General features: G+C 38.8%; 1 protein-coding gene across 1 annotated transcript; it reads left to right on the plus strand.

Annotated features, from left to right (window-relative positions):
* Nucleotides 1-203: 203 nt before the first annotated feature.
* Nucleotides 204-33,165, plus strand: CLCA1 (chloride channel accessory 1). Its single transcript, XM_050773586.1, has 14 exons — nt 204-574; nt 4,836-4,976; nt 5,148-5,295; nt 7,894-7,999; nt 13,664-13,841; nt 17,178-17,396; nt 18,376-18,603; nt 21,903-22,077; nt 24,172-24,278; nt 26,235-26,450; nt 27,038-27,299; nt 28,371-28,541; nt 31,471-31,707; nt 32,549-33,165. The coding sequence occupies exons 1-14, from the start codon at nt 413-415 to the stop codon at nt 32,938-32,940; spliced, it is 2,742 nt and encodes a 913-aa protein (XP_050629543.1). The 5' UTR covers nt 204-412; the 3' UTR covers nt 32,941-33,165.
* The last annotated feature ends 38,924 nt before the right edge of the window (nt 33,166-72,089 follow it).

The raw sequence follows: 72,089 nt of genomic DNA on the forward strand, positions 1-72,089 counted from the left end.
TTACAAGATGTTTATTGAATATGCAGAACAGTCTGGATGTTCCTAGGCAGGAGGAGGTTGGGGTGACTTTGGGTGGGTTGGTGTCCATGGCTGGGTAAACATTTCTAATAAGTAAACAAACCTATCAATGGCCAAGCTGCTTGTCACCTGTGAAGACTTCCAAGGAACCGGATGTGGGCTCCCCCACCCTTACCCCAGCATCTGGCACACCTGAAGGCAAATTGAAATATTTACAAGTACACAATTTGAGACTAAGATATTGTTATCATTCTCCTACTGAATACAAAAGCAATAGTAAAACACAAAGACCTGTGATAAGTTGGAAAGGTGTGTCTTTATATATAATGGTAAAGAAAGACACCTTCATAACCCACATTTTCCAAAGAGAGAAATCACAGGGAGATGTACAGCAATGGGGCCATTTAAGAGTTCTGTGTTCATCTTGATTCTTCACCTTCTAGAAGGGGCCCTGAGTGATTCACTCATTCAGCTGAACAACAATGGCTATGAAGGCATTGTCATTGCAATCGACCCCAACGTGCCAGAAGATGAAACACTCATTCAACAAATAAAGGTAAGTTCTTAGTAATTATCCATGCTTTTTAAAACATAGCATAATGTTGTGACAGAGAGAACATGAGTGCCCTATTCCAGCTGTACGACACTGGCATGTATTTTTATGTCTAAGTTTCAGTTTCTTCATCTGTAAAATGGAAATAATAAGTTAACCATTAGGATTCTTCTGTCAGATAAGATAATAAATGCAATGCACATAACTCAGAGTGATACATTGTTGGCAATTGATAAATGATAAATTGATATGTACTGCTGTGGATTATGTCACTGAAAATTTAGTTCTATAGTACGGCAGGGTCAGCTACATTTGACAGATATTGTGAGATGCACAGATCCTTTGCCTGATTTTACCCTTGGCACGTATCAGACTCTCCTTTTATTCTCCTAATTGGAACCCCCTTCCCTGTGATCCTAAAAGGAGCCCAAGATGCAAATCTCTGATGTAAGAACAACCCTGACCCTCTGATGGGAGAAAACCTTGCATTTTATCAGCCCCAATTCAAGGGATCCTTTCAAGGATTTCTTGCTACCTCTTACGTAGCAGAAGGGAAAGGAAGAAGACTTCCTGTCCTGGCAGGGGCATCTATACCATTGAAGAAGGTCTTGTACAACAGCAAGCATCTAAAACTAAGAGGGAAATGCTTTATGAAAGACCACCCCGGAATCTGGCTGTAGCACATCCAGAGGCAGTGCGGTACTAGTAAGAGGACTAGTCTGTAAAATGGGAATAATAATAATAAATATCTCTCTCATTGGATTTTGTGAGGATCAAAGTTTAAAATGCATGCCTATAAAGGGAAGCTGGGTGGAGTATGTAAGAATACGGTGCAATATTTTGCATGTCTTCTGTTAATCTAAATTTATCTCAGAACTTTAAAAAATAACTTTAAAAATGCATGCATTAGTGCCTGGTACATAGTAAGAGCTCAATAAATGGTAGATATAGTCATCAGCTCTCTCTAGATGGAAAATTAATAGAACAAGGGCCCAGAGGGGTTTCCCCAGAGATCCATTGCTCTAAGCAGAGGCAAATACAGAAAGATAATGTTTGGAAAGAAAACCGTCTCTACCTGCCGGGAGTGTGTGGTTAGAGAATTGGAGCAGTAGGGGATGGGGAACAGAGTGGAGGGGGTCATTCACCATAAAGTTTACCTACTTAACCCAAAGAGAATCAGGCTGTCTGTGATAAAAGGGAGATTCAGACTTCTTGAATCTCTCAATCATCTAAAATGTTGAGTGAGTTTTTGATTGTTCCTAAATTTGGAAGTGGCATCAGCAAACATGTGACCAGTGTGTTTCGGTCTCTGGCTAGACAGTGGGGTTCAGCAATATGCCAGAAGGAGAATGTAGATGCCATATTCATCTTCAATGACCCTGGTAATTTGCATCTACAGTATATAGTGCTTAGAGCTTTCAAAGTGCTTCCACTTCATTGTCCTTGGAGGTTTTCTTCCTGAGATATGTACTTCTCACTACAATTATTAAATTGGCTTTCTAGTATGGATCCTGAAGTTGGGGGTGAGATAATGATGGCTTCCATCATTTCCTTCTCTGTAACAAGAACACTTAAGTGAATAGAATGCTCAGAGTCCCTAACTCCCTCCTATTCGATGTGCCAGATCTGCAGAGTTGAGGGACCTCATCGAGGGCTTGGCCACCTTTCCCGACCATTCCACCCTCTGCTCCAACAACCTTCTTGCTGATGAGAGACTCTCCCCTGGTGCCCCTGTGGGGACAGAAGCCTCTAAGTCAGCCTTTAAAATACTTGCTTCAGCAGGACAGTCCCCAGATTTCTCTACCTACAAGAGCAGTTGATGGCTCTGCATCACTTCCATCCACTGCATTCTTGCTAATATTAGTAGGGTGAGTACACGTCACAAGCTGAGGAAGGGAGAGTCAGAAACTCTCTCTCCCCTCCATCAAATATACATACACCCACATGCCCATGTACACACGCAGACATACACACGTGCGCACACACACACACAAGAAGGTACACAATAGGGCTATTTTGGAGTCTGGGCAATGCACAGGACCCCACGCACTGCCTGTCTTGGCACTTCTATACCAGTTTGTCACTTACCAAACCCACTTTATTTATCCATTCATTTGTTTATTCATTCAACAAATATTTACGGAACATCTAAATTATGTCAGGTACTCGAAGTCCAGTGGTCAATATACTGTCCCTGTCCTGAAGGAATTTCTAGCCCATCCTATAAACTGTCACCCCCAACCTTCTCTCAGCCTGAGAGTCTAAGTGTGTATTAGGATGTGAGGTCATTTTCTGAAAATCTGGAACAGATGCCAAAACAAAGATCCCTTATTATTATTTCTATTACAATGTAGAAGACAAGAGCATTCCATGTTACTTATTCTTCCTGGGAGACATTGGAAATTCACATTTCACAAGTCAAATGGTAATATAATACTCTAATATATGAAGTTTTATACCTACTTTTCAAGTTTTTGGTGATCTTGGCTCATTTTTTAATTTTATTTTTTAAAGTGACGTAATATTAAACTCTCCTAGTGAGTGTTAAAAATCCAGGAGTTTTAGAAGAAAAAAATGTAAATCATTAAGAACACTTAAAAAAATAGAGGCAACCATTATTATCACTATTTGAAAGGGAGAAACTGAGGCTCAGAGAGGTAAAATAAGTTCCTCAAGTTGACCTCTTAGGAAGAGGCATAGCAGGATTCCCCCGTGCACTAATCCCCAAGTGCTGCTTCCCCATAAAATGATGAAGTGTTTCCGCTCCGAAGACGACCCCCACTAGGCAATGGAGTCTGGTCACTCTGGTCTGTTCCCACAAGGACTTTGCTCCTGCAATGACCCCTTTTTCTCTTACATTTTTGGGTTTTTTTCCATTAGCATAAAAATATTGTACAATAGTTCCCATTAAAACAAACAAAACTGTCTTGTCCTGAAGTCCACTTCCAGCTACTGCCTATTTCTCCATTCCCCTTTAGTTCACAGAAAAACTTCTGAACCTGTTGTTGTCTGTACTCACGGCCTCCACTGCCTCACCTCCCACTTTCTCGAATCCACTCTATGGAGCTGCTGTCTTTATTCTGCCACAAGGGCTCACCATGCTGCCAAGTCCAGCAATCAGTTCTTAGTCCTCATATGAAGTGACGGCTCAGCAGTGCTTGACACTGATGATCACGCCCTCCTCCCTACAGCACTCTCATCCCACAGCTCCTCATTTCCTCTGCAGGCACTGGCTGCCCTTCTGAGGCCCCTGTACTGGCTCCTCCTCTTCCTACCTCTGAATGCTGGGGTCCCCCACATTCACTAGGCTCAGTCTTCAGCCTCTTCTTTCCTGTCTATGCTCACTTTCGAAGCAAATAGTTTTCAGTCCTAACAGACATACTGCCCCCTTTCTATAACAGTATCTTCTATCACTCTCCCTGCTCTCTTGTCATAACGTATCTCAGGGAATCTGCAGACACATTTATAATTTAACACTGTAGCTATTCCATTTTAGAGAAGTAAAATTAGGTGTAATTTGAAAATATATAATTATGCTATTTTCTTATATCTAACTCTTAGTACCACACTGCACAAAAAATAAATACTTCTATCAGCCCTTGGCAAAGTTTAAGAAAAAGAAAAATAAATAAATAGACAAATACTACCATAACATTTAGTATTACATTTAATTTGACTTAGTATATAATCCCAAAATGATTACAAGGGTCAGCAGGTGTTAAAATCACATTCACTTTTTCTCTTCATTACTACTTGCTGTGAGACCTTGAGAATTGTACTAAGTCTCAGTTTCACCCTCAAAGATTTATTGATCCTCAAAGGAGCGAGTGAAATGAAATGCGTAGCTAACATTATATACTTGCTTGTGTGCGAAGTAAACATTGTTCCTAGCACATCACGTTTCACTTTGTTCCTCACCACGACCTTATCAGCCAGTCACTATAATATAATATTCCATTTCGTAAATGGGAAAACTGAGGCTCGGAATTAGAAATTGCCGAATGTCCCACAAAAAGTGGTGCAGCCAGGATTAGAGTCTGTCTCTAGAGTCTGCATTGCTAGTGATTTTTCGATGACACAGGGTATATGGCAAATGCTCACAAAGCTTAGCTATTATTATTAAAATGTATTTCTACATTTCTTCTTCCCATCCTAACAAATAACTGGTTTTTGAAAATGTGAAATCCTGATGTGAATTTGAATGACTGATAATTTAATTTATTTTCAGTCAATTGTTATGTATTTTTTTTTTTTTTCTTCCCAGGACATGGTGACCCAGGCATCTCCATACCTATTTGAAGCTACAGGAAAACGATTTTATTTCAAAAATGTTGCCATTTTGATTCCGGAAACATGGAAGACAAAAGCTGACTATGTGAGACCAAAACTCGAGACCTACAAAAATGTGAGAATATCAAGTTCTTCTTTAAAATTCCACTTCCTCCTGTAACCCAGATTTTTTAAAATCAAAATACTCTAAAATCAAACGTGATTGTTTAAAACTTACTCCAGCATGAATATGGTTAATTCATTTGCTGAAACTTTGTGATGATAAAAACTTTTTCTTAAATTTCAGGCTGATGTTCTGGTTGCTGAGTCTACTCCTTCAGGTGGTGATGAACCCTACACAGAGCACATAGGCAAGTGTGGAGACCAGGGTGAAAGGATCCACCTCACTCCTCATTTCCTAGCAGGAAAAAAGTTAAAAGAATATGGACCACAAGGTATGAACTACTCTACCATACTTCTCATACGATTTAACTATTTTATGTTCAAAGTGTATCAACACTAGCATTATCTTTGTGAGTAAGCACGTAGAAGCCAAACTATTAGAGTTTAAAACATCATCGCATTTTTCACTTGAAATGGAACATGCATTTCACTTAGAATTTCTAGCATTTCTCAGCTATGAATTTAGTTTACTTTAGATACATGTATAAATATAGTATTTTGAATTTTCATAAATTATTGTAGCATCATACTATAACTATAAAAGAATTTAATTTGTATTATTAAGTTTCTATGGATATGCAAGGAGACAACGGAATTAAATCTTCTGCCTGCAATTCATATGATAGCCACGAGATGGCGTATATGTGCAGTGTTCTCAGACGTGCATTCAAATTATGTATGAATCTTGTTAAAATGTGGATTCTCCTTTAGGAGACCGAGGCGGGCGAATCACGAGGTCAGGAAATCAAGACCATCCTGGCTAACACAGTGAAACCCCGTCTCTACTAAAAAATACAAAAAAATTAGCCGGGCGTGGTGGCGGACGCCTGTAGTCCCAGTTACTTGGCAGGCTGAGGCAGGAGAATGGCGTGAACCCGGGAGGCGGAGGTTGCAGTGAGCCGAGATCGCGCCACTGCACTCCAGCCTGGGAGACAGAGTGAGACACCGTCTCAAAAAAAAAAAAAAAAAAAAAAAAAAAGTGGATTCTCATTCATTAGGTGTGGAGTGGGACTCAAGAATCTGCATTTTAACAAGCTCAGAGGAGATGTTGATTCTACTGGTCTGTGGCTCACACTTTGAGTAGCAGACAGAATACCTTTGCAATTCAGCTCTCAAAAACATGTAACTAAAGAAAAAACTCCAGTGATAAACTTTATCATTTATATATGAGGTATACATAATAATTATTGGAGGAAGTATTAAGTAATGACATATATATAAAATGTACTTTTCAAGTATAATCAAATGTGATTCATTACTAAATAACTAGCATTAGATTTCTTTATCTCAAAAAAGGTTTGGATCCCCTAGAACCAGCTTGATTTTCTTTTTTGAAACACATAAGGCAGAGAAAACAAGCAAACAAAAGAACACTATCCAAGCCTCACTCCCAAATACACTAGAGCGCTTAAAGACCTGATCAAAAGGATGCGTCAAGCGTACCTCTTTGTTGTTCTACAACACATTTCACCTCCATAACAGGAACAGAACATTCTCAATGTATGGCTCAACAAATAAGTGTTGAATTGATTGACCTAACTGCCCCATCCCACTCCTGAGCCCACTCCAGCCATCACGATCATATATAAAACCATTCCTTTATAATGTCTCCTTTCTGTACTGTGACTCCACTCCAATTCTCTCACAATCTTCCTTTAAAGAGACCACGAACACCTACAAAATAAAGTCCCAATCCTTAGTGTGGGATACTAGAGTTTCCACAGAATGCCCCACCTCACATAACCGTCCAAATTCAGCCTTCCTTGGAATTTAAATTCCAGAAAAACTGAGCTGTACGTAAGTCATTAAGATTTCATTCAAGTTTAACAAATATCACTGAATGCCTGCTAAGTTCTAGACACTATGTGCCCAGATATGACAGTGAAGAAGTCATATTGTCGGTCCTCGTGGAGACAATTTTCTATCGCGGGAGACTGGCAATTAAGTAGCAATGACTGTTTATCATTGTAAGTTCCTAACGGGAGATAGTGAAATGCAAATGGGGAGTACTGGGCCTAGGATGAGGATATCAGGGCAGGCTTCTAGGTACACAGAAGCTTGATTTTCAAAGAAGAATAGGAGTTATCCAGGCAAAGATAGGAAGGAAGTATTCCAAGCTAAGGAAACACAGGTAAAAAAGACCAGAGTTGAACAAGAGCATGATGTGACCTAGGAAAAAAGGAGTTCAGGAACTCATCCTAATTCTAGAGTTTGGGAAGTGAGTGGAGAACAGCAAGAAACAAGGCTGCAGAGAAGAGCAGGCCTGAGGCATCAGGGACCTTGTACACCATGTTGAGAAGTTGGACTTTCCCTGAAGGATGGAGACATGGAAGCCAATCTGGTGACTATTGCAGCAATTCAGGAGTAAGTGGCAATGGGCCTGGAAAGGTGAGAATGAATAAAACAGACAGAGATGGAGTAAGCAGACCTTGAGGTTTGATGAGATAGGAGCCATGAGGAAGAAGAATTGGTTGAGGATGTTGCCCTGGCTGCTGTGGGAATGCCTGGGCTCCCATAGCCGCCTTTGCTGACCTCTGTCATCATGCCTGCACCACCAGGCATTTTAGCTTCTAATCACACATGCCCTCCACTATACCAGGAGCTATGTGAGGACACGGCAGCTGTTTCTCTGTGTCTGAATGGCTGCTTGGCACTTACGAGGTGCCTGATTAACATTTGATAAGCCAAAATAAGTATTCATATTTCAAGAAAATGTACAGCTATGATATTAGATCTAAAGAAATCAAGTCTTTCATTTAAAAAATTAACACAGCAAAGCATAAATATTCCAAAACATTGCTTTCTCCTAGTGTGAGAAGGTAATTTTGCCATTCTTATTGTAATCAGTTTTTTAAAACACTTTCTCACAGGTAGGGCATTTGTCCATGAGTGGGCTCATCTACGATGGGGAGTATTTGATGAGTACAATAATGATGAGAAATTCTACTTATCCAACGGAAGAATCCAAGCAGTAAGGTATGTATATTTTTATTTAACTTGTTCCAAACTATTTTAAATTGCAACCTTTTTTTTCTTGAAGTGATTACTTTAAAAAATGTGTGTCCTGTCTTATTTTCTAATTCAAATTCATTCTTAGTGCCTTCTTTTTCAGAGTTCCACAAAACCACTGTTTTGTTACTTTACAAGTGTTTCAGTTCATTGAATTCTTCACTCTGCAGCTAGAAATCATTTGCCTCCTTTTTTTTTTTTTTTTTTTTTTTTTTTTAACTGTACCAACTATAAAAAATCTACGGGTGCTGTGTTCAGTGTCTCCATCATCCCATACCAGCACCAGTGACATAAACAGATCTAATGAGGCTCTTCGGTGCCTTGAGGGCAGAATAATATCTTTTTTTTTTTTTTTTTTTTTTTTTTTGAGAAAGGGTGTTGCTCTGTCACCCAGGCTGGAGTGCAGTGATGCTATCACAGCTCACCCCCACTTCAACCTCCGAGCTCAAGCAATCCTCCCGCCTCAGCCTCCCGAGTAGCTGGGACTACAAGCACACATTACCACATCAGACTAATTTTTATATTTTCCGTAGAGATGGAGTCTCACCATGTTGCCCAGGCTGGTCTTAAGTTTTCGTACAGACAGGGTGTCCTTATGTTGCCCAGGCTGGTGAACTCCTGGGCTCAAGAGATCTTCCCACTTCAGCCTGCCAAAGTGCTGGGATTATTTCTGCCATCATGGTGGTGTGAGCCACTATGCCCACCCAGCCCAGCATGGTATCTGTGTGGACTTTATCAGTATGAATGGGCTTGGGAGGGACTGTGAAACTTATCTGAAAAACAGTTTGAATATCAAAGCAAAACAGAAACTCCTCCCAGTTTGAATTAAACCTTGCGCGATGTCAGTAGAAACCAAGCACAATCCTTGGAAAGAACGCTTGGCTGCCATGAATGTATGAGCTAATTCTTGCAACCAGCAGTCTCAGTGCACAAAAACTGCTTTAGTGCAAACGGAAGTGATAGGGAACTTCCCAATTTATTTTAAAGAGTTAGTATAACTCACACACTAAAACCTGACAAATGGAATGAAAAAAATTCTGTAGCTACAGCCTCTCTAAAAAGATAGAGGTGAAGATTTCAAATAAAAGGATAGAAAATTACATCTGGCAAAATTAAGGTAATAATAAACACATTAAAGCCAAGTGAGAATGTGTTCCAGAAATCCAAAAATGTTGTAATAGTAAGTAATGAATATAGTATATGAAGAAAAGAAGAAAATAAATGATTGTTCCAATAGATTCTCAAAAGAAACTTGATAAAAATGCACATTTATTCCTGCATTTAAGAACAATACCCTCTTTTTAAGTAGAAGTTGGTACAGCATCCTCTCCATGTCTGCCTCCAGTCTTGCTTGCCCGATAGCCCTTTAAGAAGATGCACTCAGCTTTGATTCCTGTCTCGGCCTAGTACAACTTTTTCAAAAGGGGCTCAGAACTCAGTTCTGGCTTCCATTTATCCCACAAGACCATTACTGCTCTTTACTTTTCCCTTTCTTTATAACAGTCAGACTCTGTACACTAGGTCCATTTCCATTATATTATGCCTCAGTGTTGGATCTCTTCAGGCGTAAAGAGACACCAAGTAGGCTGGGCACAGTGGCTCACATCTGTAATCCCAGCACTTTGGGAGGCCCAGGCAGGATCACCTGAGGTCAGGAGTTCGAAACCAGCCTGGCCAACATGGCAAAACTCTGTCTCTACTAAAAATACAACAAAACTGGTCAGGTGTGGTGGCACACACCTATAATCTCAGCTACTCAGGAGGCTGAGGCAGGAGAATTGGTTGAACCCGGGAGGTGGAGGTTGCAGTGAGCCGAGATTGTGCCAGTATTCTTTCTGATAGAATATTTCTTTCCAGAGATATTCTAGAAATGAGTACATATACAACACGTTTTTCTTTCCACGGATAAGACATGATCACCATGTCCTCTTTAAACCTTTTAATTTTAATATATTAATAATATGTATTGCTCATTATCTTCCAAATTTTTAAATTATTTGTAAGGCTTAGAAGCAATCACACAAATGACAGCACTGCCCAGGACAGGAGGTTACTTCATTCATATGATACAGAACATCTGTTGAGAGTCAACAATCTACCTCATATTTAATAGGGAAACACTAGAGACACTGCCAGGACTAAGAATGGCCACTGTTATCCCAATTATTCAACCTTGCTTAGGAAATTGTGGCCAACGTAATAAAACCGGGGAGGTAAAAAGATGGAAAGGAAGAGAGAAAATCACTGTTACACAGATGATCTGTGATCCACTTAGAAAACACAAGGAAATAAATTGAAATTAAAATTGACAAGGGAAGCCAATAAGGTGACCCAGTACAAAATAAATATTCAAATTACTTTTCCATATATTAGCAATAACCAGTTCAAAAATATAATCCTCCAAGACAGCAATGAAAGGTATAATAAAAGTAGAAACAACGCTAAAAAATGTGGAAAACATATTTAAAGAAAACTATAAAATCCTTCTCAAGGGGTTAAAAGAAAACCAAGATAAATTGAGAGACATTCAATTCATGGAAGACATAAACAAATTTCATATATAGGTTTTATGAAATTCTAGTCAAAAGTACATCAATTTTTACCTCATTAAAATAATCCAAGAGTTCATTTAGTAGATAGTAGCTAAGATCATTTTGGAGAAAAGATGTCCTTGTTTCTTGGATCATGAGAGGAAAATCACAGAAAGGCAATCTGTCAGAAACTGAGCACAGACTCTGACCCTTTGAAATGACGACATCACCTACACATCTAACCTGCCTATATTTTCAGATGTTCAGTAGGTATTACTGGTAGAAATTACTGGTAGTAATGAGAGATGTAAATTTGACAAGGATGAGGTTCATGTATTATCTAGTAAGTTACTGTCAGTAGAATGAAAGCTCTCACAGATGGTTGTTGGAGGCCTAAATTCATAAAGGGGATTCTTACTTTTCAAATTTTAAATATGCTATAAAACTACATTAATTAAAACAATGTGGGCCGGGGCACAGTGGCTCACCACACCTGTAATCCCAGCACTTTAGGAGGCCGAGGCAGGCGGATCAGGAGTCAGGAGATCGAGACCTTCCTGGCTAATATGGTGAAACCCCGTCTCTACTAAAAATACAAAAAATTAGCCAGGTGTGGTGACGGGCGCCTGTAGTCCCAGCTACTCAGGAGGCTGAGGCAGGAGAATGGCGTGAACTTGGGAGATGGAGCTTGCAGTGAGCCGAGATCGCGCCACTGCACGCCAGCCTGGGCGACAGAGCAAGACTCTGTCTCAAGGAAAAAAAAAAAAAAAAAAAAAAAAAAAAACAATGTGGGCAGATATTTACACTTACACATATAATTTAGTTATTATAGGTAGAATTACAAATCTGTGAAGAAAGGTAGGATTTCTTGAGATAGATAATTTTTTAACTATGTGGGGAAAGTATTAACAGACTCTTTTCCAATTGGATGAACTCTTTAAAGATAAAAAGCAAAATCATAATGAAAACTAGAAGAATGTTAATAAGTATCAAATCCCTGGATAGCAAAACTCTTCCAATGCATTCAATCATTGAAAAATATAACTGAGAGAATAATAAATGTGGCTACATAGAAATTAAAAATTTTGTTGCACATAAACCAAACATACACTAAATAAAAAGGAAAAACAAAAAAAGATATTTGCAAAAATAAAAAAGAAAGCCTTTAGAAGCTTAGTATTGTAACACATAAGAGCTTTTGAAAAATCAGTAAAATAGTAACATCCAAATAGAAAAACAGACAAAGGAGAAGGATAGATAATTTACAAAAGAAGAAATTAAAATGCCCAGGAGTTTGAGACCAGCCTTGGCAACATGGTGAAACCCTTTCTCTACAAAAAATACAAAAATTGGCCTGGCATGGTGGCACGTGCCTGTGATCCCGGCTACTTGAGAGGCTGAGATGGAAGGATCACCTGAGCCTGGGGGTGAGGTTGAAGCTGCAGTGAGCCAAGATCACACCACTGCATTCTAGCCTGGGCAACAAGAGTGAGACCTTGTCTCAAGAAAAAGAAAATTAAAGAAATGAAATAAAAATGTCCAATAATAAAAATGTTCGTACTTACTAGTAATGAGAGATGTAAATTTGACAAGGATGAGGTTCATGTATTATCTAGTAAGTTACTGTCAGTGGGATGAAAGCTCTCACAGATGGTTGTTAGAGGCATAAATTCATGTAACTTTTCTGGAAAGCAATTTGGGTGACACATATTAAATTTAACAATTTATTGATCCTGTGATTTCATGTTTAAAAATGCATTTCATGTTTAAAAATGCATTGTAAGGACATGATAGAGAAGCTGTATCAACAGGCTTTAAAATGTTCAAACTTTTGGATCTAATAATTACTCAGGGAATCAATCACAGGGCAAATTTTGAAATACAGTCAAACTTGGATATGAAATTTAGTTTATTCATTGATGTTTTATTTATAGTACTGACAAATTGGGAGGGGAAACTAAGTTCAACAAGTGAGTCTGAATACATATGATGGTATTAAACGATATAAAATTATTAAGATCACATTTTGAATTTTTTTTTTTTTTGAGGCAGTCTCAACTGTGTCTCCCAGGCTGGAGTGCAGTGGTGCGATCTCAGCTCACTGCAACCTCTGCATTTCAGGTTCAAGTGTTTGTCGTGCCTTAGCTTCCCAAGTAGCTGGGATTACAGGTGCACACCACCATGCCCAGCTAATTTTTATTGTATTTCTGATAGAGGTGAGTTTCGCCACATTGCCCAGGCTGGTCTCAAATTCCTGGCCTCAAGCAATCCACCCACCTCAGCCTCCCGAAGTGCTGGGATTATAGGTATAAGTCACCGCACCCAGCCACATTTTGAAAAATATTAAATAATATATAAATATATAAATAAATAATATTAAAAAGTTAAATATGCTAAGTTTTTTTAAAGCAGGAAACAAAGCTATATGTGCAGTGTTATGTTAATATATACATATTCAACATGGTAACAGTAGCTCATTTCTGATGGTGAGACATGTTTTTTTTCTTTTCTTCATGCTTTTTGCCATTTTCCAAATTTTCTATAGTGCTCATGCATTGTTATATGGTTAAAAAATAAAATTAAACAATAAGATGTAGGGGGAAAGCATTCCAACTGTAATAGCAACAAAACTCATAAATACCTAATGCATGGAAACATTTAAAATACCTATGAACATACCAGAACTCCGCAAAAGTCGTATGCAATAAACTAATTAGAAAATAAACAAATAAGAAATGTCAGCAAATCTTTTGTGGGAAATAAAAGAGGGCTCTTGACCTTCTAGGGATGAAGGGAATAGATTCAGAGGTGCCTGAGGACTTACATCTGTATTAATGCTAACAACAGCCCTAAGCCAGACTTGGCTCTTCTGCTGCATAGAAATACATTCTAATACCATTTTTGTAATCCCCCCAGATACTTTCTGGCAAACAGAAATGACTCTGATGACAGTTTAACAATTTTGCTATGATGGGATATCCTTGTTTTTTGGATCATAAGAGGAAAATCACAGAAAGCCAATCTGTCAGAAACTGAGCATAGACTCTGACCCTTTGAAATGATGACATCACCTAAACATCTAACCTTCCTATATTTTCAGATGTTCAGTAGGTATTACTGGTAAAACTGAAGTAAACAAGTGTCAGGGAGGCAGCTGTTACACCAAAAGATGCACATTCAATAAAGCAACAGGACTCTACGAAAAAGGATGTGAGTTTATACCCCATTCCCAACAGACCGAGAAGGCTTCTATAATGTTTGCACAACATGTTGATTCTGTAAGTACCTTGTTTTCCCCCCCTGCCCCCACCCCCAGATTCTTTTGAATTTAGTGAGGCTTTTACTCCAAGTGCTCCAAGGGAGAATCAAAGTTTAGAGAAATCATCAGTGAGCAGTGGATTATCTCTGGGACAAGCTGGGCGTGCAAGTCAAGGAAAAAGTCCTATCTTCCTTCCCCTCATCCTCCTCGTGTCCACGCTTTCTTCTCCATCATCCTCCCCCAACTAGTTTTTAGTTCAAGTGCTTAGGATTACTTTAAATACTCACAAAGGCATACAAGCACACACATTCTTACTTAAATAAGGACTTTACCCAGGGGGATTGGGCAGTTCCTTTTATTAGTTAATAAAGACATGATCAGTAGGCTCTTGATTTAACTTTTCAGAGAGTTCTTTTCAGCCTGCATGTTTGCTTTTGGCTAACTGAAATTTTCTATCTTTTTAAGAGTGTTGGTTACGTTAGGGAGTTCATATATAGTTAAAATAGCTTTAAAGTTTTAAAATTCTTAATTTTTTTTATGACCAACTGGTCATAAAATGAACTTGGCCAGTTATTGATATTACTGCTAAATATATAAGTCAGAAATTTTGCACAAAATGAGATTGAAGGCATCAGTTAACTGACTTCAGTGGGAAGTCTCTCTTATCTTCCAGTCTCATATAAAATTACATTTTCCTTTTGGAATGGAGGTTGAAATAAATTGCAAGAGTCTGTCAATAGGAATGTAGCATAAGTTTTTAAAATGTGATGCACCATGGCTCACCAGGCCCATCGTCCTTCAATTTGGCATTGCAGTTCATTCCCAGGTCTATTCAGAAACTTCCAGGAGGAGGCCCAGATTATATATTTTAAATTAGCCACAGAGTTAAATCTGATGCCTAGTCAGGTGGGTAGCCTCTGCCTGGGGTTTACACAAAAGTTTTTCAGGTCTTCTTCCTAAAAAGTATCCATACTGATAACATAAAAACATTACCGAAACACATAACCTGAAAAATGCACATAAAGAGAAAAATGTTATACAACTAATGATTACTTTCTAAATTAATAGAATCCTAGATACTAGGATTTATAATTGAATGATAATATTGTAAAGTCACTGAGAGGAGGAATCATATTACTTCTCTTTTGTATACTATGCCTTAATAAAAAATCCCCCACATGTGAGGGATATAAATACTAGCAAGTGTTATATGACATAGGAAAGGGAAAGGAACCATCATTTATTGGCTGTGTTAGTATTGACCCTAGTGCCTATATTCTCATTTATTTCCTGCATAATAACTATCACTATTTTGTAGATTTAATAATTCAGGTGCAGACAGGTTAAGGTTAGTCAAAAAACAACAAAGTTATATTGAGTTTTTGTTATGTGTCAGACACTAGGGCTAAATTTTGAGGAAGCAAAATTTAGTAAGCAGGTTTTTGTAATAGATGGTGTATTAGTTCATTTTCACACCACTATAAACTATACCTAAGACTGGGTAATTTATAAATGAAAGAGGTTTCACTGACTCACAGTTCCACATGGCTAAGGTGGCCTCAGGAAACTTGCAATCATGTTGGAAGGTGAAGGGCAAGCAAGGCACACCTTACCAGGCAGCAGGAGAGAGAGAATGCAGGGGAAACTGCCACTTACAAAATCATCAGATCCTGTGGGAACTCACTCAGTATCACAAGAACAGCATGGGGGAAACCATCTCAATGATCCAGTCACCTCCCACCAGATCCCTCCCTCAACACATGGGGATTACAAATCAAGATGAGATTTGGGTGGGGACACAGAACCAAACCATATCAGATGGATTTACAGTCCAATAAGTGCATTGCAATGTTAAAGGGGCCTTATTAAAATTTCTACAAGATACTATGAGGCTGTAAAGAGCAGAATGGAAATTCTCAGTAGGAAGAGTAGAAAATGAAGAAACATTTCGGAAGTGACTTTTTGGCTGAACATGAAGGTAGTTTACAACATAGAAGACAGAGGAGGAGCAAAGCCTTAGAGATGCCAAAGGCTGGCAAGTATGGGAACTGACAGGCTATAGTGGGGTAAATTAAGAGACATGGAACACACAGCCAGAACGAGAATGGAGAAGGAAGCAAAGTTCCAAGTCATAGAGTTTGCCGTTGGTATATGAAGGAGAGGATTGTAATGTATGAACAATCATGAGCCACCAAAGGGTGTTAAGCAGAGGAATAAGAGGAAAGACTCTCAGGCAGCTGGGAGGTGGACCAAACAGAGAGGAAACAAGATGGAAAAGTTACACAGGGAACTGCAATCATCTGAGGGAGGGACTGTGATGGCTTGGGTGATGGATATTTCATTGGAGATGGAGAAAAGATGATGAAATGGAGAGACAGTGAAATGTATTGGTCTTGGTTACTTTTTAGGAGGGAAAAGGTAGGAAAACTTCCAGTTTCCTAATTTTGGTGATGGAGTGCATAGTGGTGACATCAAGTTAGGAAATACATGAGGAAGAGGAGCAGATGGGAGGAAGGTGATAAGGTCAACAATGAACATGAGGAGTTTCAGGAGCATGTGAGAGCTCCAAGTGGATTTTGGAGAGAGCTGGAACATTGGGAGTTGAAGGCTGGAATACAGTGTGTTAGTAAATGAGTGGGAAGTAAGGAAGTGGAGTTTGGTAGTATAAGGGTGGAGAGATAAGATGGTTCCAAGAGAGGAATGCTGGAAAGGGTGCCATGGAGAGAGTAGTGATGGCTTGAAATGGTAAATATGAGGAGTAGGAAGGAAACCAAAAAGAAGAGGTAAATGGATTGCCGAGGAGCACTAAGGGTCTAATGAGATTGAAGGCCTGGTTTAAGGCGGGAAGTCTGCATTATGACCATGATTTTCCCCAGCACTGTTTTACAGTGATTGTGCAATTGAGCCAAGGTTATGCAATAGCAGAGCAGACAGGAAAGGGACAGAGGATTAAACTATTTTAAATGTGGATTTAGAATATTTCTATCAGGCTGGGCATAGTGGCTCATGCCTGTAATCCCAGCACTGTGGGAGGCCGAGGTGGGCAGATCACTTTAGCTCAGGAGTTCAAGACAAGCCTGAGCAACATGGAAAAACCCCATCTCTACTAAAAATACAAAAATAAGCCAGGCATGGTGGCACAAACCTGTAGTCCCAACTACGCGGGAGGCTGAGGTGGGAGGCTTACTTGAGCCCAGGAGGTAGAAGCTGCAGTGAGCTAAGATTGTGCCACTGCACTCCAGCGGCTGACTAAGTGATACCTTGTCTCAAAATAAAAGAAAATATTTCTAACAAATTATCAAATATTTTACCACATAGTTTACCATTATCTATATCATTTCATTGACAATTTCAGGTAGTTGAATTCTGTACAGAACAAAACCACAACAAAGAAGCTCCAAACATGCAAAATACAAAATGCAATCTCCGAAGCACATGGGAAGTGATCCGTGATTCTGAGGACTTTAAGAAAACCACTCCTACGACAACACAGCCACCCAATCCCACCTTCTCATTGCTGCAGATTGGACAAAGAATTGTGTGTCTAGTCCTTGACAAATCTGGAAGCATGGCGGTATGTTCAATGAGTCTTGGTCTTCTGGATGCTGGTCACAGATATGCATGTTCTGGACCCTGACTCGGAACTGGTTGGGAATAAACATAACCCGAGGGCCAGAATGGTTGTAACTATAACATTGTCTTCAGAAATGTCCACTTCACCTTTGTTCAACAAAGATTCAGCATCAACTATCTCATTTGCCAAATTGAATTAATTTTCAATTTATGAGCCAAGATCTGATGAATTATATGAGCTTAACATTTTTAATGTTTCACTGATGATATATAAGTCTATAGGTCCACAGCCTTATGTATTACTCTGTTCTCATACTGCTATAAAGAAATACCCAAGACTGGGTAATTTATAAAGGAAAGAGGTTTAATTGACGCACAGTTCCCCCTGGCTGGGGAGGCCTCAGGAAATTTACAATCATGGTGGAAGGGGAAGCAGGGATGTCTTACACGGCAGCAGGAGAGAGAGTGAGAGAGAGAGAAAAAGAGAGAGAGAGAGAGAGAGAGAGAGCACAAAGTGGGAAGAGTCCCTTATAAAACATCAGATCTTGTGATAACTCACTCACTATAGCGAGAACATCGTGGAAGAAACCACCTCCATGTTCCAATCACCTGCCACCAGGTCCCTCTATTGACATGTGGGGATTATGGGGATTACAATTTGAGGTGAAATTTGGTTGAGGACACAGAGCCAAGCCATATCACCTGATACAGAACTTATCTAGAATTATTACTAATGCATTGAACTTTAATGATTATGTAATCTGGTTTTATCTTTTACTATTTATACACTGGCCCTAAAATTCTACCCAAAGATGCTGCTAAATATAAATAAGAAGTTTTTCCCCCTAGGATATGCCTCAAGTAAGCTTATGGTCATTTGCTCTACATTCATGCAGCCACTTCCAAATTCCCTATTGCCTTTTCTGTTATTAGTCTTTCCATCTAAATGTAACCTGTTTTTCTTTTGCTTCTCCATTTAGACTGGTAACCGCCTCAAACGACTGAATCAAGCAGGCCAGCTTTTCCTGCTGCAGATAATTGAGCTGCGGTCCTGGGTTGGGATGGTGACATTTGACAGTGCTGCCCATGTACAAAGTGAACTCATACAGATAAACAGTGGCAGTGACAGGGACACACTCACCAAAAGATTACCTACAGCAGCTTCAGGAGGGACGTCCATCTGCTCCGGGCTTCGATCGGCATTTACTGTGAGATGTGTTTTTCTATTGTAGTTTGGAATGTTTGCAATTTATGTTGCTTAACAAATTTCCATTTCCAGTGTTTCCATGCATGCCTAGGGTCCAACTGGAAGAGAGAGCCAAGGTCAGAGCAATGGTTCAAATGATGCAAAGATACAAACCTCCAAAGATACTAGTAACCAATTCATTTAAGCTTTTATGCTTTTTTGCATCTGTGCATTCATGCTTTTCTGCATGCGTATCTGCATTCAAAATATTCATGGTGTGCCTTCTACATGCCAGGCAATGTGCTAGGCCCTAAGAATACCATGAGGGCCAAATAGACACTACCCTTCTGTCATGGAACTTACCATCTTATTGGGGGAGACACATTAACCAAAATATAACACAAATAAGAGTATATTTACAAACTGCAATGAATGCTGTGAAGTAAAGGTACACAATGATGTAAAAAAGTATCTTTTATGGGAATAAAGAGGTCCGTGAATATGGTTAAGCTTTGAGGCAACTGAACACTCCAAACTTTAGGGCATATCAGATCTCCTTTTGGGAAAGCAAATAGTTTATTTATTGAAGCAGGAGGCCTTGGGGACTGTAACTATGATTGTATTGAGGTAATACCTAAAAATCTCATCTGACCATCATTCCTCTACTTAGATGTCCTGTCTCCCCATTTTCAGCGAAATTAAGAAAAAAATTTCTCTATCTAATGTGTAAGATCTATCATGATGCAGCTTTTATCTATCTTTCCAGGCTCACGCACCAGGGACTCTCTGCCAGGCAGCCTGTGTTTAAGCAAACTGGATAACCTGTCCTTCAGAGCTTCCACATCTTTGCCACACTAGGTCCTCACCAGAGCACTGTCTCCTCCCTTCTTTGAACTTTTAATCACGCTCATTCTTCAAAGACCCATCTCAGACACCACCTGCTTCTTGACATCTTTCCTGATTCTTTCAACCATATAGAATTGCTTCCTAAACCCTATAACTCTTAAAAGAATTTCCCTCTTATGACATCTAACTAGTCTGTCTTACATTCTAATTATCCATTGTAATTCAGAAGAACTACTTTAGGAATAGTACTTATCTTCTTACCTCCTAGACTGCTAGCACAATATCATTTATGCAGGAGGTTCTTAGTAAATAAAATTGAATTCATTGTTTGATGCACTAATAACACCTGATGTTTAGTTGCTACAAGTGTAAAATGCAATATTCCATATTTACCTGGAGGCTATTTAGCCACATGAAACAGAATAGGAGATTGAAAGGGGCTGGCAGGGATAAGGTCTCAGAACCTCGCAGTATCTTAGGCGAGTTTGCCCTAAGCCTGCTCGTTGGGCACATCACACTCAATAGTGCTGTTCCAGTTTCCCACGTGGCAGCGGAAATCTGTAGTTTCCAGCTGACACTGCTTGATGTGGACAATGGGCTTGACCATTTCTTCAAGTGCTTCTGTCCCTCTGACCATTTTGGTCCACTTTGAAGATCAGTTCCCTGAAAGTGGTTTCTATTGCATATACAGTCAGCTGCGAAACCCTTCTCCAGATGCCTGCATGCATCTGCGTTTTATTACCCCTGTCACCCACCCAAGCCTTGACTAAAGGAGCAAACAAGGGAGGAAAACAGACAATGAAATCACTGATGTGCTGTACCAAACTCTCACTATGCAAGACCCTAGGGGAGATGACTAATGCCAGATGACACGGTGGTGAAGAGAGAACTTCTGATTCTGCATTTTCCATTCAGATGAGTAAGAGAGAGAGTGCTATACCAGTGGAATTTAGGATGCCTCCTGGAGTGGAGTCTGGGTGTGGGGTGGGAAAAGCTCATGTGGCTTCAGGGTGATGAGGTAAAGGACCTTGGATGTTATACTGTCTTCAAGATCCCTGCTAGTCCCTGCTGCAGGCCCTGGTCAGGTCTGCCCTGGGCTCCTTGCAGTGGTGTCTACTGTAGCCATAGCAGTTTGGCTTGTTCTCTTGGCTTGCTCAGGGCCCAGTGGTCCTTCCTCGCTGACTCAGTCCCACCCTGGCTCTCCCTGTTGGAGAGGAGCCCTGAGCACCACCCTGTCCTCCATCCAGCCTCTAGCCACACTGTACACTCCTCAACCTCTGTGGCAGGATTATCTTTCTCTCACCTGCCAACACTCAACTCAGCTGTCTTCTGTCTCCCCTTTAGGATATATGGGAACATTTGCCTGTTTTCCATGACACACAGTAGTTATGGGAAGTGAGACAAGAAAATCCAAATTGGGCCTCTCTGGCCTGCAGCTTAGTAAGGCCAAAGCCGTGATCACAGCTGATAGGCTTCTGGGCTCTGAGCTCCTTGACACAGCAACAGTCACAGTTCTGTTCTCTTCCAGGGAGTCAAGGCAGCCTCCTCTAATAGCTGAAACAGAGAGAGAGGTGGAAGCCTCCTTTCCCTTCAACCTTCAGAGGACACCTTCTTTTCTGAGATTCTAGGCCTTTGGAGGATGCCTTCTTATCTGAGATTCTAGGTCAGAGAGATGCTTAGGCTTGATTGCTTATTTCTCCTATTTCTGGGTCTCTCCTTCCACTCTTTTTAGGGGAAGAGTGGACTCTTGCTTTCTCTTCTTAAATAGATAGCATTATTATTTTATCTAATTTTCCTTCCATCCTAATCTTATTCAACATTGGCAGGAGTATCCTCTCTACGCCATGTAAAAAAAATAAATAAATAATCCAAATGTACCAGGAATAGTTGAGACACAGGTGTCACAGAACAACTAGGAACTGAGATTAATGGAAACGAAATGTTTTGCTTTAATCAGAAAGACTGTTAAAAATATTGACAACTCATGTGACCTAGGTAATGACCAATCAAAACCAATGCCAGGCATAAATAGCTGGTATTGTCCGACTGGTGAATATCATACAAATTAAAGTCTGCCCTGGGTCTAATCTCCCCCCAGTACAATCCCCACTAAATGAGGATGGTTTCTGAAGGCGTCTTGGAAGCTCTGAAAGCCTATCGAGGAGAGACCACGTGAAGGAAACTAGGAACATCTTCTTTGCTGTTTCCCCAGTGCTGTCCACCCCTAGAGTTGCCCTGCATCCCACACCATCCCTCCCTGCAGCAGACTAGCCAAGGAGAAAGACAGCAGTCAAGTTCCATGAACACTGCTGGGTTACGATTGTATCATTTCAAGGCAGACAGATATTTGGTCATTCCCAGACACTTTGGTTTATTCCTTCTGGAATTTCTTTTCTCCTTTCCTGTAAGCAGAATTTTCATAAACACCTTGGCCACCCTGAGTCTGATAACTCATGACCTGAATTCTGTCCTTAGGTGATTAAGAAGAAATATCCAACTGATGGATCTGAAATTGTGCTGCTGACGGATGGGGAAGACAACACTATAAGTGGGTGCTTTAATGAGGTCAAACAAAGTGGTGCCATCATCCACACAGTCGCCTTGGGGCCCTCTGCAGCTCGAGAACTAGAGGAACTGTCCAAAATGACAGGTGAGGGATGATTTGCTGAGACCCCCGGTATTGTCTGTCCTACTGGACTGTGAGCTCCAGTGAACTGGGGAGTAGGGGAAAGATGGGATGGAGAGAGATAAGATAACCTAATTGGCCAACTAGCCACCCTTACCCCCAAATGACTATTTGAATGGACTCTGCTCATTTATTTTAAAGCTTTGGATCTAGGACTAGGGCAGCCTGGAGAAGAGAGAACTAGCACAGCACTCTAGTGAGGACTTAAGACCTTCTTCCTGGGCCAAGAACCACTCCCTTCCAGTGGCAGCTGGCCAAGAGACCCAAAGGAGACAGATGACAAGCCACTAACTACATAACACCATGGCACAAGTGCTACATTAGCAACAGAAAGTACAATAAAGCACAAATAAGGGAGCCCTTAACTTTACCTGGAAAAGAAGCGTTCAAGAAACAGGAGTAGTAGCAAGGAAGGGCAAAGAGCCTGTTAAACAAGGCAAAAGATCACTCCCAAAATAGAATACAATGCAGTTTCTCCATAAAACCTTAACGTATTGTGTGTCTAACTCCCATACACAGTCAGATGGTTAAAATAGATTCCATATGTTACCAGCTTCTTTAGCAGAGTAGGTGAACACATTTTTTTCCTTTTTTAACTTAGGGATAATATTGTAGATCTCAATTATCATACTGAGTTGCCTTCTGAGGCCACTAAAATGCCAGAGCTGCGTATTCCTAATACTACCTGTCCTAGACTGGGTTTCTTAGAAGCAGAGCCTGAGACAGGGATTTGGGTGCATGCAATTTATAGGGGAGAGAGTGCTCAGGAGAAAAGGAAGGAGGAAAGGATAGGGCCAAGGAAGGAGCTAAGCACCGATGCAGACGTGGTCAGAGTCTAACTGCGCCCCCAGGGGACTCTGGAATTGAAAGTGCATCACAGACTTGTCTTCACCTTGAGGCAGGAGGGTGGCCTTTTGCACCATTGTGTCTATCAGTCTTTGACTGTGGACTGTCAGAACAGGGCAGAGGAGAGGGGCATGTTATTTCTCTAGGCAGGGTGGCCCCTTTTAGTAAGACATTCTCTGGAAGAGGAGGCAGCTACAAGCCAACGCCTAGAGCAGCTGGGAAGAGATGCACTTGGCTGGGTACGGAGATGTGGGTGGGGCATCAACAGCCTTACTGAAATTATTTCCTTAACTTCAGATGGAATCATAATAGTTAAAAAGTGCTTTCACATCAACTAACTTAGTGACACCTATTCTAAATAGCCCAAGACTGCCTGGCCTGGTGTAAAATCCTGTTTTTACGATATACTACTCTGTAACTGTCCCTTTGTCCACTGTTGTTTCTTGCTGTTGTCACATATCTGTCTTTCCTCATTTAGAAGAAAACTCTAAAGCCAGGTTTGTTAGAATTATGTTTCAAAGAAGAGTAAATCAATAGTCTTGGAGTACGTCTTAATGAATTCTCTCATGTAAAAGTGCAGGACCTTTAATATGTAGATTTCATGACATAAGTTTATACCATAAATTGATATCAAATCGTATCAGAGATTCATGGCTGCTTTGCAGATAGTTGAAGTAACCAGGTGACTGAGATGTTGCTGAAGCTATTATGTACTAAGATTTAAAAATTAGTGGCTGGGTCTGGTGGCTCACTCCTATAATCCCAGAATTTGGGGAGGCCAAGGCAGGTGGATTCATTGAGCCCAGGAGTTCAAGACCAGCCTGAGCAACATGGTGAAACTCATCTCTAAAAAAAAAAAAAAAAAAATACAAAAATTAGCCAGACATGGTGGTATATGCCTGTAATCCCAGCTACCTGGGGGCTGAGGTAGGAAGATCACTCGAGGAGGTGGAGGTGGAGGTTGTAGTGAGCCAAGATCATGCCACTGTACTCCACCCTGGGCAACAGAGCAAGAGCCTGTCTCAGAAAAAAAATAAGTAAGTTAAAAGAGTATCAAAGTCTGAGTTAATGTAGGCACCTATTTGATGTTGATCTATTTATACTTTAATAACACAATGGGATATTTATTTTGTATATTCTCTAAACAACAGTTAAAATGTTGCAAATATTTGCTTTCTGGTAAGTAATTTCTGAAAATGTATTGCATTTTAGGAGGTTTACAGACATATGCTTCAGATCAAGTTCAGAACAATGGCCTCATTGATGCTTTTGGAGCCCTTTCATCAGGAAATGGAGTTGTCTCTGAGCGCTCCATCCAGGTTGGAGTTCTTAGTCTTTGTTTTTCATATTTACACACAATCATAGCCAAGATGAAGCATTTAATGGCTAAAAGTTTTAAGTTTTACACTCTTCTGGTATTGAATTAAAATTAAAATAGAAGGTCCAGCCTGATATTAGACATTATTCCTAAAATGCAATACTACTCATTTAAACAAGGCAATTAGTGTTTACTTGTTTGGAAGCAATACCCAGTGACTTCCTCATAGAAATCAGCAGATAAAATGTCGTAGGTCCAAGAATTCTTTTTTAACATCTCTACACAAGCAAGTAGAGCAATGTAGTTGGCTCAGAATTTTCTTCAGAGTAGATCATCTCAATTACAAATTTTCTGGGACAAGTGTCCAGGGATTGCTTGTTTTATTTTTCCATTACATCAAATTTCTGATGTTTGCCAAGATTTACATATAATGGACAGAAAGTGCTTTGTACTGTAAAAAGCCAGCAGTGTCAATCCAGACCCCTGGATCTTGGCCCTGGGTCTGTCATTAACTATGTGACCTGGGCAATGAACTTCACCTCTGTGGACTTTCATTTCTCCACCAGGTATAGACCAGAAAATTTCCAATGGCCCATCTGGTTCTAAAATTTCAGGAAAAACCAAATTGCCTTTCAAAAGTCTTGGGACTATCAAGAAAAAAGAAAAAAAATGCATTTTTTTCAATGCTTTTTTTAAGTAATTGCAGAAATTATTCTCGTTAATTTTTAAACTAGAGAGAGTGAACAATCAGCATTCACACTGGTGTGAATTATAATTTTTATGATGAAAGTTCAGATAAAGGTAAAGGAATACCATAATGTCAAAGCCTAATAATGACAGATTTTGAAACCATAGGCTTTCTGGCTTATCAATGGAGCATTTATTCAATCTAGGAAGACACCAATTATACCCATCTGGGTTATTCTGGTTCAGATTTAGAAAATTAAACTCAAGGGCCTGGTTTGGGAAAATGGAGGAATGTGTCCTAGAAAAGTAATTAAAGTGATAAAAGGACAAGTTCACATTTAGGAAATTTCTGCCTGTGATTTTTGTATTTAAGAAACTTAACAGAGAGACAGCGAGAGAGATGGAGAAATGAGCAAGACTCATTCACCAGCGTGCCACAAGAACCAGGTCTAATAGCCCTTTACTTTCTCCATATGCCAGCTTGTAATCTACCTGTGAAACTAGGAAATCTGGCTCCATGACCAGCCCAGTCTGTCTTCTAATAGGTGCTAACTTTGAGACAATAACTACCTAGGAGATAATCCTCAAAATCACATTTTCTAAAAAAGTCTTCCCTACCTCACTCCCTGCTCTGCAGCTCCCTCATCTATTCCAAACAAGTTGGCCTTGGCTTACTTCATTTATCTCCACGGGGCCTGCAATACTCCCTGACCTAGCAATTAGGTAATTCAGACAATTTCACCCACAATGTGTGGGTGTCACACATTGGGTAAATGTCAAAGGATTGATAGAAATAAATAAATTGATAGAAATAAAATCCTATAGGAGATCAGAGGAAAAGGGGAAATTTTTTACAACTGGTAAATGAGATGGACAGCAGAGAAAACTTTACGGAGAAAGTAAAATTTGAATTTTGAAGGATGAGTAAGGCTTAGACAAATAGAGAAGACTAAGAAGGCTTAGATAAATGGAGAAGACAAATGTAAAGCCTTCTAGGAAAAGTAAAGAGTATGATAATAAAGTCAAAGAGTCAGGGATTCACAAGGATATTTTGGGGAAAAGGTCTTGTTTGGGTGGAGGAAGGGAAATTGTGGAAGCTAAGGCTAGAAAGATCTTAGAACTGCATCATAATTGCTCCTAACACCAAATCAAGGACTCAGGCATCACTGAAGTCTTTTTGATGGGGCACTGGGAAGACAGGGGCAGAAGGGAAAAGACCATGTGATGGGAGCTGTATTCTCCAGAAAGTAAGAGTTGTTTTTTTTAACAGCTTGAGAGTAAGGGATCAACCCTCCAGAACAGCCAGTGGATGAATGGCACAGTGATCGTGGACAGCACAGTGGGAAAGGACACTTTGTTTCTTGTCACCTGGACAACACAGCCTCCCCAAATCCTTCTCTGGGATCCCAGTGGACAGAAGCAAGATGGCTTTGTAGTGGACAAAAACACCAAAATGGCCTTCCTCCAAATCCCAGGCATTGCTAAGGTATGGAGTCAGCTTTTTTTGTTTCTCATAATTCAACAAGATAAAATAAAGCTTTCACAGTATAATTGTAGCATTTTAAATGTTGGCGGTTGCTAAAAGGAGAGTCAGTATTGAATCAAAGAGAGAACAAGGAAAAAAGTCTCCATCCAATGAAAATCACTCAGTATGCCAGCAAGTAAAGAGAAAGGAAATAGGTGATATTTTGTCCAGGTACTAAATGGAGAACCTTCAAATTACATAGTAATCAAGATGCAAAATGATCCTCGACGTTTTGGGATCACAAAAACGATTTGCTTTATCTCAGAGACTCGTGTCTTATAAAAACAAAGCAACAATAAGCATACAGCTTTCAGACCTCACCATCCCCCTGACACCCCCCGTGGAATTTTCTTGACAATGGGAACGATATAGTTAGTTTAAACACACTGAAGCTCCCCGTGGCTGACAGAGTATCAAACATGCACACCTCTTCTTAGATATGCTTCCAACATGCTTGTATCAGAGGCTTTTCCTGTACGTGACACTGAAGTCAGGTCTGTGTCACCTGAAGTTATTCATTGGAAATGTTTACATGTGTTTTGGTTCAGGTTGGCACTTGGAAATACAGTCTGCAAGCAAGCTCACAAACCTTGACTCTGACTGTCACGTCCCGTGCATCCAGTGCTACCCTGCCTCCAATTACAGTGACTTCCAAAATGAACAAGGACACTGGCAAATTCCCCAGCCCTATGATAGTTTATGCAAATATTCGCCAAGGAGCCTCTCCGATTCTCAGGGCCAGTGTCACAGCCCTGATTGAATCAGAGAATGGAAAAACAGTTACCTTGGAACTACTGGATAATGGAGCAGGTAATCACCCAAGAAATTGGAAAGTGTATATTTCTTTTTCCAAGAAGCAACCAGGGAATGCCAAGAGGGCACAGTCTGGTGAGGGCAGTTAGACAGGTAAGGCAGAACAGCACTGGGGTCTGGTTGGGAGAGTTCTCCATTTCCCCACAATTCCTACATTTCAAAATGCTGGAAAATATGAAGGCTTCTGCAAGGCCTAAAACACATTAATGGCTCAAACTCAATGGATTCGGAGTCTCTAGGGAGTTGTCATAGGGTATTCCACAAACCCCAAAAAAAGAAAAAGAGGAAAATTCATAACTATATTGTGGTAGGTGCTTTGTATGTACACATACGTACACACACATACGTGTGTATGTATATATACACAAATGCATATATACAAAGACATATATAATCTTTGTTTTTACAATATCTTCACTGAGGCTTTCACATTTATAAAGCAGCAGACATAGATTCAAGCACAGTCCTATATGATTCCTGTATCTATGCAGATTCTATATTAGCTTGCCCCAAAAGTGAAAATTCTGCCCCTTATTCTTGTCTTTAAGAAGTCTATCGGGGAGAGAGAGAAAGAGAATTCTACATTTCTTTTTAGAAAAAAACATGTCTTCTTACTGTGAAGCAAGTAACCTTACTAGAATGAATCCTGTGAATGAATTTCCCACCTAAATCTACCCTGGGGAGAAGTCATGAATTTTATTAAATAACCATACAACATTGTTTTCCTCCACAGTTGCGTATAGCAGTTTAATTTAGTTCAACAGATACTTATTGACTAGTTACTTTGTGCTATGTTGGGTATAACAAAGAAACAATATCATCTTAGATTTCATTTAAAAAGTCAACAATTCAAGAAGACAGACTGTATACCTAAAACCACACACACTTCACACAGTGATAAAAGAAGTAAGCCTCACCCTCAACACACCAAAATCTTAAGGTCTCTTGGAGCTAATGCTGAATTTCTTATTGCTTTGAAAATTCTTAGCCTACATATGAGTTGGAAATATACAAATACCCTCCCAGTTACCTTTAGGATATTTATTAATTCCTTCATTCTTTATCAAGGTGCTGATGCTGCTAAGGATGACGGTGTCTACTCAAGGTATTTCACAACTTATGACACGAATGGTAGATACAGTGTAAAAGTACGGGCTCTGGGAGGAGTTAACGCAGTCAGACAGAGAGCGATACCCCAGCAGAGTGGAGTAATGTACATACCTGGCTGGATTGAGAATGGTAAGTAATCTGTAATAACACTCCTGGCTTGTGCAAAAGGATTGGTTTCAAGAGGAAACTATTAAGCCTGTGGGGCAGAATGGTGCATGATTAAATCAGGGTTTCTCAACCTTGGCACTACTAAGATTTTGAGCCAGACAATCCTTTGTTGTGGAGGGCTATCCTGCACATTGTGGGATGTTTAGTAGCATCCTTAACCTCTATCCATTATTTGTCAATAGCAATTCCCTAGTCATGACAATCAAAAATGTCTCCATATGTCATCCACTGTCCCTTAGGGGGGCAAACTAGCCCCCAGCTGAAAATCACTCGATAGAACACAGCTTTTGACTGCCTTACTTCAAAGCCCAGCCCTCTATCAAATACAGTATTTTGTGTAATCTTTTTGTACTTCACTCTCCTCAGTTGTAAAATAAGGATAATAATGGCAGCTACCCGATAGTATGGTCACAAAGAATAAATAACACATCTAACAAACTGTTACTGGTAAATAGTATTTAATAAAGATTTTATCATTATTTTAAAAACATTTTTAATGAAGTTCTTTCCATTGAAGCATTTCTAATTTATCCTAATGAATCATTTAAACAGAATTTAAAAAGCAATAATTTAGGGTTTGTTATCTACATCAATATCATTATCCAAGTCCACTGTCTGTCTTTCCCCTTTTCTCCTCCTGCTCAGACCAGGGAGCATAGTAGATGAATTTCACGCGGGCCAGCACACTGAGCCCACGTGTAAGCAAGTGAGAAAATTATGTCCATGAAACAGACAGTCCCATACCACTTTTGGTTACAAACACTTGCCCTGGACTAGAGAAGGAGTTGAGACCAAGTTTGTGTCCCAGTGGGTTCCCAGACTAGTTTTCCATCAATCTCCACCCTGTCCTGGGCAGGCTTTTTCTTGATGTTGGTGTGGGGGAAGGAGAAGAGCTCCTTTGAGAACCTTCCCACTGTCATCTTTACTTGGCTGTGTGCTTAGTGAAGAGAGGATTCAGAGACACATGGTGTCCCTCATGCAGAGGTGATAATAGAGGGGAAATGTTTTAAAAGATGCCACTGCCTTTTTTCTTTTTTTTCTTTTTTTTTTTAGACAGTCTTGCTCTGTCGCCAGGCTGGAGTGCAGTGGCGTGATCTCAGCTCACTGCAACCTCTGCCTCCCGGGTTCAAGTGATTCTCCTGCCTCAGCCTCCCGAGTAGCTGGGACTACAGGTGCATGCCACCATGCCCAGCTAAGTTTTGTATTTTTAGTAGAGACAGGGTTTCACCATGTTGGCCAGGATGGTCTTGATCTCTTGACCTTGTGATCTGCCCACCTCGGACTCCCAAAGTGCTGGGATTACAAGCGTGAGCCACTGCGCCCAGCCAATGCCACTGCTTTTTGAGTTAGGGGAAGGAGGCAGAAGGGGACTGGTTAAGTGACTAAGTCTAGCCTTATCACAGCATTTTACTTACAGTAATACATTTCATTCTTGTAAGTATCCATTTTTAAAGATGGGGAAACAGAAGCTAGAGAGGTTATGGGTTCATATAACTAATAGTGTTAGTGCCTGGCATAACAGTAGGCCATGTTCTTCCCTCTATCCCTCAATAAGCCTTAATGGCAGTCTCTACTGGTGCTTTCAATATGAACCCTGAACCTGCTAGAGCATTCACTTCATCTTTGCCAAAGACCAGATTAATGGGTATGAAGATTAAATGGTCTTTAACAGATAAAAATTTTATAAAGAGGTAGAGTTTATGAGAAAACAAATTCTAAGTAATGCCATGTTAGGATCTTATGAGATATTTTTATTGAAAAGAAAAGAGAACTTGAGAACTCTGTAGATTGAACAGACCAGGGTATTTTTTAAATTCCAGGATTACTTTTATATCTATCTTTGACAAGAATGTGAATGAAATTGGAATTACTACAATAACTAGATTCCCATGCATTTACTAAGAAAATTAGAAGTCTTTCAAAAGCACAAAATTTTGGAACCTCTAACATAAAACATTTCATTAAAAACTGAAATTTAATAAGAAACATGAAACACAAACATGGAGAAAGTGAAAGAAATATGCATAAACAATCAAGGCATTCTTGAAGGTCCAGTTGATTAGTTGCCAAATAAATAGGAAAGATAATGAAACCCACACTATTATTTAGGTGGAAGACATTTCTTGAGGCAGTCTGAGGTTTAAAACAAAGTTAGTATTTAGGCCGGGCACAGTGGCTCACTCTTGTAATCCCAGTACTTTGGGAGGCCAAGGCAGGTGGATCACCTGAGGTCAAGAGTTCGAGACCACCCTGGCCAACATGGTAAAACCCCATCTCTACTAAAAATACAAAAAATAGCTTGGTGTGGTGGCACATGCCTGTAATCCCAGCTACTCAGGAGGCTGAGGCAGGAGAATCCCCTGAACCCGGGAGGCAGAGGTGGTAGTGAGCTGAGATCGCGCCATTGCACTCCAGCCTGGATGACAAGAGCGAAACTTCGTCTCAAAAACAAAAACGAAAGAAAGGAAGGGAAAGGAGAGGAGAGGACAGGACAGGACAGGACAGGACAGGAAAGGAAAGGAAAGGAAAGGAAAAACAGAGGTAGTATTGAAACCGATCTTGCGGAAAGACAAGATCAGGATGGGCAAAGAGATGGGAAAAGAAGCAATTTCAGGACAAATGTCATGAAAATAAATTCCAAAAGGTTATTCCACTAAATATCCAGGAAATATCTTAAGAGATCAAAAGCTGTGATTCTCTGTTTGCTCTTTTCCCTCTGATGAAACCGTATTTGGGGTCTTGTCTCCAAATATTTAAAATTAATTCTGTGTGCGGAAGGAAAGAAGCAGAAGTGGGGAATAGGAAGAGGGTGATCTGATAATAAAACAGACGGAGGTATCACCATTTAGTGATGTTGCTTACCATATTTTGCATAATTTTTTTAATGCAGATGAAATACAATGGAATCCACCAAGACCTGAAATTGAGGACGATGTTCAACGCAAGCAAGTATGTTTCAGCAGAACATCCTCGGGAGGCTCATTTGTAGCTTCTGGTGTCCCAAATGCTCCCATACCTGATCTCTTCCCACCTTGCCAAATCACCGACCTGAAGGCGGAAATTCACGGGCACAGTCTCATTAATCTGACTTGGACAGCTCCTGGGGATGATTATGACCATGGAACAGGTAAGCTGAACCTGGTGTGGACCCTGTAAAGGAGTTTACCAGCCAAGCAGAGGAGCAGAAGTGCGTGAGGCAGGCAGCCGTGTTCTGATGCTTGGGGGCAAAAAGCAGGAGGGATCTTGCTGGTCCTTTGAAATGAGGGATAAATGTATTTAAAGAAGAGAGATTTAAAACCTGAAAAACTGGTATACTTTGGGAGTAAGAGGTTTCAGCCAGGAAAGGTAAACCTCACTTAGTTTCTGAAACCTTGCCAAACTGTCCTTTGACAAACTCCATTTTCTGGGGAGCAGTGACTCCTGGGGAAGAACTGGGAATAGAGCATAGATGTCTATAGAGCAGAGCTCTTTTGGAAGGAACCTCAGGTCCTATCAGACTTTCTCTTTCAAAGTGCGGTCTGCGGACTACAGCATGCGGATACCATGAACACTTGTTAGAAAGTTTTTTCAGATCTGCATTTTCAGATCCCTGGGTGATTTGTACACACATTACAGTTTGAGAAGCACTGGTGCAAACTCCCTCTATAAATAATAAAATAATAAACATTTTTTAAACAACCTGTTCTTTCTGCCAGGCACTATGCCCAGAAATGCTGACCAAGGCTTTAAGTCATGCCCAATCCAGTTTTACGCTTATCACTGTGTCATTATATACAAAGAAGAATGTAAAAGAGATAGTGACCCTTGTAAATAGGACCATCGGTTCATTTATTTGGGAATCTTATGGGGTGATGATATAATTTCTAATAGACTTTTAAAGCTTTTTAAATATTTTTTAAAGTTCTACAGCTTAGGAAGTTTCTTTAAGATTTCAGAATTGAAGTCACATTCTTCTTTTTTCTTTTTAGCTCACAAGTATATCATTCGAATAAGTACAAGTATTCTTGATCTCAGAGATAAGTTCAATGAATCTCTTCAAGTGAATACTACTGCTCTCATCCCAAAGGAAGCCAACTCTGAGGAAGTCTTTTTGTTTAAACCAGAAAACATTACTTTTGAAAATGGCACAGATCTTTTCATTGCTATTCAGGCTGTTGATAAGGTCGATCTAAAATCAGAAATATCCAACATTGCACGAGTATCTTTGTTTATTCCTCCACAGACTCCGCCAGAGACACCTAGTCCTGATGAAACATCTGCTCCTTGTCCTAATATTAGTATCAACAGCACCATTCCTGGCATTCACATTTTAAAAATTATGTGGAAGTGGATAGGAGAACTGCAGCTGTCAATAGGCTAGGGCTGAATTTTTGTGAGATAAATAAAATAAATCATTCATCCTTTTTTTTTTTTTTTGATTATAAAATGTTCTAAAATGTATTTTAGATTTCCTGTAGGGGACGATATATTAAATGTATTTCCTGTAGGGGGCGATATACTAAATGTATTTTAGACTTCCTGTAGGGGGCGATAAAATAAAATGCTAAACAACTGGGTATATATGCATAAAAACTATCCATTCAAATCCAAAAATTTAATAATCATTGAGTCTTTTATTAATGAATTTGAATACTAGAAAGAAACAGGGCTTGCATCGATAAATGGAAGAATGTTTTTATTTGTTTTAAGGAGCTTTGCCCCTTAAAAAAACATGCAATTGCGTAAATCTAACAGAGCTGCTAAAAGTTGTTTGGTTTCTTTTGATGAAGGAAAGACCAAACTAAATTATTTAAATATAAAAGTCATGACTTGTTATATAGGGGTTTTGGACCAGCATCACCAGGAACATGTCTTATTTTCTCTAAATTTGAGCAATGATGGTGCATTTAAGGAAGTGATGGCATTGAAGAAAGAACAGCATAATGAAAGTTCTCTAGGCACAAAAATGAATGTTATGTGCATGAAATTACAAGAGTTAGCGATGCTTTAAGCCATGGCAGTGGGGATAAGGTGGGAAAGGTAGCTTCAGGCCAGGTGTGAAGGGAAAGTGATTGAGAGAAAAATATTTATTGTGTACTTTGTCCAAGGGCCCAACTAATGCCTTATACGCATTACTTTATTTAATGTAATTCAGTTCTTTCAACAAATGTACACCAGCTGTTTATTATTTTCCGGGCCAATGCTAGGTTCTAAGGATAGAAAGATAAGTAAGCATTGGCCTTTTTTCTGTACACTAAAGAGAGCATTTGAGGATTTATTTTTGAAGTCAGGAGGCAGAAATGTTCAGAGAGATGCTTGAGAAGGGGGTCTTGGAGAACCACATGAAGGCCTTAATAAGCGTGAGAAAGGCCGGTAGCATGACAGATGAAAGGGGAAGAAGAGGAAAAAGGGCTGCAAGTGTAGGCCTAGCGGTATGGCAGTCCTCGTGAAGGACTAGTCACAGATTCCAGTGCCTGCAGGAGTAGATATTCCTGTGAAAATTGTTTCGAGTTCTCAGTTATTAGCACAATGAGTTCAAGAAGTAGGTGGCTTTCTTTATGATTGAAAACAAAATATCTAACATATCGTTTTTGTGTCACCCCAAATTTCTTTATGTGTAGACCTTTCTTATTTCAAAACCAGATTTGAGGCATCTTAGTGATACATGCAATAAACATAAAAATAAAGAAATAAAATATATAATAAAAACTAGAAGAAGTGGTCAGCTATAAACCTATAAAGAATGCATGGGGGAAAAAAACTAAAGGAAAAATCACCACATCGAATGCCTAATACAGTGTTCTGTACAATTGCTACAGCCAAGTCACATATTTCACTTTGTGGCAAGTAGGCAGGACAAATGAGGCGTATATAGTAACAAGATTAACAGAGTCTATAGTGAAAAGCAAGCCAGAAGCAGCTCAGGAGAAGCATGGCTTTTCCTAGTCATGAGACCCAGGAGAAGTTTTATCTATGGATCCTCAGTTTATTAGGGCACTGTGATGTTAAGGGGCTGCAGCAGCATCCTTACAGTAATCATAACAACAAGTTTAATATAGTGCTAATTACATCCTTCACAGTAAGCCAAAGGAGCAACACCACAGCATTGTTCAGGAAAGGCAATTATACAGGGACCCCAAAAATGCGGGCCTAGCAATTAGCTCTTGAGCTTGCCCCAGAGGTAAAATTTGGAGTGAAGGGGTTGCGTGTCCTTCAGGCTGTTTCCTGGGACCCATGTCTCTTACGTGCAAATTTGTTATAAAAACTGAACAGTAGAGAGTTCCAAGACTATGAAGACCCTGATGTTCCCAAAGTCAGTACTGTTTATTGAGGGCACAACCAGTTGCTTTGCCAGCCAAATGGTCACAGGGTTGTTGGGGGTGCATTGCAATATATTCAAGCTTGTGTACAAGGCATTTGAGGTTGGGGGCATGGAAAAATACTGAGGCACTGTGTGTATGATATTTGTGCATGGGAATGTAACTCCTTGACCCTGAAAACAGGACAAGGAATGGAGTGTGTCATAAGAAACGCTGAAAACAGCCTCCCGAGAATGCAGTTGGGGAGCTTTTACAAGGCCATAGGTGCCTCGCGACCCGACCTCAAAAGGCCATCTAGTGGATGTTTGTAGTTTAACAAGCCCTTTCAATAAATACTTGGCAGATAGATTCTGGGGTGACACTCTCTCTCAGAAGAGTGGTCCCCGCTCCGCTCAGCTGGAATCGTCTGATAACTCATTCTTGGTGTTCACTGCAAGCTATAGGCTCTGCAAGGGTCAGTTTGGAGTCCTCTTCTGAATGTTACAAAACCAAACCAAGCACACACCTGATGAGAAGGCCACTTACCTGCTCCATGTGACAAATGAGTCTGAGGTCCCAACTTCATAGAACATGGTTGCCATGGGTTTCGCCTGGAAAATTTCCAATAAGTCACTCACTGAGATTTTAATTCCCCATTTAGGTGAACTCAGAGAAATGTAGCATGGGATATGGTAGTAACCTGCAGAGAGGCATACCATGTGACTTCGGAGAAGAAGAGATAAATGTCATCATGTAGATAAGATAGAAAATAGAGAACAACAAAGAAAAAGCATTCTTATGTACTCTGGGTTATAGGAAAGTTTATTGCAAAATGGATCTGCATTGTCAAAGGAGATAAAATAAGCCGAATTTTTGCCTTATGCCATCATTGACTCACAATGGCCTTAGTTTCTTTAGTTTCTGATAAGCCAATTGAGTGAGCGAGTAAATCTGGTAAATCTGTCCCAGACATTGGTACTTCTCTTGATATCCAAGTATCCAGCATCAAAAGAGCGTAGGGAGAAATATTCTCCAAGCTCCCCTTTGCAACTTCCAAGCGAGGCTGTTACCCCTATGATCTAATGTGGTTTGTTTAAAGCCTCCATCCTATGTCATTGATCTATGCTGTTTTTATCCCTTCTCTTCACTGTTATCTACCATCCTCACCCAAGCTAGACACAACACTCTTCCCCCTTCACCTCTTAAAATCACTCTGAGTGGGATCAGAATCTATATGAATGAGTCAATTAATATCTCAGCCTCAAAAGTCCTTGATTGTCACCCCACCTCCACTAAAATTTAGCAAACTATTGGTTTGAATAATAAAACTGTCTCTTTATAAGTAAAAAATTCGAATACTGGCAATTCCATGTGGTTTGACCAAGTACAGCTAAGGCTACATTTTGACCTAGTAATGACCTGAAACAACTCCACCTGTGAAATCTTAAAATCCAGTATCCTATTCTGGCCACAACCTCCTAACCCTCCATGCTGTTCACTTCCTACCCCACTGAACTGATATTGTAATTTCATAATGACTGTCATCACTTGATTGTTTCTTTTCACCTGGTCCATTATCTTTTTCTTTATATGGCCCCTATATGCCTTGGGGTGTCACTTCAAGTCCTCCTTTGACAATTCCTTCAACTTCCACATCTACTTACCCTCTTAACACACCTGCCCTGAAATCCTCTAGCTTTGCATTTAGCATATTGTCTGTGTGCTTGAGACATTCATGTATCTGTTCAGCAAATATTTTTAAAGTACCCACATTGTATTCCAAGTTCCATGTTAGACATTAAGATTACAATGGGTAATAAGCTATATGGTTTCTGCCAACTAAAGTACAATGAAGCCAACAGACACTTAACAATGCTCAGATCTATAAGGAACTTAAATTTACAAGAGAAAAACAAACAACCCCTTTAAAAAGTGGGCAAAGAACATAAACAGACACTTCTCAAAAGAAGACATACATGCAGCCAACAAGCATATGAAAAAATGCCCAACATCACTAATTATTAGAGAAACGTAAATCAAAACCACAATGAGATGCCACCTCACACCAGTCAGAATGGCTATTTTTAAAAAGTCAAAAAACAACAGATGCTGGCAAGGTTGCAGAGAAAAGGGGGACACTTATACACTGTTGGTGGGAGTGTAAATTAGTTCAACCATTGTGGAAAGCAGTATGGTGATTCCTCAAAGAGCTGAAAGCAGAACTACATTCGACCCAGCAAACCCATTACTGGGTATATATCCAGAGAAACATAAATCATTCTACCATAAAGACACACACATGTGAATGTTAACTCCACCACTATTCATAATAGCAAAGACATGGAATCCACCTAAATTCCCATCAATGATAGACTGGATAAAGAAAATGTGGTGCATATACACCATGGAATACTATGCAGCCATAAAAAAAGAACAAGATCTTGTCTTTTGTGGGAACATGGATGGAACTGGAGGCTATTATCCTTAGCAAACTAATGCAGGAAAAGAAAACCAAATACCACATGTTCTCAATTATAAGTGGGAGCTAAATGATGAGAACTCGTGAACATAAAGAAGAGAACTACAGACACTGGGGTCTACTTGAGGATGGAGGGTGAGAGGAGGGAGAGGAGAAGAAAAAATAACTATTGTCCTCTGGTCGTTATACCTGGGTGATGAAATAATCTGTACAACAAACCCTCATGACACAAGTTTACCTATGTAACAAACCTTGACATATACCCCTAAACCTAAAATAAAAATTAAAAACAAACAAACAAAGCAATGCACAGTATGTAGGGTCTATTTCAGGGGAAGCACCTATTATAGGAACTCATGCTATATATACCTAATCCACATGTGGTATCTGCCAGAGAAAGTGATCCTTTTACTTTAATGGTGTCTGGGTATATGTATAAAATAAGAAGAGAAAAGCAAGAGAAAGAAATGAAGCAAAATAACCCTAATCAAACCTCTGTTTCTCCAAATATTACTACATCTTGGAATTAGTCATACGGGGCAAAATCTACTTCCAGGTATACTCTGGAATTCCTCTAGGGATCAAATTCTTTTCTAATTAATTTTTTGTTGGATATTGGCAAGTTATAATTATATATATTTTATGAGGTACAAAATGATTCTGATACACACACACACACACACACACAATATGGAATGATTGAACCCAATTAATTAAGAAATCCATCACCTTAAGAAATCCATCACCTTAAATTCTTATCATTTATTCCTTCTGTCTGGCTGAAACATTATATACTTTGACCAACATCTCCCCATTCCCCTAACTCTCCAGCCTCTGTTAATCCCCATTCTACTCTCTGTTTCTATGTGTTCAACTTTTTTGGCTTCCACATATAGATGAGAACATAAGGCATTTGTCTTTTGTGCCTGGCTTATTTCACTTAGAATAATGGCCTTCTGGTTCATCCATGTTGTCACAACATAACCTCTTTTTTTGAGGCTGAATAGTATTCCACTGTGTGAATATATAGATATGTGGTGTACGTATATATATATATATATATACAGCTGTACATGTATGCATATACAGATACACATACATTCATCCAAACAGATGAATGGATAAAGAAAATGTTCTATATATGGATGGACACTTAGACTGATTCCACAACTTGGCTATTGTGACTGATGCTGTAATGAACATGGAAGTACAAATATTTCTTCAACATAGTGATTTTAAAACTTTTGAATATGTACCCAGAAGAGGAATTGGTGGGTTATATGGCAATTTAGTCTTTTAAGAGACTTCGATACTGTTTTCCATAATTGATGTCTTAGTTTACATTTCCATCAACGGTATACTAGGTTCCCCATTTTCTACATCCTCGCCAACAACTGGTTTTTGTCTTTATTATAATTGCCATTCTGATAGGTATTAAGTGATATCTCATTGTGGTTTTAATTTGCATTTCCCCAGTGATGTTGACCAGTTTTTTCACGTATTATTGACTATTTGTATGTCCTCTGTGTTACTTCGGTCCATTTACTGAGTGACCCGAAAGACTGCCAGTTTTTAGTGGGGTCCAGAACAGAAGGCTTTGCAACAGGTCCAGGCTGCTGTGCAAGCTGCTCTGCCACTTGGGCCATATGACCAGCAAATTCAATGGTGCTTGAGGTGTCAGTGGCAGATAGGGATGCTGTTTGGAGCCTTTTGCAGGCCCCCATAGGTGAATCACAGCAGAGGCTTCTAGGATTTTGGAGCAAGGCCCTGCCATCTTCTGCAGATAACTACTCTCCTTTTGAGAGACAGCTCTTGGCCTGTTACTGGGCTTTGGTGGAAACTGAATATTTGACTATGGGTCATGAAGTCACCATGCTCTCTGAACTGCCTATCATGAACTGGGTGCTTTCTGATCCATCTAGTTATAAAGTGGATCATGCACAGCAGCATTCCATCATCAAATGGAAGTGGTATATAATGTGATCTGGCTTGAGTAGGTCCTGAAGGCACAGGTAAGTTACATGAGGAAGTGGTTCAAATGCCCATGGTCTCCACTTCTGCCACCTTGCCTTCTCTCCTCCAGTCTGCACCAATGGCCTCATGGGGAGTTCCCTATGGTCAACTGACAGAGGAAGAGAAGACTAGGGCCTGGTTCACAGATGATTCTGCACAATATGCAGGCACTACCTGAAAGTGGACAGCTGCAGCAATACAGCCCCTTTCTAGGACATCCCTGAAAGATGGTGAAGGGAAATCTTCCCAGTAGGCAGAACTTCCAGCAGTTCACCTGGTTGTGCACTTTGCTTGAAATTAGAGATGGCCAGATGTGCAATTATATACTGATTCATGGGCTGGAGCCAATGGTTTGGCTGGATGGTCAGGGACTTGGAAGAAGCATGATTGGAAAATTGATGACAAAGAAATCTGGGGAAGAGGTTTGTGGATAGACCTCTCTGAGTGGTCAAAAACTGAAGATATTTGTATCCCATGTGAGTGGTCACCAATGGGTGACCTCAGCAGAGGAGGATTTTAATAATCAAGTGGACCAGGTGACCCATTCTGTAGACACCACTCAGCCTCTTTCCCCAGTCACCCCTGTCATCGTCCAGTGGACCCATGAACAAAGTGGCCATGGTGGCAAGGATGGAGGTTACTCATGGGCTCAGTAACATGGACTTCCATTCACCAAGAGTGACCTGCTATGGTCATTACTGAGTGCCCAATTTGCCAGCAGAAGACACCCACACTAAGCCCTCCATGTGTGAATGGCACCATTCTTTGGGGTGATCAGCCAGTTATCTGGTGGCAGATTGATTATATTGGACCTCTTCCATCATGGAAGGGGCAGAGGTTTGTCCTCACTGGATAGAGTAAGTGTCTATCTGGAATAGACACTTACTCCGGATATGGGTTTGCCTATCCTACATGAACTGCTTCTGCCAAGACTACATCCATGGACTCACAGAATGCCTTATCCACCGTTGTTATATTCCACACAGCATTGCCTCTGACCAAGGTACTCATTTTATGGTCAAAGAAGTGTGGCAGTGGGCTCATGCTTATGGAATTCACTGGTCTTACCATGTTTCCCAACGTTCTGAAGCAGCTGGATTGAAAAAATGGTGGAAAGGCCTTTTGAAGTCAAAATTACAAAGCCAACTAGGTGATAATACTTTACAGGGCTGAGGCAAAGGTCTCCAGAAGGCCGTGTATGCTCTGAATCAGCGTCCAACATGTGGTACTGTTTCTCCCATAGCCAGGATTCACGGGTCCAGGAATCAAGGGGTGGAAGTGGAAGTCGCACCGCTCACCATCACCCCTAGTGATTTACTAGCAAAATTTTTGTTTCCTGTTCTCATGACATTACATTCTGCTGGCCTGGAGGTCTTAGTTCCAGAGGGAGGAATGCTGCCACCAGGAGACACAATGATTCAATTAAACTGGAAGTTAAGATTGCCACCTGGACACTTTGGGCTCCTCTACCTTTAAGTCAACAGGCTAAGAAGGGAGTTACAGTGTTGGCTGGGGTGATTGACCCAGACTATCAAGATGAAATCAGTCCACCACTCCACAACAGAGGTAAGGAAGAATATGCATGGAATACAGGAGATCCATTAGGGCTTCTCTTAGTATTACTGTGCCCTGAGATTAAGGTCAATGGGAAAGTACAACAGCCCAATCCAGGCAGGACTACAAATGGCCCAGGCCCTTCAGGAATAAAGAGTTGGGTCACTCCACTAGGGAAAAAACCATGCCTGCTGAGGTGCTTGCTGAAAGCAAATGGGATACAAAATGGGTAGTAGAACAAGGTAGTCATCGATATTAGCTACCATGACAGGACCAGCTGTAGAAACAAGGACTGTAATTGTCATGAGTATTTCCTCCTTCTTATGTTAAAAACATGTTTGTACATGTATACACTTACACCAAGAAAATATCTTCATTTTATTTCCTTTCTCCTTTATTATGTGACATAAGACTTATTGACTTCACATCAGCATTTAAGTATCATTAATTTTGTGTAACAATATTTGGGTTGGGGATTGGTGCATTCCGGTTGTATGAAGGACAGTTGTATTATGTTAGGCATAATCATGACATTATTATTATCTCTATTTGAAGATTATGTGTGATCTTAGGAGATGTGTATGGGTTCAAGTTGACAAGGGATGGTTAATACTGAGTGTCAACTTGATTCAATTGGAGGATACAAAGTATTGATCCTGGGTGTGTCCTTGAGGGTGTTGCCAAAGGAGATTAACATTTGAGTCAGTGGGCTGGGAAAGGCAGACCCACCCTCAATCTGGGTGGGCACAATCTAATCCGCTGCCAGTGCAGCTAGAATACAAGCAGGCAGAAAAATGTGAAAAGTAAGACTGGCCTAGCCTCCCAGCCTATATCTTTCTCCCGTGCTGGATGCTTCCTGTCCTTGAACATCAAACTCAAAGTTCTTCAGTTTTGGAACTTGGTATGGCTCTCCTTGCTACTCAGCCTGGAGATGGCCTATTGTGGGACCTTGTGATTGTGTGAGTTAATACTTAATAAAATCCCCTTTATATATTCCATTAGCTCTGTCCCTCTAGAGAACCCTGACTAATACATCCTCTTTTGAGAAATGTCTATTTAGGCCCTTTGCTTGTCTTTTAATCAGGTCGTTTTCTTGTTATTGAGTTGTTTGAGTTCCTTCTACATTTTAGATATTCTCTCTTTATTAGATGTATGGCCTTGCAAATACTTCCTCCCATTTCACAGATTGCCTATTCACTCTGTTATTTCTTTCCTTTGCTGTGCAGGAGCTTTTTGTTTGATGTAATCCCATTTGTCTACTTTTGTTTTGTTGCCTGAGCTTTTGGAGTCGAATCCAAAAAAATCATTGCCCAGAACAATAACAAATAAAAAGAAAATATAAGCACTATAATCTTTAAATTATACTTTAAAAATACACCTGACATATGGCCTCAATAGATTTTCATTGCCTCCAAGTAATTCTACACAGTTTCAGACTTTTAAAGAAATGCCAAAATCTTTCCCAAAAAAATGTGTTAGAGTAATTCATTAAACTAAGAAAGAGAAGACAAATCAACAAAGCAGTGTTCAAGGAGGCTTACAGTAAAATTTCACATAGACAGTAACATTTAACAACCCAGGTAAGAACTAAATAATGAGGACAAGAAAGTTATTCAATTAAAAAGCCCAAGCAATGCATAATTATTGTATTTGAGAAAAATCTATTTGAGTTCCTGAGCCCACATGCCAAAAGGAAAACATGTTAAATGGTTCTTCCTAACCTATTTTAGCTGTTTCTAGAGATAAACCTTTTCCTAAATTTCAAAGAAGTTCAGAATTCTTAAAGGGGAGGGGAGACTAAAAAAGAGTGATGACCTCTACAATGGACAGCACAATTCAAACTCCAGAAGGCACATTCAGTTCATGTGTGATTCAGGCAGGCACAGGAATTCACTACTCCTACTCATGGGGCATGGAAGTGGGACCCCAGGCAGCACTTTAAGGATCCAGGCAACCAGTCCATGAAGAGAAAGGTATGCCTCCTCAGATACAATCTGAGGGTTGGAAAGCAAAATACTACCACCATCATCACACCAACTGGAGGGGGGAAGTGCAGGGGGAGGGAGAGGTGAACAAAACTCAGAGCCTTGACCGAGAAGAAAATGGTGTGATATTATTATCATTATCATTAATTATTGTATCTGATAATGATAACAGCTACCATTTCCTGGTTTTTGTTTTGCTTTGTTTTGTTTTACTGATTGCCAGACACTAAGTGCTTCTCACATCTAGGCCTTCCACTAATATTTGAGTGTCCTGAGGCAAGAGGACAAATGTAGATCCAGATACCATGTGTCTAAATATGCAAACATTATAAATCAGGCCTACAAGGTGTTACAATGTGTTATCTCCTATTTTGACAAATATACCTTCATAATGATTTGGAAGGCCAGGTTCAAATTTAAAAATCTTGGAAACCTCTTAGTGTGATGGTGGGACATGACAACTCAGGAACAGATGGGCCATGGTTCGCCCTCTTCCTATGTTTCTCCACCCCACAGTCCAAACCCCAACGGGCCTCATACATATGGGTGTGGCCTCATCAGCTCATACACCACATCAATAGCCACCTTTTTCCATCTTTCCAACCTGAAAGTATGCATACCTTTGTCACAATCTTCCTTAGGAAGAACCGGCCCTGGCACCCAAGTCAGTTGTGGCACACACAGACCATGGAAGGAGGATGAGTCATTTGTCAGGGAATTTCAGGTTGGGTATGTTATGCATGTTCCAGAAATGTGGGGCTCTGGGAGGACACACACTGGGTGTCACAACCCCTTGGTCTTGTGGACTCTCCACTCCATCGGAAGAGGACAGGACATATTACATAATTTTGGGGAGCCAGTACAAAATGAAAATGCAGGACCAAGGCCTTATTCAAACATCAGGAAAAAAAAGTGTTATTAAAGTTAGTAAAATATAAAGCTTTTTTCTTTCTTCCACAGTGCATCTCAGCTTGTCATGGTATTTTTTTTTTTTTTTGTCATTTAATGTTCTACATAAAGAAAAATTATAACTCTAAAGTATTCATATGAATTTCACCATGCATCTACATTATGTGGTTCCAGTTTTAAACACAAATGTAAGAACTTTTAACTTGTATATTGAATACAAAATTTGTATTTTGTAGCTTGTACATGCATACTTACTTTGTTTTGTCAAAACAATGAAAATACTGCATAAAACTGGCTCAAGTGTTTTTATTTCACTTAATATGTTAACATTCTACCATCACACTCTACCTTCAGCTGACTGATGAATAAGAAAAGACTGAAAGGAAAAGGAAATATGGGCTGCTTCATCTTCTTCCTTCTATGTCATCATTTTCAGCACAAGTAATTGGCAAATACAGGGAAGTAACACAAATAAGAAAGGATAGGTAGAATCGCATGGTCATTTATGTTTCTTAGAATGTCGTTGCTTTCTGTGTTTGAAGAAAGTTCTGATTTGAACTGAAAGTGTGGTCTCAAGATGTCAGGGCACCTGCTTACTCAGTCCTAGAAATGGCATGCTTATCTGGTACTTTGAGTCTCACTGACTTTCCATGCATTCTAGGTCTACCCGAATTCTTTGTACATTAGCCATCAGGAACCTGTATGCAAATGGCACAGTACAGAATGGCAAATTCGCATATTACACCTATCTCCACTAGTTACACACGTCCTCTATTGTCCCATCAGAGTTCCCTTATAAAACACAAATTCAAAGATAAAATTATTAAGAATTTTAAGACACCTGAAGCAGAGGAATAAACCAAGCACAGGACCCCTTGAGTGCGGGGCCATAAGTGACTACACAGGACTCTCATGCCCTTGAAACTGGCCCTGGGCCCACTAAGGGGAAGAAATGTCTTATGAAAAGGCTGTGTAGATGGACAACTAAGACTGAAAGTTAAATGATCTGCCTGCAAACTCATTTGGTAAGTGACTTAAGCAGTATGTAAATCAGAGTTAGTCTGACTCTGGAAGCCAATCTCTTTCACCAGTTTATTATATTTCCTCTTGAAGGAAGCTTAGTTGCATGAACTGAGCCAACACTGTACAAGCCTCAGATGTTCAACAGCTTTAGTCCCTATAGCCAAGAAGCATTTTCAGGTTAATTCATTGGCAGGCTCACTCCAGAAACACAGTCGCAATTATATGAATGCTACTCACAAGACATTATTTGCTGGATGAAGAAAGAAGCGGAAAACTACTTTCCTTATAGCAGTAACAGAATACTTAGAATAATAACAAAATACTCATTGTGGTTTTGATTTGCATTTCTCTGATGGCCAGTGATGATGAGCATTTTTTCATGTGTCTGTTGGCTGTATGAATGTCTTCTTTTGAGAAATGTCTGTTCATATCCTTTGCCCACTTTTTGATGGGGTTGTTTGTTTTTTTCTTGTAAATTTGTTTGAGTTCTTTGTAGGTTCTGGATATTAGCCCTTTGTCAGATGAGTAGATTGCAAAAATTTTCTCCCATTCTGTAGGTTGCCTGTTCACTCTGATGGTAGTTTCTTTTGCTGTGCAGAAGCTCTTTAGTTTAATGAGATCCCATTTGTCAATTTTGGCTTTTGCTGCCGTTGCTTTTGGTGACACCAGTTAGAATGGCGATCATTAAAAAGTCAGGAAACAACAGGTGCTGGAGAGGATGTGGAGAAATAGGAACACTTTTACACTGTTGGTGGGATTGTAAACTAGTTCAACCATTATGGAAAACAGTATGGCGATTCCTCAAGGATCTAGAACTAGATGTACCATATGACCCAGCCATCCCATTACTGGGTATATACCCAAAGGATTATAAATTATGCTGCTATAAAGACACATGCACTCATATGTTTATTGCAGCACTATTCACAATAGCAAAGACTTGGAATCAACCCAAATGTCCATCAGTGACAGATTGGATTAAGAAAATGTGGCACATATACACCATGGAATACTATGAAGCCATCAAAAAGGATGAGTTTGTGTCCTTTGTAGGGACATGGATGCAGCTGGAAACCATCATTCTTAGCAATCTATCACAAGAACAGAAAACCAAACACCGCATGTTCTCACTCATAGGTGGGAACTGAACAATGAGATCACTTGGACTCAGGAAGGGGAACATCACACACAGGGGCCTGTCATGGGGAGGGGGGAGGGGGGAGGGATTGCATTGGGAGTTATACCTGATGTAAATGACAAGTTGATGGGTGCAGCACACCAACATGGCACAAGTATACATATGTAAAAACTGCACGTTATGCACATGTACCCTACAACTTAAAGTATAATAATAATAAATAAATTTAAAAAAAAGAATAACAAAATACTTATTATTGCTTAGTAATAATACTAAGAATTGCTACTATTTACTAAGCACTTTCCATGTGTCAAGCACTACTCTAAGAGCTTCCCCTGTATTATCTCATTTTTCTTCACAGAAACCCTAGGTCAATGATATTATTATCTGTATTTACAAATCAGGAAGCTGAGGCAAAGAGTGGTTCAACAAGTTGAGTAAGGTCATACGGCCAGTTAGTGACAAAGCACTGGGTTAGTTGAACCCAGACAGCTTTGCTACTTTGAACCGTCTCTATGCATGGATCCATCTCTGTGTTAGTGAGCTCTATCTGTAGGCAGATAGAACTAAAGCAATTGACCCAGACAAGATAATCTGTAAATATTTCTAGAGTAATAGTACAAGTAACTTCAGGAACATTTTAGTTTATCTGATGAACATCTAACATTATTCATTTTTTTCTTGCATTTTACTTTTCAGAAAATAATTTTTAATGCTTTCATTAAAGATCTAACATTTTGTTGTGTAGCCAAAGTCCCATATGCAGGAAATATTTTGTATTTAATTCAATGTCCTGTGTACCTTCCTTACCTATATTTCCAGGAACCAGGAAATCAGGGGAAATTTCTATGGATTCAGGGAGGAACTGTTTCAAGGGACTATTCTCAACATAACTATTGACTTTGGAATTTTTATGACTGTGCGTCCATCAAATTTACTAACTTAAAGTATGTAGTTAATGGCCTAGCTTGCTTGCCTGTTTTGTTTTTCTGTTTTAACACCAGATAAGGCGTGTCAATTAAATTTGCTAATTTAACATAGTTGACATAGTTGTCTAGTGAGTTGGAGTTTTTTGTTTTGTTGTTCTGTTTTACTGCTGAATAGATTCTTAAATCAGGAGAACTGGCATCTTACTAATCTTTGTCACTGTGGGTTAGACGGTTTGAGAATCTAGTGAGACTTTGAATCAGAATCCCAAAAGTGGTTTTAGATGCTTTAAATTCTTACCACTTTTCTATCTTTTTTTTTTTTTTTTTAAATAATAGACACAGGGATCTTGCTATGTTGCCCCAGGCTGGTCTCGAACTCCTGGCCTCAAGTGATCCTCCCACCTTAGCTTCCCAAAATGCTGAGACTACAAGTGTAAGCCACCTTACCCAGCCCATTCTCTTAAAAGAAAAAAAAAAATCACCACTTGAAATGATTTAAACCATTCACCAAAAAAAAAACTACTATAGAAAAAACATCTATCATATTATAATTTAATTCATCAACAATAAGTGACATAAACAATTCTGTGTAAAAAGTCAATATTCTTTGGAACTGTCCTTTAATCCTTTGGGAATCTGTTGTAATCAACCTTCGTTTTGACTAATAGCAAAGACACAATCTGATTTTTTAAAGCTCTGATATTCAGAGAAGATAAAGAGAATAGTTGATTCTTAAAAATGTTTTTGCTCCACTCAACCAAAGAACAAATTCTTTACCGTCAAAAAGCATTTTCTGGCCAGGCGCGGTGGCTCAAGCCTGTAATCCCAGCACTTTGGGAGGCCAAGACGGGCAGATCACGAGGTCAGGAGATCGAGACCATCCTGGCTAACATGGTGAAACCCCGTCTCTACTAAAAAAATACAAAAAAACTAGCCGGGCGAGGTGGCGGGCGCCTGTAGTCCCAGCTACTCAGGAGGCTGAGGCAGGAGAATGGCGTAAACCCGGGAGGTGGAGCTTGCAGTGAGCTGAGATCTGGCCACTGAACTCCAGCCTGGGCGACAGAGCAAGACTCCGTCTCAAAAAAAAAAAAAAAGCATTTTCTAGACTTTACCTGGAATAAGCTAGAAAAAAGGATTGGTAAATTTAAGAAACTCCTTCCCTCCCTCCCTCCCTCCCTCCCTTCCTCCCTTCCTTCCTTCCTCCCTTCCTCCCTGAGACGGAGTCTCAGTATCATGTGGAGAAAACATAATTAGTGCGAGGCCCAAAGAGGAAATACGTCACTGCTATAGAAATAGGTATTTCCAGGTGCCAGTATCTAGTCTCTGGGGTGAATTTGTTTAAAAAAAAAAAATAGGTAATTTATTATAGAAATGATGGGAGAGTAAAGTAAGTCTGAATGTCTATTTCTTTGCATATATGGCAAACTATTCCAGAGAAAAATAGCGAATATTTCTCTGTAAAATTTCCTCCAAAAGAAAATTCCAAAACTTTTCAAGATACTGTTGTATTCTATGTTTTAAACACAAGATAATCTTACAAACATTTCCTTGCAATACCTCTTGCTACAACTTAAAATCAGTACTAATTTTCCCAGTCTCAGAAAAAAGAGAGAACTGTTGTTCCTGGTTAATGTGTTCTATGCCTCTTAAACTTGAGTGTGTACATGAAACACTTGGGAGCTAGTTAAAATGCAGATTTTGGTTCAGTAAGTTCAGGAGCCCAAGATTCTTTATGTCTAGTAAGCTCCAGATGATGCTGGAGGACATCATTTTGCATGAGACTGCCCCACTTCTCATACCTTTGGCTATCTGCCCCTTCCCTCCTTGCTATCACTGATTCACCCTAGGTGGGCACCTGACTCAGAAGGCTTATCAGAGCTCTTCTCCGGGACTTATTCAACAGGAGCCAGTGAAGGAGATCAATGTCTCTGACAGAGAAACTATGTGTTGTAAGGCTCGGAGCTCCTCTCTGTCCATTTTTCCTGCTGAAAGAGGGAAGCTGGTATAAGAGGTGAGGCCAATAGACCAAGAGATGGTCAGAACGCTGGCTACATTCATATCCCCAGTTTTCCCGGTTCCCTTTGAACCTGAGCTCTAGGGGTAGCCTCACCTTTACAATGCTATTTGAGACATGCCCAATACTTTTTACATATACTGTACATTTAACTAACTTATTTGAGTTGGTTTTCTGTCACATGCAACCATCAGAGTGCTGCCTAAGTATAATACTCATACAGTACAATAAAATTTCAGAAAATAACTTGTTTATGTTAATTTCCTTTTTGAGCTAACTAAATCATTTAGTGTAACCTTTGTACACAGAACCTATTTCCTAAATTTTTGTTTCTTATCTCTCGGTCTGAGTCTAACACTGTCTAGCACCTGAGACATAGTATTTGTTGTCTGGGATACATCTACTCATGGAGAACAATCTGTACCACATGTCAGGCACTGTGCTGGAGGTGGGACCATGTGGTCCCTGTTTTCCAGTAGTTAACAATTTAGTAGGGGATATGGATAAAGCAACAAAGTAATGTAATGTGATGTAATATAATGTCATATAAATACAGGAGCATAAAGGAGACAGTATCATGGAGAGGGTGGTACCTCCTCAAAGTCTTGATGGATAAAGAAGGAAGAAAGAAATTCCAGCCAGAAAAATTCAAATAGGCAAAGGTACATAAATGAGAATTACAATGCTTTATGTAGAAAAGTGCAAATGTTTCATCCCAAAGCATGAAGAGGAGAGAATAAGAGGGTCAAAGGTACAGAGGCAATAGGGAAGTAGCCAACACAAATCAGGAAAGGCTTTGAATAATATGACAGCGATCTTGGACTTTTATCCTGTAGGCAATGGATAATGATTGTGAAAAGCAGCAACAGGTGTGGATCATGTTTTTACTTAGACTGTGTTGCAGGACATATTGAGAGCAATCAAGTTAGAGACAAAGAGTTCTGTAAAACAGAGTTGGCAGTCTTTGAGCTAGTGAGCTATAGAGCAAAGTTATAATGAGGCAGAGTAAAATATTTTAGAGTCAACTGTTTTTTTCTTTTTCATTACCTGTTACAAATATCCTAACTTTCATACATTTTCTTTTACACATAGGTAATTTTGGAATTGTTACATTATCGTTTAAAATATTTGTCTATGAACCTTATACTATTGCATCATTTAAAAATCTATACTGAGAGTCTCTGCCTTACTAGAAGTGAGTTTAACTAATTCACAAAGGTTTATTATTATTTATTTATTTCTTGCATTTATTTCTTCATTTTACATATTTCCTTTGTGTTTCTTCTATTTCCCTCCTTTCCTAACATCTATTGGATAGGTTGAGTTTTACTCTGCTGGTTTGAAAATTACACATTATGATTTTTAGTCTTCTGGTATTTTTCTCAACTTAAGATGTGTTCTTATCTTTAGTATTCATTGATTTATTTCCTACAGTAATAGAATTCTAAAGCTTGTCAGTAGCTCTATTTTCCTTATCCCCTTCATTTTCAACAGATATGCCTTAGTAAGCTCTTTTGTCTCTCTGGACTCCAACACCAACCTGACTCATGTTGGTGTTTTCTAAAGTTTAAACACTGATAGACTTTTGTTGTTGTTATTCTTTACTTTAGACAAGAAATTTTACTAAATTATTTACTGATATTTATTTCCTGTATCTTATTTGCTTCTAACTGGATTATTTCCTCCAACAGTGCTTTTAACATGTGTGTTAGGTGGTCTGAGTCTTAGTATCCACTTCATGCAAATATGTAAGTGATAATTAAAAATACTAGGTTTAATTTGTTTCTTTAAACACTTTGAAAATATATTCTACCACTTCTTGCACCTAGGGCTGCTGTTCAGAAGTCTGAGCTGGATGTGTAGTTGGTCATCATCAGCATACAGAGGATAACTGAAGCCATGTGTGGGAGGGAGATCATCAACTGGAACACAAATGGGAGAATAGAAGGGAGCCAAGAATGAACTCTGAGAAAAGCTAACATTTAAGGAGGGGATACAAGAAGAGGCATTGTGAGCTAGACTGAGAAGGAATGGCCAGAGTTTTGCAAATGTAATCAGAAGTGCGTCATGAAAACCAAGAAAGGGGGCAGTTTCAACGAAGAGGGATGATCAGCAACAACCTCAAATATTACAGAAAGATCTAGCAATATAAGTATTTCAAATTGTTTTTCGCATGTAACGATATGTCCAAGTTACTGCATTTTCTTTAAGATGAGAAAGGTTTGTATCATTTTTCTATGTTGGTGGGGGTGGGCAGGGGGAGGAGTAGGAAACCAGTAGAGAAGAGGACATAAAAAAGAGAGGAGACAAATAGTACATCAAGAAAGTACTGAAAGAGAATGGAGGATAAAGAGCACAAGTGCACAGAGATTACCCTTTACAAAGGTAATGATCAGTGTTCTCTGATGATTAAGGAAAGAAATAGTCATGAAGGCAAGCATTTGAGGGAGTTCATGTCTAGGAGCTTCTATATTCTTTGTGAAGTAGGAATCAAGGCCTTTTGCTGATAGATAGGGAGTGAGGTGAGTTAATAGTGCCAGTAGTATTGGAACTACTAATGATACCAGTAAATAGCACCAGTAGCACTGGTCTACTCGTACTTGTCGTATGAGATATCGCTTCTAATTAGACCAAAGAACAAAAACATTTGCCTAGAGTAAATAATTAGATTTCCCCCATTGATTCCCCAGAATCAAAAACCAAAAATAAACCTAAGAGAAAGTGTTGCTTCTACGTCCTTAAAAAGTTGTGAAAAGGAACCATAGTGCTTTAATTGCATGTTTAAGAATCTATTACATTTTCCTTTTAATGTTATGAGGTGGAAGTTGTCTGACGAGTCTCTGGTTCTTTGGGGAAATTTTGGTTCCAACCAAGATTTTTGTAATTCTAAGCTCTATAATTAAGGCAAAGACTCAGTTAACAAAATTTTACAAAGTTAAAGAATGATCAGGGAGCAAAATTTTGGTCCCTGTATAGTTTCCTACGGTTGCTATAACAAAGGCCACAAACATGGCAGAATTTTATTGTCTCATAGTTCTGGAAACTAGGAGTTCAAGATTAAGGTGTTGGCAGGTTGAATCCTTCTGAGTTTTTGAGGGCTGTGAGACAGAAATCGTTCCATTCCTTTCTCCCCCTAGCTTCTGGTAGTTTGCTGGCAGTCTGTGGCATTCTTTGACTTATAGACACATCACCTGATCCCTTGCCTTCATGTCTACATGGTGTTGTCCCTATTTGAGGGTCTGTGTCTAAATTTCTCCATTTTATAAGTACACTAGTTATATTGAAATAGGAGCTTCACCAGTATAATCTCTTAATTAATTACATCCTTAATGGCCTTATTTTCAAATAAAGTTATATTCTGAAGTACTAGGGGTCCAGACTTCAACATAGGAATTTTTGGGGTAACAAGATTTAACCCATAATAGCCCTTTTCCAAACTTCCAAAACTCTTTCCAAAGAGCCCCTTTCAAAACTTTTCAGGTCATGAAAGTGACTCAGGGTATTTCAAACTCTCAGTCTATGATTATTACTTTTGTTTTTGTTTTTATTTTTATTTTTTCCCAGGTTTTCTGCTTATGAGAAGAAAAGCAAAAGTGAAAAGGAGGAAGCCATTTATGTAACAACCTAGGAGGAAGGTGCTGGCAGCCTAAAGAAACAGATGTGAGAGGAATTCTGGTCTGTATAAGAAGTCTGACTGCCATTTAAAAATTCAGGATTTTAAAAAATAATTTTGTTTAAACAAGAGTGTTAAAAATACCACCTAATCAATAATTGAAAAGAATTAAGAATTAGTGAATGCCATAAACTATGCATCTGACAAAGGTCTAATACCCAGAATTTATAAGGAACTTAAACAATTCAACAAGCAAAAAACAACCTCATTAAAAAGTGGGCAATCACGCCTGTAATCCCAGCACTTTGGGAGGACAAGGCAGGTAGATCACGAGGTCAGGAGTTCAAGACCAGCTGACCAACATGGTGAAACCCATCTCTAGTAGAAATACAAAAATCAGTTGGGCATGGTGGCACACACCTGGAATCCCAGCTACTCAGGAGACTGAGGCAAGAGAATCGCTTGAACCCGGGAGGCAGAGGTTGCAGTGAGCCGAGATCGTGCCACTGCACTCCAGCCTGGAGTCAACAGAATGAGACACCATCTCAAAAAAAAGAAAAAAAAAAGTGGGCAAAAGACATGAACAGATGCTTCTCAAAAGAAAACATATAAGTAGCCAACAAACATATGAAAAAAATGCTCAGCATCACCAGTAGTCAGAAAAACGCAAATCAAAACCACAATGAGATACCATCACACACCAATCTGAATGACTATTATTAAAAAGTCAGAAAACAATAGATGTTGGCAAGGCTGCAGAGAAAAGGGAACACTTATATATTGTCAGTAGAAAAGTAGATTTGTTCAGCTACTGCAGAAAGCAATTTGGAAATTCCTCAAGGAACTAAAAATAGAATTATCATTCAATCCAGCAACCCCATTAGTGGGTATATACCAAAAGGAAAGAAATGGTTCTACCAAAAGGACACATGCACTCGTAAGTTCATCATCACGCTATTCACAATAGCAAAGACATGGAATCAACCCAGGTGACCATCAATGGTAGATCAAATAAAGAAAATTTGGAATAGCCATAAAAAGGAACAAAATCACGTCCTTTGCAGAAATATGGATGGGTCTGGAGGCCATAATCGTAAGCAAATTAATGCAGGAACAGAAAACCAAACACCATATATTCTCCCTTGTAAGTGTGAGCTGAACATTGAGCACACATGGATATAAACATGGGAACAACAGACACTAGGGAGGAAGAGAGGGGTGCATGAGTTTAAAACTACCTATTGTGTACTATGCCCACGACCTGGGTGATGGGATCATTCCTACCCCAAAACTCAGCATCATGCAATATACCCATGTAGCAAATGTGCACATGTATCCCTGAATCTAAAGTAAAAGTCAAAATTATTTTTAAAAAATTAGTGAATGTAATCCTGATAAAAGTAATGGAATTTTAGAGTTGAAAAGAATCTTAGGAATTACCTATTCTAATATCTTAATTTGCTACATCATATTATAGAAAGTCAGAGAGATGGCAAAGTTAGACCCAGAAACCATTTCTCCAGATTTCTAATACAGTGGTTCTTCCTCTGTCTCTTATGATACCCAGTGTGTTCTACATGACAATAAATCAATCAGTAAATACCTGCTAAAAATCCTTAATTATGAAAGAAGGCAAAATATAAGGCATGATTGGTACTTCAAAGAAGCTTACAATTTTGTTAGAGAAATCAGACATGTACATTATATAAAGATGATAGTAGGTAATTTTAGGTTATTGTCTTTCTGGATGAGAACTGCCTCCTGCATCCAGATCTCTATGACTTTAGAACTTTTTCGCCATAAGACCCCCATATTCTGGCCACAGGTGATTGGTTTAGAGACTCGTATGTGACCCATGATGGGCCAATTATAGTATCTCATCCCCCTCCCACTCTGGTAATTGACCAAGGGATGGGTACCTAATCCAAGTCAGGCCAATCAAAGTATTCGCCTAAGAAACTGAATGAATCCATTCTTTTCCAGTGAGAGAAGCTTTAACGCATAAAACTCAGTTTCTGTTCTTGGCTCTGTTTCTTGTCATATGGACAAGGTCAGCCTTCATAAGAGAGAATGGAAGTGACTAAAGAAAGCAGAAACAAAGGAGAGAGAAAAATGGGTAAGTTCCTGGTTTCGACTGCTCTTGAAATTAGCTGTACCTTGACCTTCCCACACTTCCTTGTTCAATCTTTATTGGGATCTAATAAGTATTTACCACATGTTAAGCACTATTCTAAGCATTTCACAATAAGAATCCATTTAATCCTCACAACAATCCTATGAGCTAAGAATCATTACTACCCCCATTTTACAGAAACTAAAGCACAGATTTAGTAACTTGCTTAAGATCACACTTCTGGTAAAAGTAATCAAGCCAGGATTCAAATTCAGGCAGTGTGTTCCAGAAACTGCTTTTTCAAACAGACTTTCATATATATTTCTGTTATACGTTGCATTACACTAAGTTGCAGTCATTTGTCTCCATGTCTGTCTTCTGTGACCTCATTTGTCTCCATGCTAATCTGTGACCTCACTAAAGTCAAGGGCTATATTTAACTTCTTTTTGTATCTTTAAGGCCTGCTACAGTGCCTGGTTAATAGTCAGCAGGGCACTGAGCAAATGCTTGTTGGACTATTGGTAACCCTGGAAAACTGAGGTTACCAATACCTGACACCAACCTACCTAATAAAGCTACCTAATAAAGACAATAACACGGTGGTAAGTGTTTAACTCATTAACTTAAACGTGAGATAATAGAAAATGTTAAACCTTCATCCTCTTAAGTTTCTAAATTTTTCCTTATGGCAAAATATATGTAAAATAAAATTTACCTTTTTAACCATTTTTAAGTACACAACTTAGTGGCACTAAATACATTCACGCTTTTGTGCAACCATTACTCCCATCCATCTATAGAACATTTTCATCTTCCCAAACTGAAACTCTACCCATTAAAAATAATTTCCCATTCCTGCCTCTCCCCAGTTCCTGGCAACCACCATTCTACTTTGTGTCTCTATGAATCTGACTCCTATGGGTTCCTCATAGAAATTGACTCATACAGTATTTGTGTCCTTTTGTGACTGGTTTGTTCCACAAAGCATAATGTCTTCAAGGTTCATCCATGTTGTAGCATGTGTGAAAATTTCCTTCCTTTTTAAGGCTGAATAATATTCAATTGTGTCGAGACCAGCTCAGTCAGGGAAACCCTAACCCAGTGGTGCTAGAGGAATTAAAGACACACACACAGAAATACAGAGGTGTGAAGTGGGAAATCAGGGGTCTCAGCCTTCAGAGCTGAGAGCCCCGAACAGAGATTTACCCACATACTTATTAACAGCAAGTCAGTCATTAGCATTGTTTCTATAGACATTAAATTAACTAAAAGTATCCCTTATGGGAAATGAAGGGATGGGCCAAATTAAAGGAATAGGTTGGGCTAGTTAACTGTAGCAGGAGCATGTCCTTAAGGCCCAGATCGCTCATGCTATTTTTGTGGCTTAAGAATGCCTTTAAGCGGTTTTCCGCCCTGGGTGGGCCAGGTGTTCCTTGCCTTCACTGCGGTAAACCCACAACCTTCCAGTGTGGGCGTTATGGCCATCATGAACATGTCACAGTGCTGCAGAGATTTTGTTTATGGCCGGTTTGGGGGCCAGCTTACGGTCACATTTTGGGGGGTTTGTTCCCAACACAATTGCACATGGATATCACATTTTTTTTAGTTCATTCATCCATCAATGAACAATTTGGTTGTCAACTGTAAATAATGCTGCTATGAACATGGGTGTACAAATATATGTTCAAGTTCCTGTTTTCAATTCTTTTGGATATAGACCCAGAAGTGAAATCGCTGAATTATATGGTTATTCTGTGTTTAAATTTTTGAAGAATCACCATACTATTTTTCAAGATTGCTGCATCATTTTACATTCCCACCAGCAATGCAAGAGGGTCCCAATTTCTCCACATCCTTGCCAACACTCGTTATTTTATGTTTTTTGTTTTGTTGGTTTGATGATAATAGCTTCCTAGCAAGTGTGAAGCAGTGTCTCATTGTGAAGTTTCTCACATTTTTGACCAGTGTTTATCTTTCTGGCAACTCTGAATATTCGAAATTTCATACTACTCTTGAATCTTACACTGAAAGAAAACTTATTTGAAATCATAGAAATAAAGAACACTTCCCAAAGGATAGTATTCTTTCTATTTTATGCATATTGGTATGGAGGTGCTGAAATACTCTACGTTTTGTGCTTAATATACAAAATTCACACTTTTTTCCTAGTTAACCCTATGTTAGTCTTTGTCCTGTCTTTAATTGAGCAGTTCATTTAGACCCTATTTATCTTTATTCTGTTTAGATCAGCTTTACAATTTTTCAGTCATTCAAACTTTTTATCTAGTTATTCAGGTAAGAGTCATCAACAAGTGAATGAAGAAGCACGTTATTTATCAGCTGCATTTTCTAAAATCTAGGGGCAAATTTTAAAACATTTTATGCTCTTTATATTATATATTATTTATTTAAACATTATATATTATTACTTTATATTATTTATATTATTTTATATTATTACATTATGAAGTATATTATTACTTTATGAAGTTTTCTCACTTAAAAACATATTGTCTTAAATAACCGTCAAAAGAATTTACTTACAAAAAAAAACCACAGCAAACTTTTTATTGACAGGCACTTTGTCTAAAAGAAAATTAAAATTGATTTGCTCTGTGACAATCTTCTGAATAAAATATCTCAAAGTATACAGAAACATTAAATTTCTATCTAGAGGGAAAACCCATTATATAAACACTGTATTTCACTAAATAAGGAGTTCAATAATAATTTTCAACTTGCTTACTTTGAAGCACACATATGTAGAGAGAAGAAAAACAAGTAGCCCAACCAATAATTAGTTGGGCAAGTATTTAACTGAAAGAGGGACCTTTCCTTCCTATCATCCCTCCCCCAAGTGGCAAGAGAATTGTCTGAGCAGGTTTTACAAGAATAATTCAAAAGCTAAAATAGGATATGAATGGCACAGCTGACTCTGTACCAAGAATGAAGGGCATGCCTGATAAAGAAATGCAAAGATGTGAATGCCTAGCAAAGAAAGTAGATCAGGCATGAAGGATTATGTGGGTGGCAGTGCTGCCACCATAAGCCTGTTTGACTGTAGCAGATAAATGATTTATAATAATGCATTTATATCCAAGTCAAACAAAAAAAGGCATAGTCTGGCCATTACAGTCAATATGGTGAACATCAGTGCTTCTCAAAATTTATGGTGCATATGAATCATTGGAGAACCTGTTAAAATGCAGATTCTGATTCAGTAGGTCTGGGATAATGCCTGAAACTGCATTTCTAACAAGCTCCCAGCTGATGACAATGTAGCAATGCAGCTGGTCCACAGACCACACTTTTTTTTTTTTTTACTTTTTTTTTTTTTTTTTTTGAGACAAAGTCTCGCTTTGTCACCCAGGCTGAAGTGCAGTGGTGCAATATCTTGGCTCATTGCAACCTATTTCTCCCAGGCTTAAGCTATTCTCTTGCCTTAGCCTCCCAAGTAGCCTGGGATTACAGGCATGAGCCACTGTGCCCAGACCATAGACCACACTTTTAATAGCATGACATACAGAATCAGGAGATACAGTGAATCAGATGGAAATTGAAATTTTCTGAGGCTCTTGGTGGTGTGTGCCTGTAATCCCAGCTATTCAGGAGCCTGAGGCAGGAGAATTGCTTGAACCTGGGAGGCAGAGGTTGCAGTGAGCCGAGATCGTGCCACTGCAATCCAGCCTGGGCAACAGAGCAAGACTCCTCTCAAAAAAGAAAAAAATGCATTCTGATAAAAGAGCAGGCATTGTTGGGGCCACCACAGTCCTCTATAGCTGCAGCAGCCATCTTATGATGAGTAAAAAGCCACCAATCCAAGGCTGGTGAAGAAATATAAAAGGAACCTGTGTCCTTATTGCCATCATTAAGCTACTATACTAGCCCTAGGCTGCCTTATAAAGAAAATCAATCCATATTTGGTTCAGCCACTATTAATCAGGTGTTACAACTGAAAACACTCCTAATAAATAGATATAGGCTAGAAGTACTAATGTGTCAAGTGTGGACAAACAAGCTAGCAGTACAGGGAGAGAAAGAAGCAGTGAAAGACCTGGGTAATCTGGCTGCGTGCGGAGGCTCACGCCTGTAATCCCAGCATTTTGGGAGGCCAAGGCAGGTAGATCATGAGGTCAAGAGATCAAGACCATCCTGGCCAACGTGGTGAAACTCCGTCTCTACTAAAAATACAAAAATTATTCAGGTGTGGTGGACAGGCCTGTAGTCCCAGCTACTCATGAGCCTGAGGCAGGGGAATTGCTTGAACCCGGGAGGCAGAGGTGGCAGTGAGCTGAGATCATGCCACTGCACTCCAGCCTGGGCAACACAGCAAGACTCCGTCTCAAAAAAAAAAAAAAAGACCTGGGTAATCCAAACTGAGATAAGCTACTGTGAATAAGCAAGAATCCACCATGGACTAGAAATCCCCAGCTTTTTATAGACTTCATTTTTTTTTTAAGCAATTTTAGGTTCACAGCAAAATTGAGAAAAAGGTACAGAGATTTCCCATATATCCCAGTTTCCTACACATGCATAGCCTCCCCTGTTATCAACATCCCTACCAAATATAGTGATATATTTGTTATAATTGATAAACCTATATTGACACTACATATAGTTTACATTAGGGTTCACTCTTGGTGTTGTACATTCTATGTGTTTTCACAAATGTATAATGACGTGTCCACCATTATAGTATCATACAAAGTATAAATCTGTGCTTTGACTTTTTATCCTCACCCTCCCCCATTCAGTCTCTAGCAATCACTCACCTTTTTACTATCTCCAAATTTTTGCCTCCAAATTATGCCAGAATGTCAAATAGTTGGAATTCTACAGTATGCAGCCTTTTCAAATTGGCTTCTTTCATTTAGTAATATTTATTTAAGATTCCTCCATGTCTTTTCATGGCTTTGTAACTCATTTCTTTTTAGTGGTAAATAATATTTCATTGTCTGGATGTACCACAGCTTAATTATCCACTCATCTACTGAAGGATATCTTGACTGCTTCCAAGTTTTGGCAATTATGAATAAAGCTGCTATAATAACCCATGTGCAGGTTTTTGTGTAGACATGTCTTCAACTTTTTGGATAGATACCAAGGAACAGAATTGCTGAATCATATAGTAAGAGTATGTTTAGCTTTGTAAGAAACTGTCTCCCAAAGTGGCTACGCCATTTTGTATTCCTGCCAATGAGAGTTCTTGTCGCTCCGGTATTGCTATCATTTGATCTTGTCGGTATTCAGAATTTTGGCCATTCAAATTGGTGAGCAGTGGTATTTCATTGTGGTTTTAATTTGCATTTCCCTGATGACCTATGATGTGGAGCATGTTTTCATATGCTTATTTTCCATCTGCATATCTTCTTTGGTGAGGTGTCTGTTAAGGTCCTTGGCCCACTTTTTTAATTAGGTTGGTTTTCTTATTGTTGAATTTTCAGAATCCTTTGTATGTTTTGAATAACTGTCCTTTCTCAGATGTGTCTTCTGCAAATATTTTCTCCCAGTCTCTGGCTTATCCTCTTATTCACTTGACATTGTATTTTGCAGAGCAGAAGTTTTAAATGTTGATAAAATCCAGCCTATCAATGATTTCCTTCATGAATTGTGCCTTTGTGCTGTATTTAATAAGTCATCATCATATACAGGTCATTTAAGTTTTCTCCTATGTTATCTTCAAGGACTTTTATAGTTTTGCATTTCACATTTAGGTCTATGATCCATTTTGGGTTAACTTTTTTGTGAAGGGTGTAAGGTTTGTGACTAAATTCTTTTTTGTTTTGCATGTGGATGTCCAGTTGTTCTACCACCAAACTATCTTTACTTCATTGTATTTCCTTTGCTCCCTTGTCGTAAGTTATGATCAGTTGAGCATATTTGTTGGTCTATTTCTGGGCTGTCTATTCTGTGTCCTTGATCTATTTACCTATTCTTTTGCCAGTACCACACTGTCTGAATTACTATAGCTTTGTAGTAAGTCCTGAGGTCAGGTAGTGTCAATCATCCAATTCTGTTCTTTTTTTTTTTTTTTTTTTTTTTTTGAGACAGTCTTGCTCTGTCCCCCAGGCTGGAGTGCAGTGGCGCGATCTCGGCTCACTGCAAGCTCCGCCTCCTGGGTTCATGCCATTCTCCTGCCTCAGCCTCCTTAGTAGCTGGGACTACAGGCGCCCGCCACCACACCCGGCTAATTTTTTTGTATTTTTAGTAGAGACGGGGTTTCACCCTGTTAGCCAGGATGGTCTCGATCTCCTGACCTCGTGATCCGCCCGCCTCGGCCTCCCAAAGTGCTGGGATTACAGGCTTGAGCCACCGCGCCCGGCCAAACCAATTCTGTTCTTCTCCTTCAATATTATATTAACTATTCTGGGTATTGGCTCTCCATATAAACATTAAAACGAGTTTGTTGATATCCACAGAATAACTTGCTTGGATTTAGATTGGGGTTGCATTGAATCTATAGATCAAGTTGGGAAGAACTGACATCTTGACAATATTGAATCTTCTTATCCATGAACATGAAATATCTTTCCATTGTAGTTCTTTGATATCTTTCATCAGAGTTTTGTAGCTTTCCATATACAGATCATAAAAATATTTTGTTAGACTATATTTATTTCTTCTTTTCAGTTCTAATGTAAATGATATTGTGTTTTTCATTTCAAATTCTTTTTGATCATTTGGTGTATAGGAAAGTGACTAACCTTTGTATATTAACTTTGGATCCTGCAACTTTACTATAATTATTTATTAGTTCCAGGATTTTTTTTGTCAACTTTTGCAAATTTTCTACATAGACACTCAAGTCATCTGTGAACAATGGCAATTTTATTTCTTGGTTCCCAATCTGTATATCTTTTATTTCTCCCTCCCGCACCCTTCCCCCACCCCCACATTTTTTTCTTATTGCATTAACTAGAATTATCAGTATGTTGTTGAGGAGTGGTGAGAGGGACACTTTTGCCTTGGTCTGATCTTGGAGGAAAAGCTCTGATTTCTCACTATTAAGGAAAATGTTAGCTGTAGGTTTTTTTGTAGATATTCTTTGTCAAGTTTAGGAAATGCTCCTCTATCCCTGGTTTACTGAGAATTTTTATCATGAATGGGTGTTTGGTTTGTCAAATGCTTTTTTTGAATCTATCGATATGATCATGTGATTTTCCCATTTTACCCTATTGATGTGATTAATTAGATTAATTCATTTTCCAAAGTTGAATCAACCTTGAATAAAGGGATAAAAACCTAGGGTATATCCTATTTGGTCATGGTATGTAATTCTTTTTATACATTTTTTGCTCCACTTTACTAATATTTTGTTGAGGACTTTTGCATGAGAGATATTGGTCTGTAGTTGTCTTATAATGTCTTTGTCTGGTATTGGTTTTAGAATAACATTTGCCTTATAGAATGAGTTGGAAAATAACCCCTCTGCTTCTAGCCTCTGAAAGAGATTGTCAAGAATTGGTTTAATTTATTTCTTAAATGTTGGGTATAAATCACCAGTGAACCCATCTGGACTTGTTGCTTTCTGTAGGAAGTTATTATTATTGAGTCAATGTCTTTAACAGATACAGGCCTATTCCAATGTTCTATTTGTGCCTGTGTGAGTCTTGGCCGATTGTGACTTTCAAGGTCCATTTCATCTAGTTATCAAATTGTGGGCATAAAGCTCTTCATAGTATTTCCTTATTAACCTTCTAATGTCCATGGGATTTGTAGTAATATCCTTTATTTCATTTCTTCTATCAACAATTTATGTCCTCTCTCTTTTTTCTTAGCCTGGCTAGAGACTTATCAGTTTTACTGTTCTTTTCAAAGAACTAGATTTTGGTTTCATTGATTTTCTTTATTAATGTCCTGTTTTAAATGTTATTGTTTTTTGTTCACTTATTTCTTTTCTTCTGCACAGTTTAAATTTTCCCTTTTTTTTTTTTTTTTTAGTTTCCTAAGGTTTTTTCTATCCTTTTACTTTTAATCTTATGTGTCTTTATATTTAGAATGAGTTTCTTATAAACAAGAAGATGGATCTTGTTTTTATAGATGGATCTTGTTTTTTGATTCACTCTGACAATCTGTGACTTTTAATTGGTTCATTTAGACTACTGATGTTCAAAGTGATTATTGATGTAGTTGGATTACTGTCTACCATATTTGTTACTATTTTTCCATTTGTTTTCCTTGCTATTTTTTTATTTGTTTTCCTTTGTTACTATTTTTGTCTTCCTCTCTTTTCCTGCCTTTGGTGGTTTTAACTGAGGATTTTATATCATCTATTTTCTCTTCTTTCTTAGCATTATTCATTATTATTCTTTTTACTTTTTTTAGTGGTTGCCCTAGAATTTGCAATATACACTTACAATTAACCCAACTCCATTTTCAAATAACACTACATCACTTCACAGGTAGTGTGAGTACCTTATAATACAAAATAATTCTAATTCATCTGCCCCATTGTTTGTATCATTGCTGTCATTCATTTCACCAAAATATAAGCACATATATATAAAAGAAAGACAGATGTTATATCTACATGTGTAGATGTATATAGCATACATCTATAAATGAGATATATAATATATACCCATAGGCATACATAATCTAATATATTGTTACTATTACTTTTGAACAATTGAAAATAAGATAAATAGAAGTTTTTATCTGCACTTATTCCTCCTTCAGTGCTTTTCTTTTCTTTATGAAGATCTGAGTTTCTGACCTATATTATTTTCCTCTTCTCTAAAGAACTTTTTAAAACATATTTTGCAAGGCAGGACTGCTGGCAATAAATTTCCTTAATTTTTGTTTGAGAAACTCTTTATTACTCCCTCAATTTTGGGAGGTACAGAACTCTGGGTTGATGGTTTTCTTTTTTTTCCTCTCAACATTTTAAATATTTTATTTCGCTCTCTTCTTGATTACGTGGCTTCTGAGGAAAGTCAAATGTAATTCATTGTTTCTCTACAGGTGAAATCCTCATTGAGAATTTTTTTTAATCTTTAATTTTTCGTAGTTTAAAAATGATAAGCCTAAGTGTAATTTTTTGACATTCATCCCACTTGGTGTTCTCTGAGCTTCCTGGATTGGTACATTAATTTGGTAAAATTCTCAGTCTTTATTATGTCAAATATGACTTCTATTCCTTTCTCTCTTTCTTCTCCTTCTGGTATTCCCATCATGCCCATATTACATCTATTGCAGTTGTCCTACAATTCTTGGACATTCTTTTCTATTTTTTTTTCAGTGTTTGTTCTCTTTGCTTTTCAGTTTTGGAGGTTGGTGTTGATATACCCACAACCTTAGAGATTGCTTCGTAACTTGTGTCCGGTCTACTAGTAGGCACACCAAAGTATTCTTCATTTCTATTACAATATTTTTTTATCTCTAGCATTTTTTTTTCATTCTTTCTTAGGATTTCCATCTCTCTGCTTACATTGCCCATCTGGTTTTGCATGCTAGTTCCTTTATCCATTAGTATATTAATCACTTTTGTTTAAAATTTCTGGTCTGATTCCAATATCCTTGCCATGTCTGGTGATTCCAATATCCCTGCCATGTCTGGTTCTGATCTTTCCTGTCTCTCTTCACATTGTTGTTATTTTGCTTTTTAGTATGCCTTGTATTTTTTTCTTGGTAGTTGAACATGATGTACTGAGTGAAAGGAACTGCCACAAGTAGACCTGTAAAAATGTGGTGGTAAGGTTGGGAGTGGAGGAAGAGGGAAAATGTCCTATCATCCTATGATTAGTCTTTCAGTGAGCCTATACCTCTGGACTGGAAAGTGTTACAAATGTGTCTCAGGTTTTTCTCCCTCCTTAGATGGAACAGGATGGCTACAGTTGGCTGGAGCTGGGTAGCTCCCTTCCTTCAAGTCAGTTAGGCTCTGAAGAAACCCCAGCAGGCTGGGCTCTGGTTAAATAGTTTTTCCTGAGAGCAGGCCTTGTTAAGAACAGAGTGCTCTGACATATCTTTAAATAGTTTTTCCCTCTGCTGCTACTGGAAGCATCAAGTTTTTGTTTGTTTTGTTTGTTTTTTTCTAGTATTTACTATGAGAATCTGGTCAGACTTCTGGAGGTAAAACTTACATAAATGTTGCACCTGCTCTGCCCCGCACCTGTGGCTGGCTCACCCTGGAGTTTTTAACTCTCAGACTTGTCCACACTGAGCTTCCAGCAAGTAGTCAATTACAGTTCAGATTTCCTACCTTGGCACTGGTTCTCATGGTGGTTTCCACTCCTAAGCCTATACACCAGTAAGCTAAGACTTCCTGTATTTACCTGTGTGCTCCTATTTTGGGGGCAGCAGTTTGCCCTGTGTCCTCACCTCTCTTAGATATCCAAGAAGAGTTGTTGATTTTTCAGTGTGTTCAACATTTTACTTGTTAGAATGGAGTAGAAACTTCAAAGCTCCTTACCTGTGAAATGGGAAATGAGAAGTTGATCCCCAGCTTTTTCATAAATAATGTAGTATTTTTTTAATGTCAAAAGAATGTCAGGAATCTACTTCCCCAATTCACATATATAATAATAACAGCCTCTATTTGTTGAGCACTTACTATGTGTCACGCAGTGTTCTAAGTGTCATATATATATGTATATGTATATATCTATATAAAAATATATATTTTTTAATTCTTTGTGTTAGAATTTTAATTAGAAGTAGAAATATAGGCCACTTTCTATCTCTGTGATTCTGACCTCTCTTTCAAACACAATTCTGGTATGTGTTCTTTCTTCATAAAATATAGAATAGAATAGTAAAATAAAATAAAAATAATAGAGTAAAATAAAATATTAAAATTCTACCAATTCTTTAAGACCTAGTTGAAATATCATTTTCTAACTCCATCACTAGCCCTGACTCACCCAGGGAATCTCCAGGGTCATGATTCCTTGTTCTTTCCTCCTACTATCATATAATTTTATTATGGCACTTATGAGATTGTATCATAGGTCTTCACTGGGACATTGCCTTCACGAGATTATGGATTCCTTAAGGGCAACAACTTTTTATTTTCTCAGCTTATAACAAAGGAAATATACCATAAACATTTAAGGAATTAGTCTCATCACTATATGACCTGCTAAATTTGTTTCTCCCAGACAAGATTTCTATTGCTTCCCAGGAACAAAAATGAAAGGCTTCTGCATTAGAAAAAAGAAAATTGTAAAATTTGTCAGAATCTGGTTTTTGCACTGGCATTTTAATCATTTGCTTTTAATATTCTTCCTCAAATAGAGGGGTTGACTGACCATAAGTTGGTCTCCTTACCAGGGAAAATGGTGTATCTTCAAGGAATGCGGCATAAGGATTACGAGTGTGACTTGGAGATGGACCAGAGTTTCGGTTTAGTTCTAACACCCATTGGCTGTGTGACTTTCAGCAAGTTATAAAAGCTGAGTTTTCTCATTTGTAAAATGAGAAATAGTGTCTGCTCGTGGGGTTGTTGTGAGGATTAAATAAGTTAATACATATAAACAATGTAACATAGTGCTTAGCATACATACAATAAGTGCTTAATAAATATTATTTGTTAAGACATGACACCCTATCTTAGGCTGGTTTTCCTGAAGCAGGTCCTGGGACAAGGATTTATGTACAAGTAATTCACCACATAAGTTCTCAAGAAAGAAAGAAAAAAAAGTTACAGGAGGAAGGTGGACAACAGAAGAATCCAAGCAGGGATATGAGTACAGGCAAAGTCCCACGGGGGCAGCATCAAGTTGGTCCACAGGGGTCTCCAGTGTGTACATTACACCTCAGAACTGGTCCCAACCCAAAGTGAAGGAATTCAGATTTCATATTGCTGCACTGTCAGTCATCGCCTATGTACCACTTCAGAGGATGTAAAGTACCTTCTGGCTCTCTGTGTAAGTGGGTAAAATAGCTCTAGTAGTCTGAAGACTGTCCTCCAAAGAAAAGTTGCAGGTATGAGCCTTTGCAAGCAAAGGCACGTTATGCAGAAAGAAGGAATACACAGGAACACTCAAAGAGATATGAGGGGATTTGGGCAGTGCACCATACTCCAAGGCATAATCAACCAGGCAAAACATAACTACCCATTGCATGGCATAAAGACAAATACACACAGGTTCAAATCCCATCTCCTCCCTTTTCCTGGCTATACAAACTTTGACAATTTACTTAATATCTCTGGGTATCTATTTCACCATTTGTAGAAAGGGGATGATAATACCTATCTCAAAGAGTGATTATGAAAATTAAATAAGTTCATGTAAAGTAACTATCAAAATATCTGAGAGTTATCAGGCAACTCTCAGAATATAGTTATCAGAATATCAGACATAGTTATGTAGTTATCAGAATATTAGACATACTCAAATATGCTCTGTAAATATTAATTCTCCCCAATCTTTATAGGATTTCTTATATATAAAAAAGAATAGATTGTAGACTACGAATTGAGGAATCTGTAAGTACTTTCTCCTGGCATAACATTCTTTGGACAAACTCTCTTCAAAGCAATTTTGTTCAAAGGCTATTTCTCCTTGTGACTTTTTCAATTCTTCTGATTATACAAAGATAAATATTTAAATTTAAGAACCATATGTTAGAATATTTCTGAGGCATCCGCTAAACTTACAGCTTCTAAGAAGAAAGAGGTGCCTTAAGCTCAGGGTATAGCTGGTGTACAAATAGCAGCAACAAAAGCAGCGGCTAGAGAGAGTAAGGAGAGGTTGGTGCAGTGCTGGTGAGCAGAAAGCCATGAGAAGAGATCACATGGGGCTAAAAGTCAAATGTCTCCAGTTTAAGTTTTGCCAGTAAGTCAGTTACCTTCCTTGGACATCAGTATTCTCATCTGTAACATCAGTGGTTGAATTAGATGGTCTCTAAGGTATTTTCCAGCATGAAAATTCTCTCATATGGATATTCAAAATCTGAGCTCTTAAATCCTGGATCTAGAAGATTTCCTGTTATGGTAAAAAGGGTACAAAAGTTCAGAGAAGGGAAACAACGGGCTAGATTGCTCAGGGGAGTCTTCATAAAGAAGTAGAATGTAAGCTGGATAGAATTAGAAAAATGAGTATGGTCAAGGGGACAGTAGTGGAAAGTAAAAATAATTTTCCACAAATTTTGACTAGAGAAAAAGATTTATCATAGGTAATATTGGGAGATAAAACTGGAAATGATAATTTGGAACTACATTATGATGAATTCTGAATAGCAAGTAAAGGATTGTGCCAACCTAAAGGTAATGATGAACTCTTGAAGAACTTGAGAAAGAAAAGTTAGTATTATACATTAGGTAATTTGATGTTGTGCAAGACTGGACTGGAAGATAGTGCTAAGAAATCTTTAAGAAGGCTGCCAAATTGTCCAGTTATGAGATGAAATGAGAGTTTTTATTATTTTGTTAATCTGTAGAGAGGTTAAACAGAGCACAGTCCTCTGTGGACTGGAATAATCTCCAACAGTTTATCTATACATAGAGAATCTGTAAATTTCCCTTTGTTCATGTAAGACTGTATTGCCCTTTATACATATCATCACCTCCCCCTGATAGGTTTGAATGTGCAAATTTAGGAGTAGGAGCAGGAAAGAGCTGAAGCACTACTTTGTAGAATAGACAGAAAGTATTTGGAGTTCCAGAAATTTAACAATCCTAGAAGGAAGGGGTAAAAAGCAGAGAATGAGGAAAGGTGAGAGGAAAACTGGACACTAAGTAGGAAGAAAGGCAGGCCAGTGAGAAATTCTTAATGGTGGGATTCCCAAGAATGTACAAAAATAGGTGACTTCACATTGTTTCCTGGTTAGTGTACTTAGTATACTAAAATGGCAAAAACAGGGCCAGGCATAGTCGCTCATCCCTGTAATCCCAGCACTTTGGAAGGCCGAGGCAGGTGGATCACTTGAGGTCAGGAGTTTGAGATCAGCCAGGCCAACATGGTGAAATCATATCTTTACTAAAAATACAAAAATTAGCCAGGTGTGGTGGCACACGCTTGTAATTCCAGTTACTTGGGAGGCTGGGGTAGGAGGATTGCTTGAACCCAGGAGGCAGAGGTTGCTGTGAGCCAAGATCGTGCCACTGCACTCCAGCCTAGACAACAGAGCAAGACTCTGTCTCAAAATAAATAAATAAATAAATAAATAAATAAATAAATAAATAAATAAAATGGCAAAAACAAAACTGAAACACATCAAACCCTGCCATTTTCCTTTTCAGAGTTTGGAACTGATTTGGAAATAGACATAGGAGTCAGACAGATTATAAAAATATTAGCACCATATATGCTGAAGCTAAATTAATAAGTATGGCTTGACCTCAAGTCACAAATGGGATTTCTAATGCTTCTTTCCAAGTGTAGAGCTCATAGAGACACTCCCTCTTTCACAGATACCTGCATCTGACTAGGTACAAAGGGAATCCCAACCTCACATAAGTTGGCACTAAGAATAGGGAAGAGAGACTGGTTTCTGGATCTGCCTCTAGAAGGCGAGACATGATCCTGAACCACATGTGCTTAGCACAAGGAATCCAGAGCACAAGGAATACACACACTACAGATAGAGAGATCCAAAAGGAAAGAGGAATAAACTAAGCCTCACATGATAAATTCCAACTTATGTACATCTCAGGTTCTATGTTAATAGTGAATAGCTTATAATAATTAAAATCCAATGTTGCCTTCCGAAAATTGTATAAGGATAAGTAACTCAGTTTTTCAGTTCAAAAAGAGGCTCTTTTCATTTTTTTAAATAACAAGTTTACAAATATTATTTATTCCGGAAATAAAAAATGAAATCATAGACCACATGTCTACCTCAGTAATATTTCAAATTTTCTCATAAAGAAAATGACTATTACTCTCTTAGCATGTAACTGACTCATGATTTAAAAGTCCAGTGACAGGAGACCTCTCTGTTACCATGGCAATCAGAAGTCCTGACTCTCTCGGGAGAATTCAGTGTTAATGGAGCTAGAGAGTAGAATGATGATTACCAGAGGGTGGGAACATGGGAGGATGAAGAGAGGTTGGTTAATGGGTACAAACACACAGTTAGGTAGAAGGAATAAGTTCTAATGTTCAGTAGCAGCATAGTAGGATTACTACAGTTAACAGTAATTTATTGTATATTTCAAAAGAGCTAGAGGCCGGGCACAATGGCTCACACTTGTAATCTCAGCACTGAGGGAAGCCAAGGCAGATGGATCATCTGAGATCAGGAGTTCGAACCAGCATGGCCAACACAGTGAAACCCTGTCTTTACTAAATACAAAATTAGCTGGCATGGTGCATACCTGTAATCCCAGCTACTTGGGAGGCTGAGGCTACCAAAAAAAAAAAAAAGATTTAAAATGTTTCCAACACACACACACACACAAAATGATAAATATTTGAGATGATGGATATTCTAATTACCCTGATGTGATCATTGTTATGCATGTACCAGAATATCACATGAAGCTCATAAATATGTACAATTACTATTTCACAATAAAAAAGAGAGAAAAACAAATATGGTGTTATTCTGACAGTAGTATCGTGCAAACACAAGTTTGTTATGTTGGATACATTTTTCTATTACACACTAAACAAATACGTAACAACTGATTTTTTTATAGTTCTTTTTTGACCCGGTAACAGACAAGGAAACTCATTCCTTTTGAGTGACTCAAGTGAGCCTGTTTGCCTGAGTTGAATTAAATCTAGGTTTGACTCACTTAGCACAGTCTTTTCTGATTTGTGACAAGCCTGCTTCTGCTGGAATGTCTACCTGAGGTTGATGGAGGCAGTGGCCCTTGTAGCTGGACCAGCTGACCTGGAAACTGTAATATGTAGACTAGTTATGGAAGGGGGTATCTTTGAGGCCACCAGAGCAGCTTCTCACTTTCCTCTTTTAGAAGAGTATTAGAAACTCAACCAGGGGGATAGATGGAAAACAAGACAAGGATATACATTTATCTCCAATTTTGAGGTTCCTGCGACACCAGGAAAAATTAGGGAGAGACTGTTATAAATATTCACCTTTTTTCACCAGGCCACATGTGCCCATTGCCTGAAGGGAGTTTTTTCTAACTGCTTTGGCAAAGAGGAATTCTCTCCCTTCCAAATGTATAACTGAGAGTTTCCTGAGTTTTTTAAAGTTATAATAGCACCTCCTCAAAATAAACACTTCCCCAAACAATACAGGGGATCTAAGTCCACCAGGCTTCTTCAACATTTCAAAGGCCTTGGACAAGCTTCTGTTTAGGCATTGTGAAAAGCTGTTATTTTGGTTAAAATAATAATCATTCTTTATTCATTTAGTCAACCAGTCAAAAACAATTTCCTGAGCCCAAGTTCTGTGGGATGGGAGCATACTTGGTTTTCTTGGAGCCACCAAAGCTGGAGTTCAGGGAGAAGCAGGGAGCAAGAGGAAGGGAGGGTCAGTGAGGGCAAGACTGCATAGGATGTATTTGTTAATACCCAGTCTATTCACTCCAGATAATCACAGCTTCCCAGAGCTGCCAGTGTGTAAGAGCTCCTTTCCTAATTCTATCAATGTACAATTATCCTGTAATATTCCTGAGAAAATGGAAGGAAGGTGTGGTGCGCTGTCCAAGAGAAGTGTCTGAGCACATATGATAAAGCCTCTATCTTGAGGATGTTGCCAAGAATTCAACATCATATCCTTTTGTCTGAACTCTTAAAGACATTTTCTGCTATTGTTCAGTCCTTTTTGAGGGTTTCTGATGAGTCCTGGCATCTTTTGCTTTAAGATAAGACATTCTTAATTCAATAACATCTCCTAACCTAATCTTCTTTCTCCTTTTTATAGAAACTTATTACATTACTTGCCTAGTAAAACAGCATTGCCTTGTGATGGAGTGATTACATCCATGGGCTCTGGGATAAGAATGCTGGGTTCAGATCCTGACTTTACCAGTTACTAGCCGTGTGATATTCGCAAGTTACTTAAATCTGTGTGCCTCAGTTCCTCCACACATAAAATGAAGGTAATATGCATACTGGCCTTACAGAGTTGCAGTGAGGGTTAAGTGAGCCAATCTGTGCTCTGGTAAGAACTGAATAAATGCAAACTATTAACGTGATTCACTCTGCCTCAATAATAACCAGCAAACTACCAGATAAAGTTTTTGATATGCTTGTATGGAAAAAAATGTTATTATTTCTTTACTGGACAGTATTTTTTTAGGTAAATAATTTGATTTCTAAACTTATCAAAGTCTTTAAAATCTTTTATTTGGACCTCCAACCTATCTTAACTAATTTGCTGTTATTTACATTTAACTATCTTATCATCTCTTGCATTATTTATACCATTGTAATGATGATAAATTGCTTTGTAAAAATAAAAGACATTAGTATTACTGTATCTGTTCATTTTATTATGGATTTTTATTAATTTTCACATTCTACTCTACAGAAAATATAAAGTATATGTCTATGTTTAGGAAATTCATCAAAATTAGAAAGTATAGAAAATGTGTCCCCA

Source organism: Macaca thibetana, chromosome 1, assembly GCF_024542745.1.
Source record: "Macaca thibetana thibetana isolate TM-01 chromosome 1, ASM2454274v1, whole genome shotgun sequence".
NCBI lineage: Eukaryota > Metazoa > Chordata > Mammalia > Primates > Cercopithecidae > Macaca > Macaca thibetana.

Excerpts from the sequence above, each read along its gene's own strand:
- CLCA1 (XM_050773586.1), top strand. The coding sequence starts at position 413 with ATGGGGCCATTTAAGAGTTCTGTGTTCATCTTGATTCTTCACCTTCTA. Across the intron at positions 18,604-21,902 it reads GGCTTCGATCGGCATTTACT|GTGATTAAGAAGAAATATCC; the intron begins GTGAGATGTGTT and ends TTCTGTCCTTAG. Across the intron at positions 26,451-27,037 it reads AAATCCCAGGCATTGCTAAG|GTTGGCACTTGGAAATACAG; the intron begins GTATGGAGTCAG and ends GTTTTGGTTCAG.